Here is a 54,098-nt window from a genome sequence, read left to right as displayed (position 1 = left end):
CTGAATCAACAGGTCCTCCTGATAAATGAAAATGTTACTATTGCAGTGGATTTACATCGAACACTACATTTTTAACAACGGTTGATACAGAGTATGTCATGCAAATCACTTGTGTACACCAACTAATACTTAAATCAGTCCCTATCTGTGCAGCATTTACATTTTTATATTCAAACTGTAGCTAGAAACATTTTACAAGAAACTATGGAAATGGATCTTGTAAGCCACAAGTCTTAGTTTGTAGGATTTGGTCTACAAGAGACCAAGCTTTTCCAGCCAGCATATCCACATAGGTATGTAGTAAATGTTAAAACTATGCATTGTTTTCCTCTAGAAAGCATTATAAATGCTGCTCAGTTGACAGAGGTTCGGTTTTGTACCAGTTTAAAGCGGTTCAAAATGTGAAGCAACACGGAGCTTATTTTGTCAGAATAGTGTCAATTTTAAGTCAGTCCGGCTGAGCTGAAGTTTTCTGTACACTTCTCTGCCTGCACTGCACTGGCACCGTGGCTGATGGAAGCGGCCACGCAGTTCAGATGCTGAGCGGAGCCGGCACGGCAAAAGGAAGGGAAAGAGAGCGGCGGGAGCGGCCGGCTCAGCTCGGCTCAGCTCGGCTCAGCTCGGCTCCGGCGGCCGCCGTGGCGCTGGTTGGGCACCCGGCCGCTGCCGTCCTGCCTGACGGGCAGCGGAGGAGCGGGACTCCCCGGCGGGGCGGGGCTGGGGAACGTGCCCAGTACGGGGCGGACGGAGCCAGCACGGCCGCCGCCACCGCCGCCACCACGGGCTGGACAGGCAGGACCGGGACGGGGCGGGAGGGGGCTGAGGCGACGCGGCGCTACCCCTGCCCCCGCAGCACCGGTTGCCGCGGGCCGGAATTACCGAGCGGGGCTGGGTCGGAGCGTGAGGTGGAGTGAGAAGGACGAGGAGATGTGAAGCCGTGCCGCGCCGGTCCGTGAGAGCAGCGGTGCCACAACGCTTTTAGGGACCAAAACCCCTCGGACGGGCAGAGCAGCGGGTGAGCGGGTAGGTGCTTGATGCTTGGCGCTGGGGACGGAAGGGAGAGGCAGACCCTCAGACCGCGCTGAAACACCGGGCACACGCCCCTGGGCGGACACAGACCCGGCCCAGGTGCGGAGAGACGCAGGCCCCGGGGCCGCTCTCGCTGCTCCGTACAACTCGCGGTCCCCGATCTCGGGGTCGCCAGTAGTGCCAGGAAGCGTTGCTGGGCTGCGGCAGCGGGGAATGAGAGCTTCGAGTGCCTCTCCCCTTCGTGTACCTAACTGGCTTCCCGTTAAGATCTTCCTTAACTGGAATAACTGCGAGTTTCCCAGCTTGGCAGCTGGATTCTCTTTTATGACAGTACACGAGTGCGGCGTGTTTGTGTTCGGGATGTTCCTCTTTTTTCTTTTCTTTTTTTGTAATCGGTTTGGATATTTTTTCTTACGGTAGTGTTGCAGTGTGGAAATGTAGTTTGCAATTTAGAGACATAGAAGTGCCTTCATGCCTACCAGTAGTAGCTTTGCATTGCTCCTTATTTCTACGTAGGTCTTTTTGTGTACGGTATTGTTTTACAATCACTGCTGCAAATGTTTGTTTTGTCATGAGACAAATGCGTAATCGCTACTCCCCACTTACATTCAGTTTTGTGAGTGGGGTTTTTAGCTTGGTTGTTGTCGTTTGGGGTTTGTTTTAATATTTCTTCCCAGCTATTTAGTTCTTCAAATTATTTCTTTGATAGTGAGTGACAGAATTTCCTTCTGGAATGCTTCTTGATATTCTTAAGTCAAAAAATATTGCTTCTGTTACAGACAATGACTACAATGAGGAGAATATCTTCAGTATTTGAAAAGCTGTCATTTAGGTGGCCTGCCAAGAAAACAACAGCATGCACCCCAACCTTGGGCCAAGTACAACCTGAGGAAGATGCAGAGAAAGTACCGAGAGGTTCTCTTTCTTCTAAAACCTCTGAAAATCCCAAGCCTTTTGGCCAGGGAGAGCTAAGTAAGTGTGTCTTCTGTCCTTCCCCCCTTTTCTTCAGAATAAAAAACCCCCAAGTTAGAAAACGCAGTTCTCATTTGTTGTGCTAAGACAGGGTTGTGATGAATAAAGCCTTCAGCACTAGGCTGCAATTTTGTGAGTCCCCTAAGGCAACTGCAGGCACTGGCATTGAAAATCCTGTAGATTTATCTATTTAAAAATCTACTTGTAACAATCGGTTTTGAGGAGGTTTTTATATTACACAGACTTAGCCAGGTCTTCTGTGTTGTGCAGAGAAAAGTACATTTCACCTTTGTGTTTATGGCTTCCATTGTTCACAAGTCTCTGAATGCTAACCCTGCTCAGGAAGAGGTCTGGTATCTGTAGGGTTACCTGCTCTGCCCCAGAAGGAGTCAGGACAAAGGAGGAGTTTCCTTTGGTAGATGGGGATTGGGTTAGGGATCAGTTAAGCAGTCTGGACATCTATAAATTGATGGGTCCGGATGGAATACACCCACGGCTGCTGAGGGAGCTGGTGGAGTTCATTGCTCGGCCACTCTCCGTCATCTTTGGTAAGTCGTGGGAAACAGGAGAGGTGCCTGAGGATTGGAGGATGGCAAGTGTCACGCCAGTCTATAAGAAGGGCAAGAAAGAGGACCCGGGTAATTACAGACCGGTCAGCCTTACCTCCATCCCTGGAAAGGTGATGGAACAACTTATGCGTGACACCATCTCTAGACATATCAAGGATGAGGGTATCGTTAAGTGCAGCCAACATGGTTTTACCAAGGGGAAGTCATGTTTGACCAACCTTATAGCCTTCTCTGAGGAAGTGACTAGGTGGATGGATGACGGTAGAGCAGTAGATGTGGTTTTTCTTGATTTCAGTAGGGCATTTGATACTGTCTCCCACAGCATCCTCATAGATAAGCTAAGGACGTGTGGGCTTGATGATCAGGTAGTGAGGTGGATCGAGAGCTGGTTGAAGGGAAGAAGGCAGAGAGTTGTGGTCAATGGGGCAGAATCTAGCTGGAGGTCTGTGACTAGTGGAGTACCTCAGGGGTCGGTGCTGGGACCAGTGCTGATTAAAATTTTCATCAACGACCTGGATGAGGGAACTGAGTGTACCCTCAGCAAGTTTGCTGATGATACTAAACTGGGAGGAGTGGCTGACACACCAGAAGGCTGTGCTGCCATTCAGCGAGACCTGGACAGGCTGGAGAGTTGGGCGGGGAGAAATTTGATGAAATTCAACAAGGGCAAGTGTAGAGTCTTGCATGTGGGGAAGAACAACCCCATGTACCAGTACAGGTTGGGGGCTGACCTGGTGGAAAGTAGTGAAGGGGAAAGGGACCTGGGGGTCCTGGTGGATAGGAGGATGACCAGGAGCCAGCAATGTGCCCTTGTGGCCAAAAAGGCCAATGGCATCCTAGGATGTATCACAAAGGGTGTGGTTAGTAGGTCAAGAGAGGTTCTCCTCCCCCTCTATTCTGCCTTGGTGGGGCCGCATCTGGAATATTGTGTCCAGCTCTGGGCCCCTCAGTTCAAGAAGGACAGGGAATTGCTTGAAAGAGTCCAGCGCAGAGCCACAAAGATGATTAAGGGAGTGGAACACCTCCCTTATGAGGAGAGGCTGAAGGAGCTGGGTCTCTAGCTTGGAGGAGACTGAGGGGTGACCTCATCGATGTTTACAAATATGTAAAGGGTGAGTGTCAGGATGATGGAGCTAGGTTCTTTTCAGTGATAGGACAAGGGGCAGTGGGTGTAAACTGGAGCATAGGAGGTTCCATGTGAACATTAGGAGAGGCTTTTTTACTGTGAGAGTGACAGAGCACTAGAACAGGTTGCCCAGGGGGGTTGTGGAGTCCCCTATGTTGGAGATATTGAAGGCCTGCCTGGACAAGTTCCTGTGTGATGTACTCTAGGTTACCCTGCTCTTGCAGGGGGGTTGGACTAGATGATCTTTTGAGGTCCCTTCCAACCTTTGGGTTTCTGTGATTTTGTTGAAAGAGTGTCCTGGGTTTACCAGGAGCCGTTTTGCTCCTTCTTAGTAACTGGGGCAAGCTTTGTATTTTGACTTCCAGCCTGGGCAGAGAGCTGATAACACCGATTGTTTTTAATTGTTGTTAAGTAATGTTTATTCTGGCCAAGGACTTTGTGAGTCTCATGCTCTGCCGGAGACGAGGGGAGGCCGGCAGGAAGCAGAGACAGGACACCTGACCCAAGCTAGCCAAAGAGGTATTCCATACCACAGCACGTCGTGCCCAGGGAGGTAACTGGGAGTTACCCGGAAGGGCACTCTCTCTCTTCGGGGGGGGTCGAAGTCTTTCGGCGGTGGTATTGTATTCTCTTGTTATTTTCTCTTATCAGGATTATCATTGGTGGTAGCAGTAGTGATTTGTGTTATACCTTAGTTACTGGGTTGTTCTTATCTCAAGCCGTGGGAGTTACATTCTCCTGATTCTCCTCCCCGTCGGGAGTGGGGAGTGTCGGGGGGGGGGGGGTGAGTGGACGAGCTGTGTGGATCGGTTTAAACCGCGACAGACGTGCTGCTCCCTGAGACGACAACCCCAACCTATTGCTGTATTTAACTCGGTTTGCATGAGGTGCGTGCCTGTCAGGGACTTCAGAGGTGAGTTTTGTTGAAGCAAATCGCGCTGCCTCCCTGAGGCCATCGTCCCGTTCAGAAATGGATAGCAGTGAAGCTGCCCCTGAGGGCAGAGATGTGTTGTGTGGTCTTTTAGAGAAACAGAAGGCTCGGCCCTCTCTGCCAGGGGCAGAACGGGCCGAGAAAAACTGGCATAATTTGCCAAGTGTAACAGACCGAATAAGCGCCCTGCAAACGGACGCAAAACCGCGGCCCGAAAAGGGTAACTCGCTTGTCTGTGCCGTACTGGGCGCCATCTTGGCTGCTGCACTGGAGGCTGGCGAAGAAAAAACGAACAGCTGAATCTCAGTTCGTACAAACTTTACAAGAGCTGGTCCGAGCCCTGCGGGACCAGGCAGTTAACTTAAAAGAACCGTTAGACAAAGAGAAAAATCAGGCTAACTGCTTGCAATTAGCCCTGAAAGAGCAACTCCTTGCAGAGAAATCCGCCTCTCCTCAGGTGGCAGGAAACAACTGAATATCCCCCCAAGGACCTGGGAGAGGCGGGACTAAGGTTAGAAAAATGAAACGTTCCTGCCGCTTCTCTCCGCCCCTTGATAAATAGGAAATATACTTAGGAATGCGGAGAGAACGAATGCCCACCGCTTGCCGCCGAAGAGGTGATGAATCAGGGATGCTTTATTCATCAGGGTTGTGATGAATAAAGCCTTCAGCACTAGGCTGCCATTTTGTGAGTCCCCTAAGGCAACTGAAGGACTGGTGTTGGAAAACCTGTAGTTTTTATCTGCTTAAAAATCTACTTGTAACAATCGGTTTTGAGGAGGTTTTTATAATACACAGACTTAGCCAGGTCTTCTGTGTTGTGCAGAGAAAAGTACATTTCACCTTTGTGTTTATGGCTTCCATTACTCACAAGTCTCTGAATGCTAACCCTGCTCAGGAAGTGGTCTGGTATCTGTAGGGTTACCTGCTCTGCTAGTTACTCGCTTACTTTTCCATCCTAGTTCTTATAATCTGTTCATCACGGAGGATGCACATGAATTCTTGTCCTTCACTTGTTGATGCTTTGCAGAGAGCTTGCTTGAATGGAAGAACCATGTACGCATAAACATTATTTAACTTTTAGATGTTCTCTAGCCCCTTTTACTCCTTTCTTTACCATACTACATTAAAACGAATGTCCTTGGTAAAAACTGTTTGAAGAGTTAACTCTGAGCCTCGCATCATCTGAGGTCTGATTTACCATTTCTTTCCAGATGGGACACATCTTCTCACGCCACCACACTTATTTATCAAATATTTGGAGGATACCTAAGATCCCGAGGTACTTGTTAAAAATCTTCCTGTCCTTTGAACTGGTCTGTGTCTGTTCGTCTGTAGTAAAGGCCTCTGTACTTTGACTAAAGTAAAATGTATGAAGACTTTCAATTTGTCCAGTCAGTGTTAAGCATTCGTATTTTGATTCCAGTAAAATGCTTGAACTGCCAAGCCGTTTCGGATAGGCACGAACCATTCCTCAGTATTACTCTGGATATAGAGGTAAGGTGTTTTGTGAATACGGGTCGAGCTGTAGAAGGACCTGTAGAGCTTTCCAAGTAAAGGCATTTTACTTAAAAATATATACTGCTAAAAGGAAAGAGCTTGGCGTTGGGTGGGAGTGGATTGGACTTTGGCCTTGTGTGGAAGGCATCTAGGTGCTCTCCCTGTCTGCAGTGGGTTTAAGCTGTAAAAACAGTAATTACATCTAGACAAACGCCTATACTCTCAGACTTCTCGATTATTCTGCTTCAGCATCTATACATCTATCGTTAGGCTGATGGGTTTGATCGTTCTCATTATTGATGCCATAGCATAGTACAGATGCTGTCTGTGGCACTGCAGACTTTATTTTCTTATTTCAAAGTAGCATCATTTCCACAGGAGGTAAATGCTCAGCGTACTCTGAGGTTTCTGCCTCCTTCACAGTTGTTGCCGGTTGACAGTAGGTCACTTGAGGATGCGCTAGCAAGGTTCTCTCGTTAACTAGCAGGAAGTGTTTGAAATTTTGCATTTCCAGTGACTTAGTGCTCTACTTTTTTATTCATCCAGACCGTTACGTCTGTCACCAAGGCGCTGGAACAAGTTGTGAAACCTGAACAACTGGGTGGAGAAAACAGCTATAAGTGCAGCAAGTAAGATTCTTACTAATTCCATCAGAGTCCAAGAGAACGCATTTCATGTTATCACATGAATATCTGGAAAGAGAAGAATTGCGGCCATTAGCTCCTATTAGACTTTTATTCCTACTGCCACCTGCACTGGGGTTTATTAGCCTTCGTAATTGTGAGGCTGCACACAGAAATGTTCATCTGGCCAGAAGTTAAAGGGGGTGTCTGCTAAGTAGTGGTGAGCTGAAGCACGGAGCTAAGGACAACGATTTGGGGTGGGAGGCAACATCAGCTCGCTGAAGGTCCTAGTGTTCCCTGTGGAAGAAACTGGGATTGGGTCTCAGTGCATGTGAACGGTGGTCGTTAACATGAGCAGCCTCTAATGACTCGCTAAAAAATGTCTTGCACGGTTCTCGTGCTGAATTGTTGGGAAGCCTCTCCTTTTTGTCATTAGGATAGATGCTCAGATGTTTGCTTGGCTATGAAAAGAGAATGTTCTAAGACCTTTGTTTTGTAGAGCTGTCCGCTTACATGCTGTTACCTTCTGTCTGTTAACAAACCCAAAGTGCGGCGTATGGGTTCATAAGCCTGCGTGAGAGACGTAAACTTGTTTGAATTTTGGGAGGGGGAAGAATTAGCTGTTAAACATTTGTCTGTGCTTGCTTTTAAGGTGCACAAACATGGTTCCTGCCTCCAAGAGGTACACAATACATCGTTCCTCCAAAGTTCTTATCATGTCGCTGAAAAGATTTGCAGATTTTAGTGGTGGCAAGATCAGCAAGGTATATTTGCAGCTGTAAAGCAGCTTTATCTTCTGTATATCTATGTTCTTTATCTTCTTGGAATGGGAGATTTCCCCAAGAAAAGATCATTTTAAAGAGGGGGAGTTTAGATTGGATATAAGGAAGAAATTAGGGTTAGGGTGGTTAGGGTGGTGAGGCACTGGAATGGGTTGCCCAGGGAAGTTGTGAATGCTCCATCCCTGGCGGTGTTAAAGATCAGGTTGGACAGAGCCTTGGGTGGCATGGTTTAGTGGGAGGTGTCCCTGCCCATGGCAGGGGGGTTGGAACTAGATGATCTTAAGGTCCTTTCTGACCCTAACTGTTCTGTGATTCTCTGATTTAAAAGTTGTTAGTGTTTGCAGGCTGTAACTATAATAACAATTGTCTAAGAAGCGTCAATCTAGCAACTATGGCTTACGGTAACCCTAAGAGTAGACGTCATTCTTAGAGCTAATTCTGTAGAAAACAGTTCTCTGCAGCTTAAATTATTAAATGTTGTTTCTGAGAATAGGTATTTTTAAATGAATGAAGAATATATTTGTGTGATCCTAGCCTGTGTTCTTAGAAGGGTTTTCCTCAGGCTGTTCCATGAAGCGTTTCAGGGTAATATTTGAATCTTCCTGTTTTCTTTTAGCACGTAAACTACCCTGAATATTTGGATCTCCGAGCATATATGTCCCAGTCAACGGGAGAACCACTCATCTATTCTTTATATGCAGTTCTTGTTCATTCTGGTTTCAGCTGTAATGCAGGACACTATATCTGCTTCATAAAGGTGGGTATCGGCTTGATTTCCAACAGGGTAAAATAAACAAAGAAAATGAATGTTACTGGCAGCCACCATTTTGATGGAGAAAGGTTGAATGATGTGTTCTGTTCGATCTGTTTGGTACGTTTTGTGCTGTAGTGTTCCGCCTGTGATGTCATTTCGACAACATGCATTTTGTCTGAAGGTATCACTGTCTTTTATTTGCAGGCCGGCAATGGATTTTGGTATCGAATGAATGATGCCATAGTGGAGCGTTCTGATATCAAAACAGTTCTCAATCAGCAAGCTTATGTACTTTTTTATATCAGGTAATACCAACTACTGACTCTGTTCAGAATATATTTACTTTCAGAATATATTTCCTGTTACTGATACTTTTCTTTCTTTCCAAGTGTTTTTCTTTCTGTCCTAGGCAAAGTTTACTGTTTGTGTAATTCAGTTCTGTCTAACCTGAACTTACCGCTGTCATTTACTGTCTTTCATTGTTTGCCCTTAAACTGGTGAGCTTGTGCATATTGCTCTACATCTGCTCTATGTAGCTGTCTAATATAGAAGAGGAGAAATTACGCCATAGAAGGTGTAAGGGGGAGTTGTTGCTCTGACAAGCACAGTCATTGTAGGGAGACCATTGTCTATTTCTTACTTTGTAGTCTTGGTTGAGTCTTTTATATATGTCTTCTGTGTCACATCATCTGTTCCTTTAAAATTATAGTTGGGGTTTTAATCCAAGAATAGACTGAAAGAAAAACTCTAAACTGAGATCACTGCTTTTTTCCCAAGGCGCTATGATTTGACACTTGGAGAATGTGGGCTTTCCTTACCAGCACCGTCTTATGCCCGTTCATTCCTTGGTCAGCGGGGGCCTAAGAGTAAGCAGGCTGGATTTACGGGACCACGACTTCCTCCTCATATGGTTAAGGTAATTTGCAGGGAGTAAATAATGACACCAAATTGATAATGTTGTTTTCTTTTGATGTGTGGGGGGTATTGTTTTATAGCATCGAGTTCTATTTTCCCTCCCACACTACAGCTTTCTTCACAACCGTCATGCGACAGCCAGAATTATTGAAACAGTGGCTAATCCTAAACTGTGCAGCCATGCTACTTCATTATACTTCCAACTCAAAGTGCTTTCTAAAGCACTGACAGCTACGCTTTTGAGACACTTGAAGGAGTCTATTAATTCTTGATGATGATGATGATAAGAACAATAGCAGTAGTAATAATAATTAAATATCACTCTCCGTCAGTGTTGCTTTAGCTGAGACAGTGAGAAAGATTTTTCTTGGTCCTGAGTAGCAGAGCAATTATTGCAGTGTTTTCAGGGAATGTTTAAAGGGGAAAATAAACATATTTGGGAAGAGCTGTAGTCAATGTTAAGTTGTTTGAGTGGGTTTTAAAAAATGAGGCTCATTTGATACCAAGATGCAGTAAACCAAAAGCAGCAGGAATTAAATGCACTTGTTGGACTTAGGTTTATATTGGAAGTGAGGTGTTTATCTTCTTAGGTGGTGAGGCAATTTTTAGAAATATTTAGTAGGAGAATTTAATGTTTTAATAAGTGCTGTGTGATTGCACATATTCATCTTGCAATCTTTTCTTTTTCAATACAGAAATCAAGTTGTTTAAATGGAAATGGACCCCTAAAAGGAGATACAAATCCTCTTGGTATGATCATAAACAAGCCATCTTCAGCTCCACCAACTGCTTGCATTCGAAACGTGGAAATGACCAGGCCTTCATCTACGGATCCATCGAAAGCCCAGAAGATCACTATCAGTATTCCTAACAAATTGCCTGAGCTTCAGACTGTGTCACAACCTGGCTGTGTTACCAGTGCTTTGGAGAATGAGGATCTCAGCAAGGCCGTTCCTTCCTCCACAATTACAAATTCTCTCAGAGCAGAGTCTTCCTCAAATGCATCTACAGTGGCAGTTGCTGCTGACATTTCCAAACAGGAAGTTCCTGATGAAATGTTTGTAGAGCCAGCAGTGAATGTAAGTCCTACAGTCGGCTCCGATGCTCTAGTCCCTTCCAGTGCAGAGTCTTCAGGAAAGTCTGTGGAGTCGAATGGCGTGTTGAAAAGGAATTGCAGCATATCTTCATATGGAATTGTAATGGGGAAGGTGGTTGGCACATTGCAGAATTCCCATTCTTTCTGTGAGAGTGCTGAAGAAGAGAGATCCCATCATGAGCTGCCACAAAATGATTCACTAAATGGTGCTATTAGTTTAGATATTGGATTTAAACAAAAGGGACAGAAACTTGATGATTTTGCTTGCCAAGTCCAACCTGCTAAACCTTCTGAGATTTTCTTTGCTAAAACAAATGGATTGCTTTCACGAGCAAGTTATGTATGCTCCATCTAGAACTTCTCACCTATGACGTGTTTAGTATTCAGGAGGAATGTTCCTAATTCATGTGAAATACTGTGAAAACACACAGCACAGATTTCCTCATTAACACTTTGTGCTACTGTCCCATTAGTTTTCTACATTTGTTTTTTTGTGGTTTGTTTGTTAGTTTGTTAACGTCTATGTTTTAATTGTAGATACCTGTAGCTGAGTCACCGATTCCTCAAGAAATAATCTTAGAATCCCTGGCCTGCAACCACCTGAACAGGTTGTCAGAGAAAACAAGGTAAATTGAGTATACTCTGATGAAAACAAGATTTCATACAAGTTTATCATTCTTTTACCCATCTGCTAGTACTATTTAATAGAAAGCTTTAAATTAGTACAGCAAATTCCACACTGTACATGTAGGATTGCAGATGTCAGCACCGAGCATGTGTTATTGTCATATTAAATACAGGCAGATGCCTCCTGGAATGCTTCTGTTTCTTCACAGAATGGTTTTCCATTTTTTACCATTGGAATCCTTTCTCTGTTCTCTTTTTTCCATCCTAGGATGCGTGCGAGCCAATACAGGCCTTCGCATAATGAAAGAAACAGTCCAAATAATGGCAAAAGCTGGGGAAAATACTCTGATTATAGATCCCGAAGCAGAGAAAGAACAGAACAAGACAGGAATAAGTATTATCGTTCCAAAGGAGAGAAAACCTGGAGCCCGGAAACATACTGTCAAGATGAAGCACAGAGATGGGAAAAATGCAGATATTACGAGGATTATGACTCTGCTCGTAGAACAGGAAATGGTAGAGAGAGGAAGTACACTCATTCTGACAAAGACTTTGACAAACGGAGTCAATTCTCGAAATCAGAGCGGGATGATCCCTGCAAGAGCAGATGGGCTGACAACACTCACTGCAGAGAGGAAGGAGCGCATGACTTGAGCAGCCACAGAGGGAACCTCCGTCATTGTTCAGTACCTCCGCAGCAGTCTGAAAAACACTCTCGGGAAGGGCACGCACCTCCACCTGCCTCAGCTCGTGCACAATTTGACAACGCTTTCTGGGAAAATAAGAAACTGAGGCTTGGCAAGAGGAAATACAGTGACACAGAAGGAGGCGAAAGCGAAGTGGAAAGGAAACGCCGCAAGATAGATGATAAATATCAAGAGACGGATTACAGGTAAACAGGGATTCCAGCATAATCTGCAATTTTTTCCCTAACTCTTCTCTGAATGTTTCTCATGCCTGTCTTTTTCCCATTGTGTCTAAGTGATTTATAATAATAATCCGCCTGCGGGTTGGTCATTAGGCTGGTCATTAGGTTGGTCAAGCAAACGTAGGAAGATGTTGCTGAATAGCGTTAGAACGCTAGATCTGGAGCACAAAGTTAAGAACCTGTCCTGGTTTAAGCCCAGCCTGCTGAACCCAGGACAGAACCGCATCCGCGCACTGTTCTTGATTAGGTTACAACAGTTACATATTTTTAACTCCACATATTCCACAATTAGTCCCCGTAAGGATTTGTGTACAAACCAAGACTTACTGTTATTTAATCTGAGGGCTTATGTCTGTTGCATCTGAAGTCAGATGTGCAGAAATTACTGCAAAATAGCTGGCACACAGCAAGCCATCACCTGTGGTAAAGTAAATAACACTTCATACACACATCAAACACTGCATCCCTTTTCCTATTTTTAACCTGCATGTTTCCCTCAGACCTCAGGATTTGGATGGCCTTGTGTTTCACATTGACAATGACTAGGACTGGTTTGGCTTTAGTGAATGCTTTTGCCAGCAGGTGGCCAACTCTGGTTATTTCTAAACCAGTCAAAAGTAGAGGAAGAAGTTAAATGTCTTGCACCCCACTACACAGGCCAGGGCCGTTAAGATTAGTGCGCTATTTGTGTAGACGTGAGAGATGTTAACCGATAAACACAGTGACAGAACCCCACTTTGGTCCACTGCTTGCAACACAAGTGGGATATGAGGGCTGTGAAAAGCCATTTGTTAAGTCTGGAGAATTTTAGTATTTCCTCAAGTCCATAGATGTTCATGAACTTCCTCTTGTGGAAGGTCCGTCTTTAAAAATACTAAATAAAGGGGTCTGAAGTAGGAACTTTCACTTTAGCATAGATCCAAAATGCAGTCTGTTTGGATGTGGGGAAGCTACCTTCTCAAGTCCGTCAGATAATATAGTCACAGAGCAGATGGAGCTGTGTGCAGGCTTGAGACCTCTCTTTCAGAAACCTAACCACTGAGACAGGGTTTGGCGTTGAACGTCATGACATGGACTGACATTGCTTTCTTTTGTCTTTCAGATACAAAGCTCACTGATGGAATCCTTCGATACCCAAACTAAACCTACTGTCAAAACCAACTACGTCTTATCATCAAACCTGACTCTTTACCATCAAAACTGTGTGCCATCAAAGCTGATGGTTTACCATCAAACCTGGCTGTTTACCATCAAGAATGACTCTACCATCAAAACTGACTGCTTACCATCGAACCTGTCTTCGCCGTCAAAACTGACTCTTTACCACCAGACCTGACTGTTTACCGTCAAACCTGGCTTTACCATCAAAGCTGGCACTTTAGCACCAAACCTGACTGTTTACCATCGAAGCTGCCTTTACCATCAAAACTGACTCGTTACCATCAAATGTGACTTTTTACCACCAAACGTGACCGTTTGCATCAAACCTGACTGTTTACCATCGAACCTGGCTTTACCATCAAAAAAGATGAGTCTTTACCTTCAAAAACAACGACTCTTTTATCTTCAGACTGGACTTTATTGATGTTGACCATCAAAACTTTGAATTTATTATTGAAACATTCACCGCCAAGACAAAATCCATATATTTTAATTCCATTTTCTTAATATACTGTCACTTGTCTGAAGTCTCAGTTGTCTGGTTTTGTCTCTCTAAAGGGGCTAGTTAAAGACAAATTTATACTGTGATTTTAATTTTTATTATTAAATGCTAACAAACTGTGGTGCACTTCATATTCGCTGGTCCTGCATCAGGAGACCAGTGAGTGGGAACCTCTATGAAATAAAGTTCATCTGACTAATCTGTCTGGTCTAATTAATCGACTTGAGGAGAAGCGATCTGAGTTGTCCCCCTACTTGCCTTACATTTGGTTGAAGCTCATGGAAAGCAATGGACAAAATTCCTCCTTAATTTAGGGTGGGAAACCAGCTCTTACCGGAGTAACATTTATAGCAGCACAGCTATGAGTGTTCAGCCTTACGAAAACAACTGATTTTGCAGCTGAGGAGTTTTCTCTCTGAAAAATTCAACCTGTCAATTTAAATCAGTGTGCTTAAAGGTAGGCAAAGAGGCCTTTTACTTACAAGAGCAGTTGCAAAATCAGATCTTAACCTCTTAAACAAGTAAATCAGCACGCACCTCCCATGTATTCTTGGTAAATAAGGAGCTATGCAACAGTCGAGTTTCACACTTTAGAGGAATTCCCCAGGCTGAATCAACAGGTCCTCCTGATAAATGAAAATGTTACTATTGCAGTGGATTTACATCGAACACCACATTTTTAACAACGGTTGATACAGAGTTATGTCATGCAAATCACTTGTGTACACCAACTAATACTTAAATCAGTCCCTATCTGTGCAGCATTTACATTTTTATATTCAAACTGTAGCTAGAAACATTTTACAAGAAACTATGGAAATGGATCTTGTAAGCCACAAGTCTTAGTTTGTAGGATTTGGTCTACAAGAGACCAAGCTTTTCCAGCCAGCATATCCACATAGGTATGTAGTAAATGTTAAAACTATGCATTGTTTTCCTCTAGAAAGCATTATAAATGCTGCTCAGTTGACAGAGGTTCGGTTTTGTACCAGTTTAAAGCGGTTCAAAATGTGAAGCAACACGGAGCTTATTTTGTCAGAATAGTGTCAATTTTAAGTCAGTCCGGCTGAGCTGAAGTTTTCTGTACACTTCTCTGCCTGCACTGCACTGGCACCGTGGCTGATGGAAGCGGCCACGCAGTTCAGATGCTGAGCGGAGCCGGCACGGCAAAAGGAAGGGAAAGAGAGCGGCGGGAGCGGCCGGCTCAGCTCGGCTCAGCTCGGCTCAGCTCAGCTCCGGCGGCCGCTTTGGCGCTGGTTGGGCACCCGGCCGCTGCCGTCCTGCCTGACGGGCAGCGGAGGAGCGGGACTCCCCAGCGGGGCGGGGCTGGGGAACGTGCCCAGTACGGGGCGGACGGAGCCAGCACGGCCGCCGCCACCGCCGCCACCACGGGCTGGACAGGCGGGACCGGGACGGGGCGGGAGGGGGCTGAGGCGACGCGGCGCTACCCCTGCCCCCGCAGCACCGGTTGCCGCGGGCCGGAATTACCGAGCGGGGCTGGGTCGGAGCGTGAGGTGGAGTGAGAAGGACGAGGAGATGTGAAGCCGTGCCGCGCCGGTCCGTGAGAGCAGCGGTGCCACAACGCTTTTAGGGACCAAAACCCCTCGGACGGGCAGAGCAGCGGGTGAGCGGGTAGGTGCTTGATGCTTGGCGCTGGGGACGGAAGGGAGAGGCAGACCCTCAGACCGCGGTGAAACACCGGGCACACGCCCCTGGGCGGACACAGACCCGGCCCAGGTGCGGAGAGACGCAGGCCCCGGGGCCGCTCTCGCTGCTCCGTACAACTCGCGGTCCCCGATCTCGGGGTCGCCAGTAGTGCCAGGAAGCGTTGCTGGGCTGCGGCAGCGGGGAATGAGAGCTTCGAGTGCCTCTCCCCTTCGTGTACCTAACTGGCTTCCCGTTAAGATCTTCCTTAGCTGGAATAACTGCGAGTTTCCCAGCTTGGCAGCTGGATTCTCTTTTATGACAGTACACGAGTGCGGCGTGTTTGTGTTCGGGATGTTCCTCTTTTTTCTTTTCTTTTTTTGTAATCGGTTTGGATATTTTTTCTTACGGTAGTGTTGCAGTGTGGAAATGTAGTTTGCAATTTAGAGACATAGAAGTGCCTTCATGCCTACCAGTAGTAGCTTTGCATTGCTCCTTATTTCTACGTAGGTCTTTTTGTGTACGGTATTGTTATACAATCACTGCTGCAAATGTTTGTTTTGTCATGAGACAAATGCGTAATCGCTACTCCCCAGTTACATTCAGTTTTGTGAGTGGGGTTTTTAGCTTGGTTGTTGTCGTTTGGGGTTTGTTTTAATATTTCTTACCAGCTATTTAGTTCTTCAAATTATTTCTTTGATAGTGAGTGACAGAATTTCCTTCTGGAATGCTTCTTGATATTCTTAAGTCAAAAAATATTGCTTCTGTTACAGACAATGACTACAATGAGGAGAACATCTTCAGTATTTGAAAAGCTGTCATTCAGGTACACAAGCACAGAGGTTAATCAATGGCCACAGTGAGGCAGACTATAGGAGACCACCAGAGACCCCTCAAATAGGGTAAAGCGAATATGATAATTCCAGGAAATCTAATGAATAATTTGTAAACAAATTGGTGGGCTCCCGGGTGGCTCAGTCACTTGGGAGCCTTCGACAAAGTATTGTAAGGAATTACACAGTATTACTGACCGGCTACCTGGAACCCTAACAAATTGGTCAGCGGTACTCAAGAGCTTGTTTAGAACTTACATTGCATTATTCTGCAAACTTTTTTCTAAACCAGACAGATGTGTAGGAAGAAAGTAAACGTCTTGCACCCCACTACACTGGTCAGGGCCATTAAGATTAGTGCACTATCCATGTGGGTGAAATGTTAACCGATTAACACAGTGGCAGAACCCCACTTTGATCCGCTGCTTGCAACACAAGTGGGATATGAGGGCTGTGAAAAGCAATTTGTTATGTCTGGAGAATTTTAGTATTTCCTCAAGTCCATAGATGTTCAGGAACTTCCTCTTGTGGAAGGTCCGTCTTTAAAAGTATTAAATAAATGGGTCTCAAGTAGGAATTTCTGGATAATGGAATCTCTCTCAAAAAAGGCCACTGCAGCAGTGTGCTTTTAAAGAGCCCGGAACCTCTCTAACAGGCTAGGGACAGACAACAGCTGAGAAGGAATTGTTAGGTTGTGCCTTTTCACCAGGACTCCCCAGTAAATTAACAAGGATGGAAAGGGCTTGTGATAACGTGTGATTTAAGGAAAATGGAGGTGGGATGGATGAAGGAGCAGCTTTAAAGCAGTTGCTGTCCTACGTTCCTACACGTTCTCCCTAGCAAGTTTCTGAAGGCTTCTGACGGCTTAGTGGGTAAGATTTGGTGAGCTTGAACACAAGACTGTTGGTAAAACAAGGATGCTGTCTAGACAAAACCTCACCTAAATTTACCTAAGTCTACCACTTGCTATGAAAGGAGGTAGCTTTGTCCTAATACTGTGTACAGTTCGCCCACCTTGGCATAGATCCAAAATGCAGTCAGTTTGGATGTGAGGAAGCCACCTTCTCGAGTTGTCGGATCCTGTAGTCACTGAGCAGACAGTGCTGTGTGCAGGCTTGAGACCTCTTTCAGAAACCAAACCACTGAGACATGGTTTGATGTTGAACGTCATGACAAGGAGTGACATTGCTCTTTTTTCTTTCAGATGCAAAGCTCACTGATGGAAGCCTTCAACGTCCAACGCAAACCTACCAACAAAACCAACTACTTCTTACCCTTAAAACCCACTTTTTACCCTCAAAACTGCCTTTTTACCATCAAAACCCACTCTTTACCTTCAAAAGACACGACTCTTTACATGGAACTTGACATTACCAATATTGACCATCAAAACTTAGAATTTATTACTGAAACATTTACCATCGAGACAAAATCCACTCATAAGTGGTGCTTAACATTTCTCTACACGATTTTACCATGCAGGACTTTCTTTTAGTTTTGAACTTGAGACTTTGTTTTTTAAGATACACTTCTAATCCAGAAGGGTGGAAACGTCTTAAAACTGCTGAACATAGTAAATTACCGCATTAATATCTCACAAGTGTGAGATAAGGGCCAGCAATAGACCATCTCAAATGCTGCTTGTTCCAGACTCCGGCTGACTTGATGTTATTCGTGTAATGTTACTCCAAGTTAGACACCTGGTGCAAGAGCAACCAGGGATTACAAAGATTGCAACTGACGGTCTGTATATTTCATTTAAAGGCTTACTTAAAATTTCACAAGTAGAATTTTTTGTAAGAGCATCATTTTCTTTCCTGTTCTGTCGGACACTAGGAACTAATGTACTTCACATACGAGTTATAGTCAAGATCTGTAAGAAAATCATCTGGTTCTCAGCTTTATGAAACAACAAATACGCAGATTTGAACGTATTTCTCAAGACGATCTCTGATACTCTTCCGTATGTTTTAACTACATTTTGTTAATATACTGTCCCTTGTCCAAAGTCTCAGTTGTCTGGTTTTGTCTCTCTAAAGTGGCTAGCTAAAGACAAATTCATACGGTGATTTTAATTTTTATTATTAAATGCTATCAGACTGTGACACACTTCTTCTTCACTGGTCCTGCATCAGGAGACCAGTGAGTGGGGAACCTGTAGGAAACACAGGGCATCTGAATAATCTTTCTGGTTTATCCAAGCCGTGTTGTTCAGAGATGTCTAAAGTTTCATCTTTGCTCTTTTAAAGGTAAAAAGCACTTGCCCTACTGTAAATATATAGCATGTAAAATTGATACAGTAGGTAAATACAGCAAAGTTCAAGTGGATTTTTACTGGACTTATCTAACATGCAACGTGTCGTGTGAATTGACAGCTTTCAGAGTGTATTTGATACGCAATAAATTAGATCTTCCTTTCAGTGGTAGGGGAGATGATGCTGTCACTGTGACCCAGAGAAGATAAGTATCTGGGGACTTGTTAGTGGCCACACAGCTCAGGCGCTGAGTGAAGCCACCTGCCTGGCTCTTTCTGGCCCCTGCAGCCGCAAAGGCCAGCACTGAAAACAAGGAGCGGAGGAACTACACGAGTTTCAGCGCAGCACGAAGGGAGAAGTATAAGGCCCTAGTAGACACCAGTTCCCTGTGTGCCTGATGCCCTCAAGCTGTCAAGGGGTGGAACCGATCTATATTTCTGGAGTGACAGGGGGATCCCAAGAGTTGGCTGTACTGGAGGCTGAAATCAGTCTGACTGGGAGGAAATGGCAAAAGTACCCCATCGTGAGTGGTCCAGAGGCTCCGTGCATGCTCGGCATAAGACTACCTCAGGAGAGGGTACTTCAAAGATCCAAAAGGGTACTGATGGGCTTTTGGCATCGCTACTTTGGAGACTGAGGAAACTAAGCAGCTGTCCATCTTGCCTGGTCTCTCAGAGGATCCTTCTGTTGTAAGGCTGATGAAGGTCAAACAACAAGTGACAGTCGTGACAACAATGGTGCACCAGTGGCACTATCGCACCGAGACTCCCTGATTCCCATACATAAGCTGATCCATAGACTGGGGAGCCCAGGAGGGATCAGTAGGATCCACTCACCTTTTAATACCCTTATATGTCCAGTGTGAAAGTCTAATGGAGAGTGGAGACTAATAGTAAACTATCGTGGCCTGAATGAAGTCACACCGCCATTGAGTGCTGCCGTAGCGGACATGCTAGAACTTCAGTATGAATTAGAGTCAAAGGCAGCCAAGTGGTATTGATACGCGGATTGACTCCACAACTCGTTAAAGTTGTAAAGTAGGTATGCTTTATTCAGCGCTGAGGTGCATGGGGATCGTTCCTCCAAAGTATGCACACCCAGGGTCGTTTTTCCTTTACATTCATTCCCTCATGGCACACATATGCATTACATTACTGATACGCCTATACATATTTAGTATCTGTCCCCGCTTCGTATTATCATGAGCTAGAAGGTCCTTTGCGCCTGCGCAGTGACCCCTCTGGTCATGGGCAGGGGTCTCAAGATGAAGTAAATGAGTCTTCCTCCTGTGGGCAGGGGTCCTCAAGATGAAGTAAATGAGTCTTCCTCTTCTTAAACTTTTCACCTTTTAATCTTCGCACATGGCTTTAGGGTTTAGTCTGTACCTCATCCATAAATCATCAGCTTCTCCCCCTTATCAATAGACCCAGACATTCGCATTTCCTTGTCAATAGTTGCTTATCGGTAGAATCAGGCCTCTGTCTCCTCCCCTTATCAGTAGTCTGTGCCTTGTTCGCTTGGTAAGCATGATAGGTGTTTACAGCAGACAATACTTTTGTTTAAGCAAGGGATTCTTCTAACTCTCTTATACAATCCCCTGTATTTTCCTTTGTACATTTCATTAACCCTGTATCAATCCCCCCTTTTCTATAAAGTAAGTAAATTCTTTTACTATATTATTTATGACAGAGCTATCCATGTTCTTTCTATCGATTCACAAAATGATTTTGATATACATTGTACATTTCATTAACCCTGTATCAGTATGCCACGACTGATATTGCCAATGCATTTTTCTCCATTCCTTTGACAGCAGAGTGCAGGCCAGTTTGCTTTTACTTGGAGGGGCGTCCAGTACACTTGGAACTGACTGCCCCAGGGGTGGAAACACAGCCCTACCATTTGCCATGGACTGATCCATGCAGCCACAAAGGGCAGCACTGAAAACAAGGAGCAGAAGAACTACACGAGTTTCAGTGAAGCAGGAAGGGAGAAGTTTGTCGTCCCCGGAGGGCTTTTCCTCAGCATGGCCAACCTCTAACAGATGCTGCTTTAGGCCACTGAGCAGCCAGTCTGTCTGAGTAGCTACCCTTGGACTTAAAGCCCAATAGTAAAAGGGAAAAAAAGGTTGAGAGTTTGTTCTTCACCTGCATGGGTAGTACCTAATTGCCTGACGTTTTCACAAGCCACTTTGTTTTACTGGCCTTGTGGCCAGTGGAAAGTTTGGGCCAGTTTCACTCCCTCTTAATCCTCCTACAAAGAGCATTTGGAATGAAGTACCATCACACACAAGAACACTATTCCATTTGCTTTGGTAAGTTAAAGAGATATATTGAGCACCACAAATAGCTGATTAAGATGTTGCATTTTAATGCTAAGAAATACTACATTTCCTGCTACAATAGCCTTAGTCATACATTACTCTCAGTAGTTATTCCTGCCGGAGAGAAGAACTTCATCTAACTACAGCATATTAACCCCCAAGGCATTTCCTTCATGCTTCTAGGCAGGCATCCTCACCTGGTTAAATAAACAGGTTTTCAGAAGGGAAGAACTGGTGCAAAAGTGCTTCATGGCTTATTAATGCTTCTGTAGTCTCACATTTCTCCAGAAACACTTTATTGGCTGCTTTTCACACCCTTGCGCACATTGGTACCACTGATTCTGGCTTATTTGCATTACAACTCTACTTGTACAGAGCTCAAACTGATGTATGCGTTTCTCAAAAACAAAACCTGAAGCTGCGGAACAGAAGACTCGAAACAGGTGAAGTGAGCAGCTCTGAGATCGCGCTGCTTTGCAAACGCAGGACATACGACTCAAAATCATTTCTAGAAAGAGTCTAAATGTGTTCCATTAAGCCAAGGTATCTCCACACTGACACTTCTTCAAGGATTGTTCCTCCGCTGGTTGAGTTTCACTCCCTTGAAAGTACTTGTATCTGAACAGTCATCCAAGTAGACCACAATTCCACACACTGGGGAAAATCTGAGGTGTAGAAACATTTACTTTGTACTTTTCCTCTCAGCCTTTATCGCAAACATGCAATAAAGCAGAACACTGGCAGGATGACACCCCATGCAAAACAAGGCCCATCAGCAAGCCTGGAACAACCAAACAGCCTCTCCTTGACAGTCAGAAGCGGATTTGACACACATCACCTTGGGAAGTCTGTGGCTTTGCCAGGACGACACGTTTCCCTGTGCTGTATCCCGAGCTGCTCTGCAACTCCAGCAAGCAAAATGGCTTTGATAAAGCACCGGGTCTCCAAAGCGGTCACTGGCACAGTAGGCACGGCTCAGGTTCAACAAGTTTGTGAAAAACTGCCTGCTACCAGAAGCAGCCCGAAGAAGCCACCCTGCGCTTCCAGCATGGAATTTGGGGCTTTCCCTTAAGAACAGTACGTGCACTGGGAGGAGAAAAGCATCGTGGTAAAAACGGCAGCTCCCGAGGCATGAGCGGCGTTGTTCCTTGCTTGGCGAGCAGGCGGCGGCGGCTCCTGGCGGGGCCTGCCGCCACCCGCGGGGAATCGAACGCTTCGAAGGGTTCCACTTCCCGCCGTCCTCACGTCCCGTCCGTTAGTTGCCATGAGCGCAGAGTCGCCCTAGGCTGCTCGCTGCTGCGGTCCTGCTTCCGGACGGTCCTCGACGTGCGAGCCCGGCAAGCGACACCCGGGGCGGGGCGGGGCGGGGCGGGAGGGCGCCGAGGCGGCGCGGCCTTGCGGCTGTCCCCGCGCAGTGGTTGCCGCGGGTCGGAAGTGGCGAGCGGGGCTGGGTCGTAGCGTGAGGTGGAGGGAGAAGGGCGAGGCGAGGTGAAGCGAGGGATCCCTCGGAGCCGCGCTCTGCCCTCGCCTTCCGCGTCAGGGTCGCTTTGGTTTGGCTGTGTTTGGGCTCTTGCCGCTCCCGAGCGCGGACGTGCTGCGTGCCGTGCCGGTCCGTGAGAGCAGCGGTGCCACAATGCTTTTCGGGACCAAAACCTGTCGGAAAGGCAGAGCGGGGGGTGAGCGGGTAGGTGCTGCAGGCTTAGCGCTGGTGACGGAAGGCCGGACAGTTCCATTTGGAACGGGTACTATGACGTCAACCGACTTTGAGAGCTTATCTTGCGACCCGGAACAAGCAGACCCTCAGACCCCGGTGAAACACTGGGCAGCCGCGCCTCGGGAGAGCAGAGAAACCCCTGGGCGGACGGACACCCCGGTCCCGGAGCTGACAAACTCGGACCCCTTTGCTTCCCGCTAAGGTTAAAGGGATAATTAACTGCGGGTTTGCTGGGTTGGCGGCTGGATTATTTCTGATGAAAGTGAACAAGCGTGGCGTGTGTGTGTGTGTGTGTGTGTGTGTGTGTGCGTGCGTGCGCGGGGTGTTCCTTACTTCGAATTTGTGTGTGTGTGTTTGGGTTTTGGTGGGCTTTTTAGGATTTTTGGGTGGTTGGTTTTACTTTTTTGTTGCTGATTTGGTTTGGGTTTTTTTTCTTACGGTAGTGTTGCATTGTGGAAGTGTCGTTTGCAATTTAGAGACGTACAAGTGCCTTCATGTCTACCTGTAGTAGTTTTGTATTGCTCCTTATTTCTAACTGGGTGTTTTTGTGTACGTTATTGTTTTGCAGTCACTGCTGCAAATGTTTGTTTTGTCATGAGACAAATGCGTAATCGCTACTCCCCAGTTACATTCAGTTTTGTGAGTGGGGTTTGAGTTTGGTTGTTGTCGTTTGGTTTTTTTTTTTAATATTTCTTACCAGCTATTTAGTTCTTCAAGTTATTTCTTTGATAGTGAGTGACAGAATTTCCTTCTGGAATGCTTCTTGATATTCTGAAGTCAACAAAAAATTTTACCTCTGTTACAGATACCAGCAATGACTTTAAAGAAGAGAATACCTTCAGTGTTTAAAGAGGTATCATTCAGGTGGCCCAACAAATGTCCTGCCAAGAAAAGAACAGCATGCACTGCAAACTTGGGCCGAGTACAACCTGAGGAAGCTCCAGAGAAAGTACCGAGAGGTTCTATTTATTCTAGAACCTCTGAGAAGCCTAAGCCTTTTGGCCGGGAAGAGCTAAGTAAGTGTGTCTTCTGTCCTTCCCCCCTTTTCTTCAGAACAAAAACCCTAAAAGTTAGAAAACGCAGTTCTCGTTTGTTGCACTGATATAAGACGGGGTTGTGACGAATAAAGCCTTCAGCACTAGGCTGCAATTTTGTGAGTCCCCTAAGGCAACTGCAGGCAGTGGCGTTGGAAAACCTGTAGTTTTATCTGTTTAAAAATCTACTTGTAACGATCGGTTTTGAGGAGGTTTTTATAGTACACAGACTTAGCCAGGTCTTCTGTGCTGTGCAGAGAAAAGTACATTTCACCTTTGTCTTTATGGCTTCCATTCTTCACAAGTCTCTGCATGCTAACCCTGCTCAGGAAGAGGTCTGGTATCTGTAGGGTTACCTGCTCTGCTAGTTACTCGCTTACTTTTCCGTCCTTGTTCTTACGTTTATTAGCATAGAATTACAAATGTCAATTAAGTTACAATAAGGAAAAAGACCAGAGTGGTAGTTTGTCTTGTACTGGAAGAACTGAAACGGATAAATAAACCATAGTTCAAAACTGTGTGCTGACCTCCAAATTCAAGTGGCCGTGTTTAAGCTGTTCATCTCGTGGGTTTGCGTGGCGGAGCAGACCTGGCTCTTCTGGGTGCTCCTGCAGAATGCTACCTTTTAAACATCCTTTTTCAAAGAGAAACAGTAAATATTTTTTGAAATCTGATTTTTCTTGCAGTTGTTAACGATGGAATTGCCCCACCACGTAAAATTCTTTTTCCACCTGAGAAAATCTGCATGGATTGGCAACAGCCACTGAATGTTGGAGTTGGACTGGAGAACCTGGGCAATACGTGTTTCCTTAATGCTACTCTACAATGTTTGACGTACACACCTCCTCTGGCCAGTTACATGCTGTCTCTTGAACACAGCAAGTCATGTGAGTCCTTTCTAGCATTATTATAAATATGTTGGGCAAAGGTGAAAGAACAAGAGTGATTCTGTGGAGAAAACGCGTGGCTTTCCCGTTTTACCTGTAGAAGCCGGCTTTGAACGCCATCTTCGTGGTCTTTTTCAACCTAAATGATTCTGTGATTCCGTGATTCTTTAACAGAAAGCTCGGAATGGTATATAAAGTGCATTTGTCCATTCAATGCACAATGGTAAAATTGCAAATAAAGACCATTTCTTGCTTTGTGTGAATAATGAAGTACGTTGTAAAGGAAGGCATTTGGTGAACATTTGACATTTGGATTTCCTGCTGGTAGAAAGGTGGTAAAATTTAGGATGTTGGCATCGTGGATTCTTTGTCTCTGCAGCCTAGATACCATAATGTGCTAATACTGCAATAAATGACACGTTCACTATTGACCCATTAAAAAAGATCGCACCCTAGAAAGTACTCTGAGCTAATTTCCGCTGACCTGAAATGGAAATTTGTGTGGGGCAGTATTAAAATTTTGACTGGTTTTATTCTAGTTAAAAGTTTGTCTTTTTTGAACCTTTGAATTTGTGTTCTTTGCATTTCCATTCTACGCTTGAACTGATTTGCCATTGGAGCCTCTTTGCATATCCTTCTAGGTCTATTTTGACAAAGGTACATGCGTGCTTTTTGGTTTGGCATCTTAGTGTTTATTCCTAGAAATTTAACTGTGTTTTTTTGACATAGATAGAAATGTGTCCAGTTAAGAACCCTGTCGCAAAAGGGAGGGCAGAAATACTTACACATACCTTCCTTTCATCTTTCCTTTCTCCCAGAGGGTTCTTAGCTCTGTGTCACGTAGCTCACCTAACAGCAGTATCCTGAAAATCACACACATTCTCTCTTAGCGCTGTGTCATCAATTTCAATAGTGTTTGTCACGGATACTAGTTTTTGGTTTTGTTCTTTTTTGGTAGCAATGCTTATTTGACTAGACTGTGTTGCTTCTTTCACTCTTCAGGTCACGAAAAAGACTTCTGTATGATGTGTACATTGGAAGCTCACATTAACCAGGCCCTGTGTTTCTCTAATAATGCTTTCAAACCTATAGCTGTTATCAATGGCCTTAAAAGTAAGTAATTTCAGATGGTTCTCTTTTGATATATTTGGTAACTTTTCAAAGCACTATCTGATGCATAGAAATGATTTTGGTACTTTTAGAAACGTGAGTTTTCTTTCAGTTTCTATGAGAGAAATATAACCACCTTCTTTTTTATTAGGAATAGGAAAACATTTCTGTTACGGCAGTCAAGAGGATGCACATGAATTCTTGTCCTTCACTGTTGATGCTTTGCAGAGAGCTTGCTTGAATGGAGGAACCACGTACGCGTAAACAAATCATTTCACTTTTAGATGTTCTCTAGCCCCTTTTACTCCTTTCTTTACTACAGTACATTAAAACGAATGTCCTTGGTAAAAACTGTTTGAAGAGTTAACTCGGAGCCTCGCATCATCTGAGGTCTGATTTACCATTTCTTTCCAGATGGGACACATCTTCTCACGCCACCACACTTATTTATCAAATATTTGGAGGATACCTAAGATCCCGAGGTACTTGTTAAAAATCTTCCTGTCCTTTGAACTGGCCTGTGTCTGTTTGTAGTAAAGGCCTCTGTACTTTGACTAAAGTAAAATGTATGAAGACTTTCAATTTGTCCAGTCAGTGCTAAGCATTTGTATTTTGATTCCAGTAAAATGCTTGAACTGCCAAGCCGTTTCAGATAGGCACGAACCATTCCTCAGTATTACTCTGGATATAGAGGTAAGGTGTTTTGTGAATACGGGTCGAGCTGTAGAAGGACCTGTAGAGCTTTCCAAATAAAGGCATTTTACTTAAAAATATATACTGCTAAAAGGAAAGAGCTTGGCGTTGGGTGGGAGTGGATTGGACTTTGGCCTTGTGTGGAAGGCATCTAGGTGCTCTCCCTGTCTGCAGTGGGTTTAAGCTGTAAAAACAGTAATTACATCTAGACAAACGCCTATACTCTCAGACTACTCGATTATTCTGCTTCAGCATCTATACATCTATCGTTAGGCTGATGGGTTTGATCGTTCTCATTATTGATGCCATAGCATAGTACAGATGCTGTCTGTGGCACTGCAGACTTTATTTTCTTATTTCAAAATAGCATCATTTCCACAGGAGGTAAATGCTCAGCGTACTCTGAGGTTTCTGCCTCCTTCACAGTGGTTGTCGGTTGACAGTAGGTCAGTTGAGGATGCGCTAGCAAGGTTCTCTCGTTAACTAGCAGGAAGTGTTTGAAATTTTGCATTTCCAGTGACTTAGTGCTCTACTTTCTTATTCATCCAGACCGTTACGTCTGTCACCAAGGCGCTGGAACAATTTGTGAAACCTGAACAACTGGGTGGAGAAAACAGCTATAAGTGCAGCAAGTAAGATTCTTACTAATTCCATCTGAGTCCAAGAGAACGCATTTCATGTTATCACATGAATATCTGGAAAGAGAAGAATTGCGGCCATTAGCTCCTATTAGACTTTTATTCCTACTGCCACCTGCACTGGGGTTTATTAGCCTTCGTAATTGTGAGGTTGCACACAGAAATGTTCATCTGGCCAGAAGTTAAAGGGGGTGTCTGCTAAGTAGTGGTGAGCTGAAGCACGGAGCTAAGGACAACGATTTGGGGTGGGAGGCAACATCAGCTCGTTGAAGGTCCTAGTGTTCCCTGTGGAAGAAACTGGGATTGGGTCTCAGTGCATGTGAACGGTGGTCATTAACATGAGCAGCCTCTAATGACTCGCTAAAAAATGTCTTGCACGGTTCTCGTGCTGAATTGTTGGGAAGTCTCTCCTTTTTGTCATTAGGATAGATGCTCAGATGTTTGCTTGGCTATGAAAAGAGAATGTTCTAAGACCTTTGTTTTGTAGAGCTGTCCGCTTACATGCTGTTACCTTCTGTCTGTTAACAAACCCAAAGTGCGGCGTATGGGTTCATAAGCCTGCGTGAGAGACGTAAACTTGTTTGAATTTTGGGAGGGGGAAGAATTTGCTGTTAAACATTTGTCTGTGCTTGCTTTTAAGGTGCACAAACATGGTACCTGCCTCCAAGACGTTCACAATACATCGTTCCTCCAAAGTTCTTATCATGTCGCTGAAAAGATTTGCAGATTTTAGTGGTGGCAAGATCAGCAAGGTATATTTGCAGCTGTAAAGCAGCTTTATCTTCTGTATATCTATGTTCTTTATCTCCTTGGAATGGGAGATTTCCCCAAGAAAAGATCATTTTAAAGAGGGGGTGTTTAGATTGGATATAAGGAAGAAATTAGGGTTAGGGTGGTTAGGGTGGTGAGGCACTGGAATGGGTTGCCCAGGGAAGTTGTGAATGCTCCATCCCTGGCGGTGTTAAAGATCAGGTTGGACAGAGCCTTGGGTGGCATGGTTTAGTGGGAGGTGTCCCTGCCCATGGCAGGGGGGTTGGAACTAGATGATCTTAAGGTCCTTTCTGACCCTAACTGTTCTGTGATTCTCTGATTTAAAAGTTGTTAGTGTTTGCAGGCTGTAACTATAATAACAATTGTCTAAGAAGCGTCAATCTAGCAACTATGGCTTACGGTAACCCTAAGAGTAGACGTCACTCTTAGAGCTAATTCTGTAGAAAACAGTTCTCTGCAGCTTAAATTATTAAATGTTGTTTCTGAGAATAGGTATTTTTAAATGAATGAAGAATATATTTGTGTGATCCTAGCCTGTGTTCTTAGAAGGGTTTTCCTCAGGCTGTTCCATGAAGCGTTTCAGGGTAATATTTGAATCTTCCTGTTTTCTTTTAGCACGTAAACTACCCTGAATATTTGGATCTCCGAGCATATATGTCCCAGTCAACGGGAGAACCACTCATCTATTCTTTATATGCAGTTCTTGTTCATTCTGGTTTCAGCTGTAATGCAGGACACTATATCTGCTTCATAAAGGTGGGTATCGGCTTGATTTCCAACAGGGTAAAATAAACAAAGAAAATGAATGTTACTGGCAGCCACCATTTTGATGGAGAAAGGTTGAATGATGTGTTCTGTTCGATCTGTTTGGTACGTTTTGTGCTGTAGTGTTCCGCCTGTGATGTCATTTCGACAACATGCATTTTGTCTGAAGGTATCACTGTCTTTTATTTGCAGGCCGGCAATGGATTTTGGTATCGAATGAATGATGCCATAGTGGAGCGTTCTGATATCAAAACAGTTCTCAATCAGCAAGCTTATTTACTTTTTTATATCAGGTAATACCAACTACTGACTCTGTTCAGAATATATTTACTTTCCTGTTACTGATACTTTTCTTTCTTTCCAAGTGTTTTTCTTTCTGTCCTAGGCAAAGTTTACTGTTTGTGTAATTCAGTTCTGTCTAACCTGAACTTACCGCTGTCATTTACTGTCTTTCATTGTTTGCCCTTAAACTGGTGAGCTTGTGCATATTGCTCTACATCTGCTCTATGTAGCTGTCTAATATAGAAGAGGAGAAATTACGCCATAGAAGGTGTAAGGGGGAGTTGTTGCTCTGACAAGCACAGTCATTGTAGGGAGACCATTGTCTATTTCTTACTTTGTAGTCTTGGTTGAGTCTTTTATATATGTCTTCTGTGTCACATCATCTGTTCCTTTAAAATTATAGTTGGGGTTTTAATCCAAGAATAGACTGAAAGAAAAACTCTAAACTGAGATCACTGCTTTTTTCCCAAGGCGCTATGATTTGACACTTGGAGAATGTGGGCTTTCCTTACCAGCACCGTCTTATGCCCGTTCATTCCTTGGTCAGCGGGGGCCTAAGAGTAAGCAGGCTGGATTTACGGGACCACGACTTCCTCCTCATATGGTTAAGGTAATTTGCAGGGAGTAAATAATGACACCAAATTGATAATGTTGTTTTCTTTTGATGTGTGGGGGGTATTGTTTTATAGCATCGAGTTCTATTTTCCCTCCCACACTACAGCTTTCTTCACAACCGTCATGCGACAGCCAGAATTATTGAAACAGTGGCTAATCCTAAACTGTGCAGCCATGCTACTTCATTATACTTCCAACTCAAAGTGCTTTCTAAAGCACTGACAGCTACGCTTTTGAGACACTTGAAGGAGTCTATTAATTCTTGATGATGATGATGATAAGAACAATAGCAGTAGTAATAATAATTAAATATCACTCTCCGTCAGTGTTGCTTTAGCTGAGACAGTGAGAAAGATTTTTCTTGGTCCTGAGTAGCAGAGCAATTATTGCAGTGTTTCCAGGGAATGTTTAAAGGGGAAAATAAACATATTTGGGAAGAGCTGTAGTCAATGTTAAGTTGTTTGAGTGGGTTTCAAAAAATGAGGCTCATTTGATACCAAGATGCAGTAAACCAAAAGCAGCAGGAATTAAATACACTTGTTGGACTTAGGTTTATATTGGAAGTGAGGTGTTTATCTTCTTAGGTGGTGAGGCAATTTTTAGAAATATTTAGTAGGAGAATTTAATGTTTTAATAAGTGCTGTGTAATTGCACATATTCATCTTGCAATCTTTTCTTTTTCAATACAGAAATCAAGTTGTGTAAATGGAAATGGACCCCTAAAAGGAGATACAAATCCTCTTGGTATGACCATAAACAAGCCATCTTCAGCTCCACCAACTGCTTGCATTCGAAACGTGGAAATGACCAGGCCTTCATCTACGGATCCATCGAAAGCCCAGAAGATCACTATCAGTATTCCTAACAAATTGCCTGAGCTTCAGACTGTGTCACAACCTGGCTGTGTTACCAGTGCTTTGGAGAATGAGGATCTCAGCAAGGCCGTTCCTTCCTCCACAATTACAGGTTCTCTCAGAGCAGAGTCTTCCTCAAATGCATCTACAGTGGCAGTTGCTGCTAACATTTCCAAACAGGAAGTTCCTGATGAAATGTTTGTAGAGCCAGCAGTGAATGTAAGTCCTTCAGTCGGCTCCGATGCTCTAGTCCCTTCCAGTGCAGAGTCTTCAGGAAAGTCTGTGGAGTCGAATGGCGTGTTGAAAAGGAATTGCAGCATATCTTCATATGGAATTGTAATGGGGAAGGTGGTTGGCACATTGCAGAATTCCCATTCTTTCTGTGAGAGTGCTGAAGAAGAGAGATCCCATCATGAGCTGCCACAAAATGATTCACTAAATGGTGCTATTAGTTTAGATATTGGATTTAAACAAAAGGGACAGAAACTTGATGATTTTGCTTGCCAAGTCCAACCTGCTAAACCTTCTGAGATTTTCTTTGCTAAAACAAATGGATTGCTTTTACGAGCAAGTTATGTATGCTCCATCTAGAACTTCTCACCTATGACGTGTTTAGTATTCAGGAGGAATGTTCCTAATTCATGTGAAATACTGTGAAAACACACAGCACAGATTTCCTCATTAACACTTTGTGCTACTGTCCCATTAGTTTTCTACATTTGTTTTTTTGTTGTTTGTTTGTTAGTTTGTTAACGTCTATGTTTTAATTGTAGATACCTGTAGCTGAGTCACCGATTCCTCAAGAAATAATCTTAGAATCCCTGGCCTGCAACCACCTGAACAGGTTGTCAGAGAAAACAAGGTAAATTGAGTATACTCTGATGAAAACAAGATTTCATACAAGTTTATCATTCTTTTACCCATCTGCTAGTACTATTTAATAGAAAGCTTTAAATTAGTACAGCAAATTCCACACTGTACATGTAGGATTGCAGATGTCAGCACCGAGCATGTGTTATTGTCATATTAAATACAGGCAGATGCCTCCTGGAATGCTTCTGTTTCTTCACAGAATGGTTTTCCATTTTTTACCATTGGAATCCTTTCTCTGTTCTCTTTTTTCCATCCTAGGATGCGTGCGAGCCAATACAGGCCTTCGCATAATGAAAGAAACAGTCCAAATAATGGCAAAAGCTGGGGAAAATACTCTGATTATAGATCCCGAAGCAGAGAAAGAACAGAACAAGACAGGAATAAGTATTATCGTTCCAAAGGAGAGAAAACCTGGAGCCCGGAAACATACTGTCAAGATGAAGCACAGAGATGGGAAAAATGCAGATATTACGAGGATTATGACTCTGCTCGTAGAACAGGAAATGGTAGAGAGAGGAAGTACACTCATTCTGACAAAGACTTTGACAAATGGAGTCAATTCTCGAAATCAGAGCGGGATGATCCCTGCAAGAGCAGATGGGCTGACAACACTCACTGCAGAGAGGAAGGAGCGCATCACTTGAGCAGCCACAGAGGGAACCTCCGTCATTGTTCAGTACCTCCGCAGCAGTCTGAAAAACACTCTTGGGAAGGGCACGCACCTCCACCTGCCTCAGCTCGTGCACAATTTGACAACGCTTTCTGGGAAAATAAGAAACTGAGGCTTGGCAAGAGGAAATACAGTGACACAGAAGGAGGCGAAAGCGAAGTGGAAAGGAAACGCCGCAAGATAGATGATAAATATCAAGAGACGGATTACAGGTAAACAGGGATTCCAGCATAATCTGCAATTTTTTCCCTAACTCTTCTCTGAATGTTTCTCATGCCTGTCTTTTTCCCATTGTGTCTAAGTGATTTATAATAATAATCCGCCTGCGGGTTGGTCATTAGGCTGGTCATTAGGTTGGTCAAGCAAACGTAGGAAGATGTTGCTGAATAGCGTTAGAACGCTAGATCTGGAGCACAAAGTTAAGAACCTGTCCTGGTTTAAGCCCAGCCTGCTGAACCCAGGACAGAACCGCATCCGCGCACTGTTCTTGATTAGGTTACAACAGTTACATATGTTTAACTCCACATATTCCACAATTAGCCCCTGTAAGGATTTGTGTACAAACCAAGACTTACTGTTATTTAATCTGAGGGCTTATGTCTGTTGCATCTGAAGTCAGATGTGCAGAAATTACTGCAAAATAGCTGGCACACAGCAAGCCATCACCTGTGGTAAAGTAAATAACACTTCATACACACATCAAACACTGCATCCCTTTTCCTATTTTTAACCTGCATGTTTCCCTCAGACCTCAGGATTTGGATGGCCTTGTGTTTCACATTGACAATGACTAGGACTGGTTTGGCTTTAGTGAATGCTTTTGCCAGCAGGTGGCCAACTCTGGTTATTTCTAAACCAGTCAAAAGTAGAGGAAGAAGTTAAATGTCTTGCACCCCACTACACAGGCCAGGGCCGTTAAGATTAGTGCGCTATTTGTGTAGACGTGAGAGATGTTAACCGATAAACACAGTGACAGAACCCCACTTTGGTCCACTGCTTGCAACACAAGTGGGATATGAGGGCTGTGAAAAGCCATTTGTTAAGTCTGGAGAATTTTAGTATTTCCTCAAGTCCATAGATGTTCATGAACTTCCTCTTGTGGAAGGTCCGTCTTTAAAAATACTAAATAAAGGGGTCTGAAGTAGGAACTTTCACTTTAGCATAGATCCAAAATGCAGTCTGTTTGGATGTGGGGAAGCTACCTTCTCAAGTCCGTCAGATAATATAGTCACAGAGCAGATGGAGCTGTGTGCAGGCTTGAGACCTCTCTTTCAGAAACCTAACCACTGAGACAGGGTTTGGCGTTGAACGTCATGACATGGACTGACATTGCTTTCTTTTGTCTTTCAGATACAAAGCTCACTGATGGAATCCTTCCACACCCAAACTAAACCTACTGTCAAAACTGTGTGCCATCAAAGCTGATGGTTTGCCATCAAAGCTGATGGTTTACCATCAAACCTGGCTGTTTACCATCAAGAATGACTCTACCATCAAAACTGACTGCTTACCATCGAACCTGTCTTTGCCGTCAAAACTGACTCTTTACCACCAGACCTGACTGTTTACCGTCAAACCTGGCTTTACCATCAAAGCTGGCACTTTAGCACCAAACCTGACTGTTTACCATCGAAGCTGCCTTTACCATCAAAACTGACTCGTTACCATCAAATGTGACTTTTTACCACCAAACGTGACCGTTTGCATCAAACCTGACTGTTTACCATCGAACCTGGCTTTACCATCAAAAAAGATGAGTCTTTACCTTCAAAAACAACGACTCTTTTATCTTCAGACTGGACTTTATCGATGTTGACCATCAAAACTTTGAATTTATTATTGAAACATTCACCGCCAAGACAAAATCCATATATTTTAATTCCATTTTCTTAATATACTGTCACTTGTCTGAAGTCTCAGTTGTCTGGTTTTGTCTCTCTAAAGGGGCTAGTTAAAGACAAATTTATACTGTGATTTTAATTTTTATTATTAAATGCTAACAAACTGTGGTGCACTTCATATTCGCTGGTCCTGCATCAGGAGATCAGTGAGTGGGAACCTCTATGAAATAAAGTTCATCTGACTAATCTGTCTGGTCTAATTAATCGACTTGAGGAGAAGCGATCTGAGTTGTCCCCCTACTTGCCTTACATTTGGTTGAAGCTCATGGAAAGCAATGGACAAAATTCCTCCTTAATTTAGGGTGGGAAACCAGCTCTTACCGGAGTAACATTTATAGCAGCACAGCTATGAGTGTTCAGCCTTACGAAAACAACTGATTTTGCAGCTGAGGAGTTTTCTCTCTGAAAAATTCAACCTGTCAATTTAAATCAGTGTGCTTAAAGGTAGGCAAAGAGGCCTTTTACTTACAAGAGCAGTTGCAAAATCAGATCTTAACCTCTTAAACAAGTAAATCAGCACGCACCTCCCATGTATTCTTGGTAAATAAGGAGCTATGCAACAGTCGAGTTTCACACTTTAGAGGAAGTCCCCAGGCTGAATCAACAGGTCCTCCTGATAAATGAAAATGTTACTATTGCAGTGGATTTACATCGAACACCACATTTTTAACAACGGTTGATACAGAGTTATGTCATGCAAATCACTTGTGTACACCAACTAATACTTAAATCAGTCCCTATCTGTGCAGCATTTACATTTTTATATTCAAACTGTAGCTAGAAACATTTTACAAGAAACTATGGAAATGGATCTTGTAAGCCACAAGTCTTAGTTTGTAGGATTTGGTCTACAAGAGACCAAGCTTTTCCAGCCAGCATATCCACATAGGTATGTAGTAAATGTTAAAACTATGCATTGTTTTCCTCTAGAAAGCATTATAAATGCTGCTCAGTTGACAGAGGTTCGGTTTTGTACCAGTTTAAAGCGGTTCAAAATGTGAAGCAACACGGAGCTTATTTTGTCAGAATAGTGTCAATTTTAAGTCAGTCCGGCTGAGCTGAAGTTTTCTGTACACTTCTCTGCCTGCACTGCACTGGCACCGTGGCTGATGGAAGCGGCCACGCAGTTCAGATGCTGAGCGGAGCCGGCACGGCAAAAGGAAGGGAAAGAGAGCGGCGGGAGCGGCCGGCTCAGCTCGGCTCAGCTCGGCTCAGCTCGGCTCAGCTCAGCTCCGGTGGCCGCTGTGGCGCTGGTTGGGCACCCGGCCGCTGCCGTCCTGCCTGACGGGCAGCGGAGGAGCGGGACTCCCCGGCGGGGCGGGGCTGGGGAACGTGCCCAGTACGGGGCGGACGGAGCCAGCACGGCCGCCGCCACCGCCGCCACCACGGGCTGGACAGGCAGGACCGGGACGGGGCGGGAGGGGGCTGAGGCGACGCGGCGCTACCCCTGCCCCCGCAGCACCGGTTGCCGCGGGCCGGAATTACCGAGCGGGGCTGGGTCGGAGCGTGAGGTGGAGTGAGAAGGACGAGGAGATGTGAAGCCGTGCCGCGCCGGTCCGTGAGAGCAGCGGTGCCACAACGCTTTTAGGGACCAAAACCCCTCGGACGGGCAGAGCAGCGGGTGAGAGGGTAGGTGCTTGATGCTTGGCGCTGGGGACGGAAGGGAGAGGCAGACCCTCAGACCGCGCTGAAACACCGGGCACACGCCCCTGGGCGGACACAGACCCGGCCCAGGTGCGGAGAGACGCAGGCCCCGGGGCCGCTCTCGCTGCTCCGTACAACTCGCGGTCCCCGATCTCGGGGTCGCCAGTAGTGCCAGGAAGCGTTGCTGGGCTGCGGCAGCGGGGAATGAGAGCTTCGAGTGCCTCTCCCCTTCGTGTACCTAACTGGCTTCCCGTTAAGATCTTCCTTAACTGGAATAACTGCGAGTTTCCCAGCTTGGCAGCTGGATTCTCTTTTATGACAGTACACGAGTGCGGCGTGTTTGTGTTCGGGATGTTCCTCTTTTTTCTTTTCTTTTTTTTGTAATCGGTTTGGATATTTTTTCTTACGGTAGTGTTGCAGTGTGGAAATGTAGTTTGCAATTTAGAGACATAGAAGTGCCTTCATGCCTACCAGTAGTAGCTTTGCATTGCTCCTTATTTCTACGTAGGTCTTTTTGTGTACGGTATTGTTTTACAATCACTGCTGCAAATGTTTGTTTTGTCATGAGACAAATGCGTAATCGCTACTCCCCACTTACATTCAGTTTTGTGAGTGGGGTTTTTAGCTTGGTTGTTGTCGTTTGGGGTTTGTTTTAATATTTCTTACCAGCTATTTAGTTCTTCAAATTATTTCTTTGATAGTGAGTGACAGAATTTCCTTCTGGAATGCTTCTTGATATTCTTAAGTCAAAAAATATTGCTTCTGTTACAGACAATGACTACAATGAGGAGAACATCTTCAGTATTTGAAAAGCTGTCATTCAGGTACACAAGCACAGAGGTTAATCAATGGCCACAGTGAGGCAGACTATCGGAGACCACCAGAGACCCCTCAAATAGGGTAAAGCGAATACGATAATTCCAGGAAATCTAATGAATAATTTGTAAACAAATTGGTGGGCTCCCGGGTGGCTCAGTCACTTGGGAGCCTTCGACAAAGTATTGTAAGGAATTACACAGTATTACTGACCGGCTACCTGGAACCCTAACAAATTGGTCAGCGGTACTCAAGAGCTTGTTTAGAACTTACATTGCATTATTCTGCAAACTTTTTTCTAAACCAGACAGATGTGTAGGAAGAAAGTAAACGTCTTGCACCCCACTACACTGGTCAGGGCCATTAAGATTAGTGCACTATCTATGTGGGTGAAATGTTAACCGATAAACACAGTGGCAGAACCCCACTTTGATCCGCTGCTTGCAACACAAGTGGGATATGAGGGCTGTGAAAAGCAATTTGTTATGTCTGGAGAATTTTAGTATTTCCTCAAGTCCATAGATGTTCAGGAACTTCCTCTTGTGGAAGGTCCGTCTTTAAAAGTATTAAATAAATGGGTCTCAAGTAGGAATTTCTGGATAATGGAATCTCTCTCAAAAAAGGCCACTGCAGCAGTGTGCTTTTAAAGAGCCCGGAACCTCTCTAACAGGCTAGGGACAGACAACAGCTGAGAAGGAATTGTTAGGTTGTGCCTTTTCACCAGGACTCCCCAGTAAATTAACAAGGATGGAAAGGGCTTGTGATAACGTGTGATTTAAGGAAAATGGAGGTGGGATGGATGAAGGAGCAGCTTTAAAGCAGTTGCTGTCCTACGTTCCTACACGTTCTCCCTAGCAAGTTTCTGAAGGCTTCTGACGGCTTAGTGGGTAAGATTTGGTGAGCTTGAACACAAGACTGTTGGTAAAACAAGGATGCTGTCTAGACAAAACCTCACCTAAATTTACCTAAGTCTACCACTTGCTATGAAAGGAGGTAGCTTTGTCCTAATACTGTGTACAGTTCGCCCACCTTGGCATAGATCCAAAATGCAGTCAGTTTGGATGTGAGGAAGCCACCTTCTCGAGTTGTCGGATCCTGTAGTCACTGAGCAGACAGTGCTGTGTGCAGGCTTGAGACCTCTTTCAGAAACCAAACCACTGAGACATGGTTTGATGTTGAACGTCATGACAAGGAGTGACATTGCTCTTTTTTCTTTCAGATGCAAAGCTCACTGATGGAAGCCTTCAACGTCCAATGCAAACCTACCAACAAAACCAACTACTTCTTACCCTTAAAACCCACTTTTTACCCTCAAAACTGCCTTTTTACCATCAAAACCCACTCTTTACCTTCAAAAGACACGACTCTTTACATGGAACTTGACATTACCAATATTGACCATCAAAACTTAGAATTTATTACTGAAACATTTACCATCGAGACAAAATCCACTCATAAGTGGTGCTTAACATTTCTCTACACGATTTTACCATGCAGGACTTTCTTTTAGTTTTGAACTTGAGACTTTGTTTTTTAAGATACACTTCTAATCCAGAAGGGTGGAAACGTCTTAAAACTGCTGAACATAGTAAATTACCGCATTAATATCTCACAAGTGTGAGATAAGGGCCAGCAATAGACCATCTCAAATGCTGCTTGTTCCAGACTCCGGCTGACTTGATGTTATTCGTGTAATGTTACTCCAAGTTAGACACCTGGTGCAAGAGCAACCAGGGATTACAAAGATTGCAACTGACGGTCTGTATATTTCATTTAAAGGCTTACTTAAAATTTCACAAGTAGAATTTTTTGTAAGAGCATCATTTTCTTTCCTGTTCTGTCGGACACTAGGAACTAATGTACTTCACATACGAGTTATAGTCAAGATCTGTAAGAAAATCATCTGGTTCTCAGCTTTATGAAACAACAAATACGCAGATTTGAACGTATTTCTCAAGACGATCTCTGATACTCTTCCGTATGTTTTAACTACATTTTGTTAATATACTGTCCCTTGTCCAAAGTCTCAGTTGTCTGGTTTTGTCTCTCTAAAGTGGCTAGCTAAAGACAAATTCATACGGTGATTTTAATTTTTATTATTAAATGCTATCAGACTGTGACACACTTCTTCTTCACTGGTCCTGCATCAGGAGACCAGTGAGTGGGGAACCTGTAGGAAACACAGGGCATCTGAATAATCTTTCTGGTTTATCCAAGCCGTGTTGTTCAGAGATGTCTAAAGTTTCATCTTTGCTCTTTTAAAGGTAAAAAGCACTTGCCCTACTGTAAATATATAGCATGTAAAATTGATACAGTAGGTAAATACAGCAAAGTTCAAGTGGATTTTTACTGGACTTATCTAACATGCAACGTGTCGTGTGAATTGACAGCTTTCAGAGTGTATTTGATACGCAATAAATTAGATCTTCCTTTCAGTGGTAGGGGAGATGATGCTGTCACTGTGACCCAGAGAAGATAAGTATCTGGGGACTTGTTAGTGGCCACACAGCTCAGGCGCTGAGTGAAGCCACCTGCCTGGCTCTTTCTGGCCCCTGCAGCCGCAAAGGCCAGCACTGAAAACAAGGAGCGGAGGAACTACACGAGTTTCAGCGCAGCACGAAGGGAGAAGTATAAGGCCCTAGTAGGCACCAGTTCCCTGTGTGCCCTGATGCCCTCAAGCTGTCAAGGGGTGGAACCGATCTATATTTCTGGAGTGACAGGGGGATCCCAAGAGTTGGCTGTACTGGAGGCTGAAATCAGTCTGACTGGGAGGAAATGGCAAAAGTACCCCATCGTGAGTGGTCCAGAGGCTCCGTGCATGCTCGGCATCGACTACCTCAGGAGAGGGTACTTCAAAGATCCAAAAGGGTACTGATGGGCTTTTGGCATCGCTGCTTTGGAGACTGAGGAAACTAAGCAGCTGTCCATCTTGCCTGGTCTCTCAGAGGATCCTTCTGTTGTAAGGCTGATAAAGGTCAAACAACAAGTGACAGTCGTGACAACAACGGTGCACCAGTGGCACTATCGCACCGAGACTCCCTGATTCCCATACATAAGCTGATCCATAGACTGGGGAGCCCAGGAGGGATCAGTAGGATCCACTCACCTTTTAATACCCTTATATGTCCAGTGTGAAAGTCTAATGGAGAGTGGAGACTAATAGTAAACTATCGTGGCCTGAATGAAGTCACACCGCCATTGAGTGCTGCCGTAGCGGACATGCTAGAACTTCAGTATGAATTAGAGTCAAAGGCAGCCAAGTGGTATTGATACGCGGATTGACTCCACAACTCGTTAAAGTTGTAAAGTAGGTATGCTTTATTCAGCGCTGAGGTGCATGGGGATCGTTCCTCCAAAGTATGCACACCCAGGGTCGTTTTTCCTTTACATTCATTCCCTCATGGCACACATATGCATTACATTACTGATACGCCTATACATATTTAGTATCTGTCCCCGCTTCGTATTATCATGAGCTAGAAGGTCCTTTGCGCCTGCGCAGTGACCCCTCTGGTCATGGGCAGGGGTCTCAAGATGAAGTAAATGAGTCTTCCTCCTGTGGGCAGGGGTCCTCAAGATAAAGTAAATGAGTCTTCCTCTTCTTAAACTTTTCACCTTTTAATCTTCGCACATGGCTTTAGGGTTTAGTCTGTACCTCATCCATAAATCATCAGCTTCTCCCCCTTATCAATAGACCCAGACATTCGCATTTCCTTGTCAATAGTTGCTTATCGGTAGAATCAGGCCTCTGTCTCCTCCCCTTATCAGTAGTCTGTGCCTTGTTCGCTTGGTAAGCATGATAGGTGTTTACAGCAGACAATACTTTTGTTTAAGCAAGGGATTCTTCTAACTCTCTTATACAATCCCCTGTATTTTCCTTTGTACATTTCATTAACCCTGTATCAATCCCCCCTTTTCTATAAAGTAAGTAAATTCTTTTACTATATTATTTATGACAGAGCTATCCATGTTCTTTCTATCGATTCACAAAATGATTTTGATATACATTGTACATTTCATTAACCCTGTATCAGTATGCCACGACTGATATTGCCAATGCATTTTTCTCCATTCCTTTGACAGCAGAGTGCAGGCCAGTTTGCTTTTACTTGGAGGGGCGTCCAGTACACTTGGAACTGACTGCCCCAGGGGTGGAAACACAGCCCTACCATTTGCCATGGACTGATCCATGCAGCCGCAAAGGGCAGCACTGAAAACAAGGAGCAGAAGAACTACACGAGTTTCAGTGAAGCAGGAAGGGAGAAGTTTGTCGTCCCCGGAGGGCTTTTCCTCAGCATGGCCAACCTCTAACAGGTGCTGCTTTAGGCCACTGAGCAGCCAGTCTGTCTGAGTAGCTACCCTTGGACTTAAAGCCCAATAGTAAAAGGGAAAAAAAGGTTGAGAGTTTGTTCTTCACCTGCATGGGTAGTACCTAATTGCCTGACGTTTTCACAAGCCACTTTGTTTTACTGGCCTTGTGGCCAGTGGAAAGTTTGGGCCAGTTTCACTCCCTCTTAATCCTCCTACAAAGAGCATTTGGAATGAAGTACCATCACACACAAGAACACTATCCCATTTGCTTTGGTAAGTTAAAGAGATATATTGAGCACCACAAATAGCTGATTAAGATGTTGCATTTTAATGCTAAGAAATACTACATTTCCTGCTACAATAGCCTTAGTCATACATTACTCTCAGTAGTTATTCCTGCCGGAGAGAAGAACTTCATCTAACTACAGCATATTAACCCCCAAGGCATTTCCTTCATGCTTCTAGGCAGGCATCCTCACCTGGTTAAATAAACAGGTTTTCAGAAGGGAAGAACTGGTGCAAAAGTGCTTCATGGCTTATTAATGCTTCTGTAGTCTCACATTTCTCCAGAAACACTTTATTGGCTGCTTTTCACACCCTTGCGCACATTGGTACCACTGATTCTGGCTTATTTGCATTACAACTCTACTTGTACAGAGCTCAAACTGATGTATGCGTTGCTCAAAAACAAAACCTGAAGCTGCGGAACAGAAGACTCGAAACAGGTGAAGTGAGCAGCTCTGAGATCGCGCTGCTTTGCAAACGCAGGACATACGACTCAAAATCATTTCTAGAAAGAGTCTAAATGTGTTCCATTAAGCCAAGGTATCTCCACACTGACACTTCTTCAAGGATTGTTCCTCCGCTGGTTGAGTTTCACTCCCTTGAAAGTACTTGTATCTGAACAGTCATCCAAGTAGACCACAATTCCACACACTGGGGAAAATCTGAGGTGTAGAAACATTTACTTTGTACTTTTCCTCTCAGCCTTTATCGCAAACATGCAATAAAGCAGAACACTGGCAGGATGACACCCCATGCAAAACAAGGCCCATCAGCAAGCCTGGAACAACCAAACAGCCTCTCCTTGACAGTCAGAAGCGGATTTGACACACATCACCTTGGGAAGTCCGTGGCTTTGCCAGGACGACACGTTTCCCTGTGCTGTATCCCGAGCTGCTCTGCAACTCCAGCAAGCAAAATGGCTTTGATAAAGCACCGGGTCTCCAAAGCGATCACTGTAGGCACGGCTCAGGTTCAACAAGTTTGTGAAAAACTGCCTGCTACCAGAAGCAGCCCGAAGAAGCCACCCTGTGCTTCCAGCATGGAATTAGGGGCTTTCCCTTAAGAACAGTACGTGCACTGGGAGGAGAAAAGCATCGTGGTAAAAACGGCAGCTCCCGAGGCATGAGCGGCGTTGTTCCTTGCTTGGCGAGCAGGCGGCGGCGGCTCCTGGCGGGGCCTGCCGCCACCCGCGGGGAATCGAACGCTTCGAAGGGTTCCACTTCCCGCCGTCCTCACGTCCCGTCCGTTAGTTGCCATGAGCGCAGAGTCGCCCTAGGCTGCTCGCTGCTGCGGTCCTGCTTCCGGACGGTCCCCGACGTGCGAGCCCGGCAAGCGACACCCGGGGCGGGGCGGGGCGGGAGGGCGCCGAGGCGGCGCGGCCTTGCGGCTGTCCCCGCGCAGTGGTTGCCGCGGGTCGGAAGTGCCGAGCGGGGCTGGGTCGTAGCGTGAGGTGGAGGGAGAAGGGCGAGGCGAGGTGAAGCGAGGGATCCCTCGGAGCCGCGCTCTGCCCTCGCCTTTCGCGTCAGGGTCGCTTTGGTTTGGCTGTGTTTGGGCTCTTGCCGCTCCCGAGCGCGGACGTGCTGCGTGCCGTGCCGGTCCGTGAGAGCAGCGGTGCCACAATGCTTTTCGGGACCAAAACCTGTCGGAAAGGCAGAGCGGGGGGTGAGCGGGTAGGTGCTGCAGGCTTAGCGCTGGTGACGGAAGGCCGGACAGTTCCATTTGGAACGGGTACTATGACGTCAACCGACTTTGAGAGCTTATCTTGCGACCCGGAACAAGCAGACCCTCAGACCCCGGTGAAACACTGGGCAGCCGCGCCTCGGGAGAGCAGAGAAACCCCTGGGCGGACGGACACCCCGGTCCCGGAGCTGACAAACTCGGACCCCTTTGCTTCCCGCTAAGGTTAAAGGGATAATTAACTGCGGGTTTGCTGGGTTGGCGGCTGGATTATTTCTGATGAAAGTGAACAAGCGTGGCGTGTGTGTGTGTGTGTGTGTGTGTGCGTGCGTGCGTGCGCAGGGTGTTCCTTACTTCGAATTTGTGTGTGTGTGTTTGGGTTTTGGTGGGCTTTTTAGGATTTTTGGGTGGTTGGTTTTACTTTTTTGTTGCTGATTTGGTTTGGTTTTTTTTTCTTACGGTAGTGTTGCATTGTGGAAGTGTCGTTTGCAATTTAGAGACGTACAAGTGCCTTCATGTCTACCTGTAGTAGTTTTGTATTGCTCCTTATTTCTACCTGGGTGTTTTTGTGTACGTTATTGTTTTGCAGTCACTGCTGCAAATGTTTGTTTTGTCATGAGACAAATGCGTAATCGCTACTCCCCAGTTACATTCAGTTTTGTGAGTGGGGTTTGAGTTTGGTTGTTGTCGTTTGGGTTTTTTTTAATATTTCTTACCAGCTATTTAGTTCTTCAAGTTATTTCTTTGATAGTGAGTGACAGAATTTCCTTCTGGAATGCTTCTTGATATTCTGAAGTCAACAAAAAAAATTTTTACCTCTGTTACAGATACCAGCAATGACTTTAAAGAAGAGAATACCTTCAGTGTTTAAAGAGGTATCATTCAGGTGGCCCAACAAATGTCCTGCCAAGAAAAGAACAGCATGCACTGCAAACTTGGGCCGAGTACAACCTGAGGAAGCTCCAGAGAAAGTACCGAGAGGTTCTATTTATTCTAGAACCTCTGAGAAGCCTAAGCCTTTTGGCCGGGAAGAGCTAAGTAAGTGTGTCTTCTGTCCTTCCCCCCTTTTCTTCAGAACGAAAACCCTAAAAGTTAGAAAACGCAGTTCTCGTTTGTTGCACTGATATAAGACGGGGTTGTGACGAATAAAGCCTTCAGCACTAGGCTGCAATTTTGTGAGTCCCCTAAGGCAACTGCAGGCACTGGCGTTGGAAAACCTGTAGTTTTGTCTGTTTAAAAATCTACTTGTAACGATCGGTTTTGAGGAGGTTTTTATAATACACAGACTTAGCCAGGTCTTCTGTGTTGTGCAGAGAAAAGTACATTTCACCTTTGTCTTTATGGCTTCCATTCTTCACAAGTCTCTGCATGCTAACCCTGCTCAGGAAGAGGTCTGGTATCTGTAGGGTTACCTGCTCTGCTAGTTACTCGCTTACTTTTCCGTCCTTGTTCTTACGTTTATTAGCATAGAATTACAAATGTCAATTAAGTTACAATAAGGAAAAAGACCAGAGTGGTAGTTTGTCTTGTACTGGAAGAACTGAAACGGGTAAATAAACCATAGTTCAAAACTGTGTGCTGACCTGCAAATTCAAGTGGCCGTGTTTAAGCTGTTCATCTCGTGGGTTTGCGTGGCGGAGCAGACCTGGCTTTTCTGGGTGCTCCTGCAGAATGCTACCTTTTAAACATCCTTTTTCAAAGAGAAACAGTAAATATTTTTTGAAATCTGATTTTTCTTGCAGTTGTTAACGATGGAATTGCCCCACCACGTAAAATTCTTTTTCCACCTGAGAAAATCTGCATGGATTGGCAACAGCCACTGAATGTTGGAGTTGGACTGGAGAACCTGGGCAATACGTGTTTCCTTAATGCTACTCTACAATGTTTGACGTACACACCTCCTCTGGCCAGTTACATGCTGTCTCTTGAACACAGCAAGTCATGTGAGTCCTTTCTAGCATTATTATAAATATGTTGGGCAAAGGTGAAAGAACAAGAGTGATTCTGTGGAGAAAACGCGTGGCTTTCCCGTTTTACCGGCTTTGAACGCCATCTTCGTGGTCTTTTTCAACCTAAATGATTCTGTGATTCCGTGATTCTTTAACAGAAAGCTCGGAATGGTATATAAAGTGCATTTGTCCATTCAATGCACAATGGTAAAATTGCAAATAAAGACCATTTCTTGCTTTGTGTGAATAATGAAGTACGTTGTAAAGGAAGGCATTTGGTGAACATTTGACATTTGGATTTCCTGCTGGTAGAAAGGTGGTAAACTTTAGGATGGTGGCATCGTGGATTCTTTGTCTCTGCAGCCTAGATACCATAATGTGCTAATACTGCAATAAATGACACGTTCACTATTGACCCATTAAAAAAGATCGCACCCTAGAAAGCACTCTGAGCTAATTTCCGCTGACCTGAAATGGAAATTTGTGTGGGGCAGTATTAAAATTTTGACTGGTTTTATTCTAGTTAAAAGTTTGTCTTTTTTGAACCTTTGAATTTGTGTTCTTTGCATTTCCATTCTACGCTTGAACTGATTTGCCATTGGAGCCTCTTTGCATATCCTTCTAGGTCTATTTTGACAAAGGTACATGCGTGCTTTTTGGTTTGGCATCTTAGTGTTTATTCCTAGAAATTTAACTGTGTTTTTTTGACATAGATAAAAATGTGCCCAGTTAAGAACCCTGTCGCAAAAGGGAGGGCAGAAATACTTACACATACCTTCCTTTCATCTTTCCTTTCTCCCAGAGGGTTCTTAGCTCTGTGTCACGTAGCTCACCTAACAGCAGTATCCTGAAAATCACACACATTCTCTCTTAGCGCTGTGTCATCAATTTCAATAGTGTTTGTCACGGATACTAGTTTTTGGTTTTGTTCTTTTTTGGTAGCAATGCTTATTTGACTAGACTGTGTTGCTTCTTTCACTCTTCAGGTCACGAAAAAGACTTCTGTATGATGTGTACATTGGAAGCTCACATTAACCAGGCCCTGTGTTTCTCTAATAATGCTTTCAAACCTATAGCTGTTATCAATGGCCTTAAAAGTAAGTAATTTCAGATGGTTCTCTTTTGATATATTTGGTAACTTTTCAAAGCACTATCTGATGCATAGAAATGATTTTGGTACTTTTAGAAACGTGAGTTTTCTTTCAGTTTCTATGAGAGAAATATAACCACCTTCTTTTTTATTAGGAATAGGAAAACATTTCTGTTACGGCAGTCAAGAGGATGCACATGAATTCTTGTCCTTCACTGTTGATGCTTTGCAGAGAGCTTGCTTGAATGGAGGAACCACGTACGCGTAAACAAATCATTTCACTTTTAGATGTTCTCTAGCCCCTTTTACTCCTTTCTTTACTATAGCACATTAAAACGAATGTCCTTGGTAAAAACTGTTTGAAGAGTTAACTCGGAGCCTCGCATCATCTGAGGTCTGATTTACCATTTCTTTCCAGATGGGACACATCTTCTCACGCCACCACACTTATTTATCAAATATTTGGAGGATACCTAAGATCCCAAGGTACTTGTTAAAAATCTTCCTGTCCTTTGAACTGGTCTGTGTCTGTTCGTCTGTAGTAAAGGCCTCTGTACTTTGACTAAAGTAAAATGTATGAAGACTTTCAATTTGTCCAGTCAGTGCTAAGCATTTGTATTTTGATTCCAGTAAAATGCTTGAACTGCCAAGCCGTTTCGGATAGGCACGAACCATTCCTCAGTATTACTCTGGATATAGAGGTAAGGTGTTTTGTGAATACGGGTCGAGCTGTAGAAGGACCTGTAGAGCTTTCCAAATAAAGGCATTTTACTTAAAAATATATACTGCTAAAAGGAAAGAGCTTGGCGTTGGGTGGGAGTGGATTGGACTTTGGCCTTGTGTGGAAGGCATCTAGGTGCTCTCCCTGTCTGCAGTGGGTTTAAGCTGTAAAAACAGTAATTACATCTAGACAAACGCCTATACTCTCAGACTACTCGATTATTCTGCTTCAGCATCTATACATCTATCGTTAGGCTGATGGGTTTGATCGTTCTCATTATTGATGCCATAGCATAGTACAGATGCTGTCTGTGGCACTGCAGACTTTATTTTCTTATTTCAAAATAGCATCATTTCCACAGGAGGTAAATGCTCAGCGTACTCTGAGGTTTCTGCCTCCTTCACAGTGGTTGCCGGTTGACAGTAGGTCACTTGAGGATGCGCTAGCAAGGTTCTCTCGTTAACTAGCAGGAAGTGTTTGAAATTTTGCATTTCCAGTGACTTAGTGCTCTACTTTCTTATTCATCCAGACCGTTACGTCTGTCACCAAGGCGCTGGAACAATTTGTGAAACCTGAACAACTGGGTGGAGAAAACAGCTATAAGTGCAGCAAGTAAGATTCTTACTAATTCCATCTGAGTCCAAGAGAACGCATTTCATGTTATCACATGAATATCTGGAAAGAGAAGAATTGCGGCCATTAGCTCCTATTAGACTTTTATTCCTACTGCCGCCTGCACTGGGGTTTATTAGCCTTCGTAATTGTGAGGTTGCACACAGAAATGTTCATCTGGCCAGAAGTTAAAGGGGGTGTCTGCTAAGTAGTGGTGAGCTGAAGCACGGAGCTAAGGACAACGATTTGGGGTGGGAGGCAACATCAGCTCGTTGAAGGTCCTAGTGTTCCCTGTGGAAGAAACTGGGATTGGGTCTCAGTGCATGTGAAAGGTGGTCATTAACACGAGCAGCCTCTAATGACTCGCTAAAAAATGTCTTGCACGGTTCTCGTGCTGAATTGTTGGGAAGCCTCTCCTTTTTGTCATTAGGATAGATGCTCAGATGTTTGCTTGGCTATGAAAAGAGAATGTTCTAAGACCTTTGTTTTGTAGAGCTGTCCGCTTACATGCTGTTACCTTCTGTCTGTTAACAAACCCAAAGTGCGGCGTATGGGTTCATAAGCCTGCGTGAGAGACGTAAACTTGTTTGAATTTTGGGAGGGGGAAGAATTTGCTGTTAAACATTTGTCTGTGCTTGCTTTTAAGGTGCACAAACATGGTTCCTGCCTCCAAGACGTGCACAATACATCGTTCCTCCAAAGTTCTTATCATGTCGCTGAAAAGATTTGCAGATTTTAGTGGTGGCAAGATCAGCAAGGTATATTTGCAGCTGTAAAGCAGCTTTATCTTCTATATATCTATGTTCTTTATCTTCTTGGAATGGGAGATTTCCCCAAGAAAAGATCATTTTAAAGAGGGGGAGTTTAGATTGGATATAAGGAAGAAATTAGGGTTAGGGTGGTTAGGGTGGTGAGGCACTGGAATGGGTTGCCCAGGGAAGTTGTGAATGCTCCATCCCTGGCGGTGTTAAAGATCAGGTTGGACAGAGCCTTGGGTGGCATGGTTTAGTGGGAGGTGTCCCTGCCCATGGCAGGGGGGTTGGAACTAGATGATCTTAAGGTCCTTTCTGACCCTAACTGTTCTGTGATTCTTTGATTTAAAAGTTGTTAGTGTTTGCAGGCTGTAACTATAATAACAATTGTCTAAGAAGCGTCAATCTAGCAACTATGGCTTACGGTAACCCTAAGAGTAGACGTCACTCTTAGAGCTAATTCTGTAGAAAACAGTTCTCTGCAGCTTAAATTATTAAATGTTGTTTCTGAGAATAGGTATTTTTAAATGAATGAAGAATATATTTGTGTGATCCTAGCCTGTGTTCTTAGAAGGGTTTTCCTCAGGCTGTTCCATGAAGCGTTTCAGGGTAATATTTGAATCTTCCTGTTTTCTTTTAGCACGTAAACTACCCTGAATATTTGGATCTCCGAGCATATATGTCCCAGTCAACGGGAGAACCACTCATCTATTCTTTATATGCAGTTCTTGTTCATTCTGGTTTCAGCTGTAATGCAGGACACTATATCTGCTTCATAAAGGTGGGTATCGGCTTGATTTCCAACAGGGTAAAATAAACAAAGAAAATGAATGTTACTGGCAGCCACCATTTTGATGGAGAAAGGTTGAATGATGTGTTCTGTTCGATCTGTTTGGTACGTTTTGTGCTGTAGTGTTCCGCCTGTGATGTCATTTCGACAACATGCATTTTGTCTGAAGGTATCACTGTCTTTTATTTGCAGGCCGGCAATGGATTTTGGTATCGAATGAATGATGCCATAGTGGAGCGTTCTGATATCAAAACAGTTCTCAATCAGCAAGCTTATTTACTTTTTTATATCAGGTAATACCAACTACTGACTCTGTTCAGAATATATTTACTTTCCTGTTACTGATACTTTTCTTTCTTTCCAAGTGTTTTTCTTTCTGTCCTAGGCAAAGTTTACTGTTTGTGTAATTCAGTTCTGTCTAACCTGAACTTACCGCTGTCATTTACTGTCTTTCATTGTTTGCCCTTAAACTGGTGAGCTTGTGCATATTGCTCTACATCTGCTCTATGTAGCTGTCTAATATAGAAGAGGAGAAATTACGCCATAGAAGGTGTAAGGGGGAGTTGTTGCTCTGACAAGCACAGTCATTGTAGGGAGACCATTGTCTATTTCTTACTTTGTAGTCTTGGTTGAGTCTTTTATATATGTCTTCTGTGTCACATCATCTGTTCCTTTAAAATTATAGTTGGGGTTTTAATCCAAGAATAGACTGAAAGAAAAACTCTAAACTGAGATCACTGCTTTTTTCCCAAGGCGCTATGATTTGACACTTGGAGAATGTGGGCTTTCCTTACCAGCACCGTCTTATGCCCGTTCATTCCTTGGTCAGCGGGGGCCTAAGAGTAAGCAGGCTGGATTTACGGGACCACGACTTCCTCCTCATATGGTTAAGGTAATTTGCAGGGAGTAAATAATGACACCAAATTGATAATGTTGTTTTCTTTTGATGTGTGGGGGGTATTGTTTTATAGCATCGAGTTCTATTTTCCCTCCCACACTACAGCTTTCTTCACAACCGTCATGCGACAGCCAGAATTATTGAAACAGTGGCTAATCCTAAACTGTGCAGCCATGCTACTTCATTATACTTCCAACTCAAAGTGCTTTCTAAAGCACTGACAGCTACGCTTTTGAGACACTTGAAGGAGTCTATTAATTCTTGATGATGATGATGATAAGAACAATAGCAGTAGTAATAATAATTAAATATCACTCTCCGTCAGTGTTGCTTTAGCTGAGACAGTGAGAAAGATTTTTCTTGGTCCTGAGTAGCAGAGCAATTATTGCAGTGTTTCCAGGGAATGTTTAAAGGGGAAAATAAACATATTTGGGAAGAGCTGTAGTCAATGTTAAGTTGTTTGAGTGGGTTTCAAAAAATGAGGCTCATTTGATACCAAGATGCAGTAAACCAAAAGCAGCAGGAATTAAATACACTTGTTGGACTTAGGTTTATATTGGAAGTGAGGTGTTTATCTTTTTAGGTGGTGAGGCAATTTTTAGAAATATTTAGTAGGAGAATTTAATGTTTTAGTAAGTGCTGTGTAATTGCACATATTCATCTTGCAATCTTTTCTTTTTCAATACAGAAATCAAGTTGTGGAAATGGAAATGGACCCCTAAAAGGAGATACAAATCCTCTTGGTATGACCATAAACAAGCCATCTTCAGCTCCACCAACTGCTTGCATTCGAAACGTGGAAATGACCAGGCCTTCATCTACGGATCCATCGAAAGCCCAGAAGATCACTATCAGTATTCCTAACAAATTGCCTGAGCTTCAGACTGTGTCACAACCTGGCTGTGTTACCAGTGCTTTGGAGAATGAGGATCTCAGCAAGGCCGTTCCTTCCTCCACAATTACAGATTCTCTCAGAGCAGAGTCTTCCTCAAATGCATCTACAGTGGCAGTTGCTGCTAACATTTCCAAACAGGAAGTTCCTGATGAAATGTTTGTAGAGCCAGCAGTGAATGTAAGTCCTACAGTCGGCTCCGATGCTCTAGTCCCTTCCAGTGCAGAGTCTTCAGGAAAGTCTGTGGAGTCGAATGGCGTGTTGAAAAGGAATTGCAGCATATCTTCATATGGAATTGTAATGGGGAAGGTGGTTGGCACATTGCAGAATTCCCATTCTTTCTGTGAGAGTGCTGAAGAAGAGAGATCCCATCATGAGCTGCCACAAAATGATTCACTAAATGGTGCTATTAGTTTAGATATTGGATTTAAACAAAAGGGACAGAAACTTGATGATTTTGCTTGCCAAGTCCAACCTGCTAAACCTTCTGAGATTTTCTTTGCTAAAACAAATGGATTGCTTTCACGAGCAAGTTATGTATGCTCCATCTAGAACTTCTCACCTATGACGTGTTTAGTATTCAGGAGGAATGTTCCTAATTCATGTGAAATACTGTGAAAACACACAGCACTGATTTCCTCATTAACACTTTGTGCTACTGTCCCATTAGTTTTCTACATTTGTTTTTTTGTGGTTTGTTAGTTTGTTAACGTCTATGTTTTAATTGTAGATACCTGTAGCTGAGTCACCGATTCCTCAAGAAATAATCTTAGAATCCCTGGCCTGCAACCACCTGAACAGGTTGTCAGAGAAAACAAGGTAAATTGAGTATACTCTGATGAAAACAAGATTTCATACAAGTTTATCATTCTTTTACCCATCTGCTAGTACTATTTAATAGAAAGCTTTAAATTAGTACAGCAAATTCCACACTGTACATGTAGGATTGCAGATGTCAGCACCGAGCATGTGTTATTGTCATATTAAATACAGGCAGATGCCTCCTGGAATGCTTCTGTTTCTTCACAGAATGGTTTTCCATTTTTTACCATTGGAATCCTTTCTCTGTTCTCTTTTTTCCACCCTAGGATGCGTGCGAGCCAATACAGGCCTTCGCATAATGAAAGAAACAGTCCAAATAATGGCAAAAGCTGGGGAAAATACTCTGATTATAGATCCCGAAGCAGAGAAAGAACAGAACAAGACAGGAATAAGTATTATCGTTCCAAAGGAGAGAAAACCTGGAGCCCGGAAACATACTGTCAAGATGAAGCACAGAGATGGGAAAAATGCAGATATTACGAGGATTATGACTCTGCTCGTAGAACAGGAAATGGTAGAGAGAGGAAGTACACTCATTCTGACAAAGACTTTGACAAACGGAGTCAATTCTCGAAATCAGAGCGGGATGATCCCTGCAAGAGCAGATGGGCTGACAACACTCACTGCAGAGAGGAAGGAGCGCATCACTTGAGCAGCCACAGAGGGAACCTCCGTCATTGTTCAGTACCTCCGCAGCAGTCTGAAAAACACTCTCGGGAAGGGCACGCACCTCCACCTGCCTCAGCTCGTGCACAATTTGACAACGCTTTCTGGGAAAATAAGAAACTGAGGCTTGGCAAGAGGAAATACAGTGACACAGAAGGAGGCGAAAGCGAAGTGGAAAGGAAACGCCGCAAGATAGATGATAAATATCAAGAGACGGATTACAGGTAAACAGGGATTCCAGCATAATCTGCAATTTTTTCCCTAACTCTTCTCTGAATGTTTCTCATGCCTGTCTTTTTCCCATTGTGTCTAAGTGATTTATAATAATAATCCGCCTGCGGGTTGGTCATTAGGCTGGTCATTAGGTTGGTCAAGCAAACGTAGGAAGATGTTGCTGAATAGCGTTAGAACGCTAGATCTGGAGCACAAAGTTAAGAACCTGTCCTGGTTTAAGCCCAGCCTGCTGAACCCAGGACAGAACCGCATCCGCGCACTGTTCTTGATTAGGTTACAACAGTTACATATTTTTAACTCCACATATTCCACAATTAGCCCCTGTAAGGATTTGTGTACAAACCAAGACTTACTGTTATTTAATCTGAGGGCTTATGTCTGTTGCATCTGAAGTCAGATGTGCAGAAATTACTGCAAAATAGCTGGCACACAGCAAGCCATCACCTGTGGTAAAGTAAATAACACTTCATACACACATCAAACACTGCATCCCTTTTCCTATTTTTAACCTGCATGTTTCCCTCAGACCTCAGGATTTGGATGGCCTTGTGTTTCACATTGACAATGACTAGGACTGGTTTGGCTTTAGTGAATGCTTTTGCCAGCAGGTGGCCAACTCTGGTTATTTCTAAACCAGTCAAAAGTAGAGGAAGAAGTTAAATGTCTTGCACCCCACTACACAGGCCAGGGCCGTTAAGATTAGTGCGCTATTTGTGTAGACGTGAGAGATGTTAACCGATAAACACAGTGACAGAACCCCACTTTGGTCCACTGCTTGCAACACAAGTGGGATATGAGGGCTGTGAAAAGCCATTTGTTAAGTCTGGAGAATTTTAGTATTTCCTCAAGTCCATAGATGTTCATGAACTTCCTCTTGTGGAAGGTCCGTCTTTAAAAATACTAAATAAAGGGGTCTGAAGTAGGAACTTTCACTTTAGCATAGATCCAAAATGCAGTCTGTTTGGATGTGGGGAAGCTACCTTCTCAAGTCCGTCAGATAATATAGTCACAGAGCAGATGGAGCTGTGTGCAGGCTTGAGACCTCTCTTTCAGAAACCTAACCACTGAGACAGGGTTTGGCGTTGAACGTCATGACATGGACTGACATTGCTTTCTTTTGTCTTTCAGATACAAAGCTCACTGATGGAATCCTTCGATACCCAAACTAAACCTACTGTCAAAACCAACTACGTCTTATCATCAAACCTGACTCTTTACCATCAAAACTGTGTGCCATCAAAGCTGATGGTTTACCATCAAACCTGGCTGTTTACCATCAAGAATGACTCTACCATCAAAACTGACTGCTTACCATCGAACCTGTCTTTGCCGTCAAAACTGACTCTTTACCACCAGACCTGACTGTTTACCGTCAAACCTGGCTTTACCATCAAAGCTGGCACTTTAGCACCAAACCTGACTGTTTACCATCGAAGCTGCCTTTACCATCAAAACTGACTCGTTACCATCAAATGTGACTTTTTACCACCAAACGTGACCGTTTGCATCAAACCTGACTGTTTACCATCGAACCTGGCTTTACCATCAAAAAAGATGAGTCTTTACCTTCAAAAACAACGACTCTTTTATCTTCAGACTGGACTTTATCGATGTTGACCATCAAAACTTTGAATTTATTATTGAAACATTCACCGTCAAGACAAAATCCATATATTTTAATTCCATTTTCTTAATATACTGTCACTTGTCTGAAGTCTCAGTTGTCTGGTTTTGTCTCTCTAAAGGGGCTAGTTAAAGACAAATTTATACTGTGATTTTAATTTTTATTATTAAATGCTAACAAACTGTGGTGCACTTCATATTCGCTGGTCCTGCATCAGGAGACCAGTGAGTGGGAACCTCTATGAAATAAAGTTCATCTGACTAATCTGTCTGGTCTAATTAATCGACTTGAGGAGAAACGATCTGAGTTTTCCCCCTACTTGCCTTACATTTTGCTGAAGCTCATGGAAAGCAATGGACAAAATTCCTCCTTAATTTAGGGTGGGAAACCAGCTCTTACCGGAGTAACATTTATAGCTGCACAGCTATGAGTGTTCAGCCTTACGAAAACAACTGATTTTGCAGCTGAGGAGTTTTCTCTCTGAAAAATTCAACCTGTCAATTTAAATCAGTGTGCTTAAAGGTAGGCAAAGAGGCCTTTTACTTACAAGAGCAGTTGCAAAATCAGATCTTAACCTCTTAAACAAGTAAATCAGCACGCACCTCCCATGTATTCTTGGTAAATAAGGAGCTATGCAACAGTCGAGTTTCACACTTTAGAGGAAGTCCCCAGGCTGAATCAACAGGTCCTCCTGATAAATGAAAATGTTACTATTGCAGTGGATTTACATCGAACACCACATTTTTAACAACGGTTGATACAGAGTTATGTCATGCAAATCACTTGTGTACACCAACTAATACTTAAATCAGTCCCTATCTGTGCAGCATTTACATTTTTATATTCAAACTGTAGCTAGAAACATTTTACAAGAAACTATGGAAATGGATCTTGTAAGCCACAAGTCTTAGTTTGTAGGATTTGGTCTACAAGAGACC

General features: G+C 44.0%; 2 protein-coding genes and 1 pseudogene across 2 annotated transcripts; all 3 read left to right on the top strand.

Annotated features, from left to right (window-relative positions):
* The first annotated feature begins 2,470 nt into the window (after positions 1-2,470).
* Positions 2,471-13,489, top strand: LOC136017513 (ubiquitin carboxyl-terminal hydrolase 42-like; annotated as a pseudogene).
* A 9,583-nt stretch (positions 13,490-23,072) lies between these two features.
* LOC136017512 (ubiquitin carboxyl-terminal hydrolase 42-like) lies at positions 23,073-31,692 on the top strand. Its single transcript, XM_065685828.1, has 14 exons — positions 23,073-23,300; positions 24,005-24,205; positions 25,208-25,318; positions 25,467-25,569; positions 25,730-25,797; positions 25,938-26,008; positions 26,558-26,640; positions 27,287-27,398; positions 28,033-28,173; positions 28,375-28,475; positions 28,936-29,074; positions 29,769-30,500; positions 30,707-30,795; positions 31,065-31,692. Exons 1-14 carry the CDS (start codon positions 23,099-23,101, stop codon positions 31,690-31,692), a joined length of 2,781 nt encoding a protein of 926 aa, XP_065541900.1. The 5' UTR covers positions 23,073-23,098.
* A 10,446-nt stretch (positions 31,693-42,138) lies between these two features.
* LOC136017827 (ubiquitin carboxyl-terminal hydrolase 42-like) lies at positions 42,139-53,390 on the top strand. The gene is made up of 16 exons (XM_065686483.1): positions 42,139-42,335; positions 42,938-43,148; positions 43,853-44,053; positions 45,046-45,156; positions 45,305-45,407; positions 45,568-45,635; positions 45,780-45,850; positions 46,400-46,482; positions 47,129-47,240; positions 47,875-48,015; positions 48,217-48,317; positions 48,778-48,916; positions 49,611-50,342; positions 50,545-50,633; positions 50,903-51,526; positions 52,665-53,390. Exons 2-16 carry the CDS (start codon positions 42,947-42,949, stop codon positions 52,678-52,680), a joined length of 2,793 nt encoding a protein of 930 aa, XP_065542555.1. The 5' UTR covers positions 42,139-42,335; positions 42,938-42,946; the 3' UTR covers positions 52,681-53,390.
* Positions 53,391-54,098: the final 708 nt, after the last annotated feature.

This window comes from Lathamus discolor, chromosome 6 (genome assembly GCF_037157495.1).
Source record: "Lathamus discolor isolate bLatDis1 chromosome 6, bLatDis1.hap1, whole genome shotgun sequence".
NCBI classification, from domain to species: domain Eukaryota; kingdom Metazoa; phylum Chordata; class Aves; order Psittaciformes; family Psittacidae; genus Lathamus; species Lathamus discolor.
Note: the sequence above shows the minus strand (reverse complement) of the source record. Positions and strands in the feature narration are given on the sequence as shown.

Bases quoted from the DNA above. Each gene is read 5' to 3' on its own strand.
- LOC136017827 (XM_065686483.1), top strand. From the start codon at position 42,947: ATGACTTTAAAGAAGAGAATACCTTCAGTGTTTAAAGAGGTATCATTC. The intron at 45,157-45,304 runs GTAAGTAATTTC...CTTTTTTATTAG, and splicing joins TGTTATCAATGGCCTTAAAA to GAATAGGAAAACATTTCTGT. The intron at 45,851-46,399 runs GTAAGGTGTTTT...TTATTCATCCAG, and splicing joins GTATTACTCTGGATATAGAG to ACCGTTACGTCTGTCACCAA.
- LOC136017512 (XM_065685828.1), top strand. From the start codon at position 23,099: ATGACTTTAAAGAAGAGAATACCTTCAGTGTTTAAAGAGGTATCATTC. The intron at 26,009-26,557 runs GTAAGGTGTTTT...TTATTCATCCAG, and splicing joins GTATTACTCTGGATATAGAG to ACCGTTACGTCTGTCACCAA. The intron at 30,796-31,064 runs GTAAATTGAGTA...TTTCCATCCTAG, and splicing joins AGGTTGTCAGAGAAAACAAG to GATGCGTGCGAGCCAATACA.